Source organism: Oncorhynchus masou, chromosome 31 (genome assembly GCF_036934945.1).
Source record: "Oncorhynchus masou masou isolate Uvic2021 chromosome 31, UVic_Omas_1.1, whole genome shotgun sequence".
Lineage (NCBI taxonomy): Eukaryota > Metazoa > Chordata > Actinopteri > Salmoniformes > Salmonidae > Oncorhynchus > Oncorhynchus masou.
In genome coordinates, this window is record NC_088242.1 from 56,460,468 (window position 1) to 56,532,556 (window position 72,089).

Consider the following 72,089-nt stretch of genomic DNA (forward strand, 5'->3'; position numbering starts at 1 on the left):
CTTACTCTGATCAATTGTATTAGTATGAAATAATATAATTTCCCTTTTTTTTAACATACAGTATAGCTCAGTATTTGAATGATTTATTTTATACAGTAATTTTTCCTCATCTTTATCAAGGGTATCAATAATTTTGGACATGACTGTATAATAGGGATCTAATAGGGCCTGTATCTAAACGTACGTAAGCATCAAAGCCATAGAAATGATGTATTTTACATCAATTCCCGACTGGAATGAAAAACCATATTCCTTCATTTACATTACTATTACTAGGCCTGTTGAGAGAAGTCATTGTCTTAACCATCTCCAGCCTGATAATTACCTCTGTTATGATCTATAATGGACAAATGTAATGATGGCGTGCCTGCAGGTGATGACTTGACAACCCCTCTTTACGTCCCTGCAGCTGTCATCAAATTTTAATTACGGGACTGAATAGTGAAGTGTCATCTCATGCAACACAGAAACATACTGAACCCACAGAAATGACGGCGCATACCACGTATCACATGACATCAAGTGCTCACATTTAGCTCAACGAATCATCCGTGTTATTTTTAACGTGGCTCCTTTCTGGGGCAATACAATCTCGGCTCAGCCCACAGCAAGGAAGCTCTTGTCAGTTCTCGTGTCAAAGTCTATGGGAGAGACTCCTCAGTGGCACATTTGTTCATGCACTGTGGCCGGATGTAGCCCTTGAATACATTTGGCTGGTGCGATTGCATATTCAGGGAATAGCAAAGATTGCGTGCTGGAGCCCCTGAAACGCACTGCACTGAGCATGTGTAGCAGTGAATAAGAAAGCCTCCTCAGACGTGAGAACCCAACTCACTCTCTACAGCTTTTAATGGAACTGCCCTACTAAGACATCCTTCAAGCACACATACACACACACACACACACACACACACACACTCTCTCCTCTAATCTTGAATTCACATTCCGAAGCTCATGTCCCCTCGTTCTCCCTCTTTACTTAAAAAAAATATATTTTTATTTCTAGGGCAAATTTTGGCCAAGCAGTCTCAACCACACTTGTTTTTTTCTTCTCCATCCTGCCTGTCTGTCGCTTTCTATCGTCCCCCGTGTTCTTAACCCACTTCTTCTTTTCGTCCCCACCCTGCTGCAGGCACAATGCTCCTGGTGACGCCTCTGCCACAGCTCCACATTTGAGCCTAAGTGAATGTTGAACCTAAACAGATGCTAATTTACAGGCCACTGTGTCCCTCCGAGTCTGCCTCTGTCTCGTCCAACACACTCTCCACACTCCCCCCTAGCTCTCCACAGAATAAACCGACTCATTTTTAAATGACAATTGTCGTTGCCGTTTGTGCGACTTTATGTGTTGGTGAAGCATTGGTCATAGACTGTGGTGTAATATCATGCTGGTTTGCAGTGCATTCGAAAAGTATTCAGACCCCTACATTTTTTCCACATTTTTGTTATGTTACAGCCTTATTCTAAAATTGATTAAATCATTTTTTAGCCTCAGCAATCTACACACCATGCCCCATATTGACAAAGCAAAGACAGGATTTTAGAAATTATTTAAGTATTAAAAAAACTGAAATATCACATTTACTCAGTACTTTGTTGAAGCTCGTTTGGCAGCAATTACATCCTGGATTCTTCTTGGGTATGACGCTGCAAGCTTGGGACACTTGTATTTGGACAGTTTCTCTCATTCTTCTCTGCAGATCCTCTCAAGCTCAGCTATTTTCAGTTGTCTCCAGAGTTGATTGATCCGGTTCAAGTCCGGGCTATGGCTGGGCCACTCAAGGACATTCAGAGACTTGTCTCGAAGCCACTACAGCGTTGTCTTGTTTGTGTGCTTAGGGTTGATGGAAGGTGAACCATTGCCCCAGTCTGAGCACTCTGGGGCTGGTTTTCTTCAAGGATCTCTCAGTACTTTCCTCCGCTCATCTTTCCAAATCCCTGCCACTGAAAAACATACCCACAGCATTATGTTGCCACCACCATGCTTCACCATAGGGATGGTGCCAGGTTTCTTCCAGACATGACGCTTGGCATTCAGGCCAAAGAGTTCAATCTTGGTTTCATCAGATCAGAGAATCTTTTTTCTCATGGTCTGAGAGACCTCCAAGCGGGCTGTGATGTGCCTTTTACTGAGAAGTGGCTTCCGTCTGGCCACTCTACCATAAAGGCCTGATTGGTGGAGTGATGCAGAGATGGAGCTCTTTCAGAGTGGCTTTAGGGTTGTTGGTAACCTCTCTGACCAAGGCCCTTCTTCCCCGATTGCTCAGTTTGGCCGGGTGGTCAACTCTAGGAAGTGTATTGGTGGTTCCAAACTTCTTCAATTTAAGAGTGATGGAGGCCACTGTGTTCTTGGGGACCTTCAATGCTGCATTATTGTTTTGGTATCTTTCCCCAGATCTGTGCCTCGACATAATCATGTCTCGGAGCACTAAGGATAATTCCTTCAACCTCATGGCTTGGTTTTTACTCTGATGACTGTAGGACCTTGCATAAACAGGTGTGTGCCATATCTAATCAATTGAATTTACCGCAGATGGACTCCAATGAAGTTGTAGAAACATCTCAAGGATGATCAATGGAAACAGGATGCACCTGAGCTCAATTTCAAGTCTCATAGCAAAGGGTCTGAATAATTATGTAAATAAGGCATTACTGTTTTCTTTTCTTTTTTTATACATTTGCAAAAATGCCTAAAACCTGTTTTCACTTCGTCATTATGGGGTACTGTGTGTAGACTGATGAGGAAAAAAGTATATGAATCCATTTTAGAATAAGGCTGTAATGTAACAAAATGTGGAAAAAGTCAAGGGGTCTGAATACTTTCCCGAATGCACTGTATCAACAATGTTTACGATATTATTGATAATGTTGTTGAAAGGGAACTGCACCTGCTGATTTGGCCTTGTTTTTTGGCTTACTCCCCAAGAAATGCTGGCGGCCATGACAGAAGCCAAATGTGAGTTGGCCTAGGGGTAAGAATGCAATTGCTGAATTTATGTAGATATTCTAAACTACGTGTTTTGATAACTTTCAGGTGTAGTAACAGGTCCATGTAAAATAAACAACCCTTTACTGAATACCATAGAGCGGTGTTCTGCTAATATAACAATGACCACCGTTCATCTTTCATTGTCCTTCCCAGCCGATACAGATACTGTTCCTATCAGTATTTTGTCTGGTGGTAATGGGGCTGCCTTGACAAACATGTCAGAGTGGTCATACTTTTGTGTGGTGTCCCGTATACAATACGAGTTCCCTGATCCTGTAGCAGAAAACAGGAGGGTTTGTCCCTCCCCATATTGACTGATACCATTCAATTCAAAAACAAACAAAAAAAAGTCGAAGTAGAAGTGCCAGGTCTCTCTCCATTCAGAGACATCCGTATCAAGCCCGTATGTCAGTCTGGACTTCATCACATCATCTTGCAAGTCTCCATGTGCTGGCTCCATACATGTCTCTGCACACATACACACATAGCGACTGTTCTATTGCCAATGGCAGTTAGGATAGGTCACATCTGACACACAAACAGGTACTATGTTGAAGTTTGAACAGCTAAGCTAAAAACCTACCCAATTCTGGTCTCCCCATCAAATGACCGAGGCTGCCGTCTGGCAAAAGTATCTCCAGTCCATCTCTAGAAATAGGCAGAGTTGAGGCAGAATTTATCAGACACATGGAATGAAAAGGGGGTTGATATTACTGCTGCGCTGTATGGTTAGGAAGCACCTCATTGTGGTTGTGTTGAGTGCCAGGTCTCTCTGCGTCTCATGCATCTGTGTACGCATACACACAGCCACTGTTCTATTACCAACAGCAGTTCGGGATAGGTGATGTTTGACACACAAACAGGTGCTAGGTTGAAGGTTGAAAAAGTCCGACTGAACCTACCTAATTCTGTTCTCCCCATCGACGACCGTTGGTGACCAGGCAAGAGGTGAGGCTGGAGGTAAGGTCTTTGCTCGACTCCCATTGATGGGCATAGAAGGGTAGATCAGCTCCTGGCCCCTCATCAAAGACACTGGTTAGACACACACACAGAGCACTGATTACATTATCAGTGGTGGTTATAGTTAGCCTGGTGGAACCAACCTGTTCGCTGCGTTCACCTTTCTATTTCACTCCAGATATCATCAAATGAAACAGAATGGTGAACACAGCGATCAGGCAGGTTCCATCAGGCTCGGTTATTCCCTGGACATTATATGCTTCTAAGAAGTAGAATATAAGCAACAAATAATGTCAGTTTACATAAATGATGTTTCACAATTGAGTTATCAAATGTATCGAAGTAACGAAGTGGGTTACCTTCTGTGTTTGTAAAAAATGATGGTCCTGTGGAAGCCGTTGCCGCTGACAGGTGAAGGTTGCTGCCCGGATACCTGCCAACATGTGGCTGACTTTTGCATTCATAGGAATGATCACAGCGAGGACATGTCTGCATGATGCTGATGAGGGCCCCCTTGCTGGTCATCTCTATGCTGCATGTTCGGCTGCAAACTGCCTGTGTCATCAGGGCAGTAACTCGGGTCACTATCAGAGGCCTCGTGATGGCGTGTCCTTTTCATAGGAGCCGAGGGAGACTCTGGCAACAACAGAGGAGGTGTCACAAGGGTCACTGTCTCACATGACACACTTTTATTCGGAGGTCTTGCCTGACAAGCGGTGAAAATAGCAAGTGAACAGTGAATGAAATGATTTTTGGAGGTCGCTAAACCATTGCAATCACATTGCTTGGCATGCTATGATAGCCACCTTTGCTCTTTCTGATAGGTGCAGGCATCCATTCATAACCAGGGAATCTGTCTGGCACCCAACTGTGCACTTTGTCATCATCCCTGAATTAGAAACATAGCTCAAGAAGTAAAGTAATCTTGTTTGGAAGCTAATTCTATGATTTACAGAGGTAGACAGACTGGCTGCAGATTGGATTATATTCAGGCCGGTGACGCCATTACAACACAACCAACTGTGGCATGTTTTGCTATTGCCCTGAGTTGTAGTCAGACATGAGTTAGCTAGTACCAACATAGCCGCAGCCAATATTCATTTGTGCCCTAGACATGGGTTGCACCCATGTCATTGCTAAATGGCATTGCTAAAGTAGGAAAATATTTGAAGGAAGCAATTTTGCCATATTATGATGTCGTCAATTTTACTTTAGAGAGAATGCAATGTTGCCATTACTGTTACTAGCAACGTTTGTCAAAAATGTCTAGCAATGCTAATGTTAGCTAGCTAAAATATAGTGGTCCCCTCAATCTTAGTTCGATGGCTAACGTTACACTGTATCTAAAGTCAATCTGGCAACATCACAATTATGGCAAAGGTTTTCCTAATAATGATTATCAAAATATACATAAACAATTACATAACCAGCAGTCTATGGTTTAGCTACCGGTATGCTCACCACCACTGGGGACCAACGAACTCAATCAGCATATTCCGCATGATAGGGTCCTTCGTGCAGGACATGCAAACCATTGTTGTTGGCAGTGCATCCTCTCCTAGAAGCATGCATTGCAATGTTAATGTATATAAGGCTTTTCAATGATCCTTTGAATGCGTTGGAGGCGATGAAACAACGGAGTCCCATTCAATGAAGGGGAGCGAAGTGGGCGGAAGAGCGATATGCACATGGGGATTAGCAAAAGGGGGCATGATTTGTTGACCTAATTATAATCCAAACCCAACCTCCATTTACTTGTTCTGACACACTGAGGTTCCAAATTCGGTTTTAGATGAGAGAAAATTATCCTATTTACACTTTTGTAGTCAGTTTTGACACTGGAATACATTTTTCAAACTCATATCGATGCCTCATAGGCAGTGACTCTTTAAGTTACGTTTGTTTGTGTCAACTCATGTCTTGCCTGAATCCAGATTCCTCTGTATTGCTAGCCAATAAAACTCAGTATAGAACAGGCCTTCTAATCTACATATGCTAGACTTTGTCTGGCTCCCCTCACCACTCTATGACACTGTGGTCTCTCTCCTGGCTTTAATTACCTCGTTCCGCCGAGGAAATTGATGCTTATTTTATGCCAGATGCCATGGCTCACCATAGACACATTGTGGAGAAGATTCGACGTGTCTTAATTATCAGTAATGAAGCAGGGATAAGCTGCTCACTTAGATATAATATACTAAATAACCTTTTTGGCTCGAAGGGATGATAAAAGGTATCTGATTCATGAATCATGCCTCATTTACCCGCTGGTCTTTGTGTGTGCTAATGTTTGGAGGATGACTTTTAAAGTCAAGCGGAAATGGTGTTAAAGTGTATTAAATTGATTTAGCGTTTTGGGACTGATGGTTACATTATTTCAGCCGTCCTTAAGGAGTCTGCTGCGGCTCTTTATCTCAGGGTTCTTATTAGAGGAGATAAGGTTGGTAGTGGCCCTCTTTTCTCTCCTGTCTCGCTGTACTTCATCAACGACACAGGCCTGCACACCAGGCCACACAGTACAGCTTGTCTGTAGTGTACCCCATCTCCGCTTTATTGTCCATGTATATTCCATCAGTGCTTTTGTGGTTGCATGAGGGGCCTTTCTCTTCAGGCCAGGGCCAGTTTCGGGTGTGGGCCTCTGGGGAGAGACTGTGGATGGAACTGAGAGCCCTTTGATGCCGTGGAGCAGTCCTCATGCTCCTCTCTCTCTCTCTCTCTCTCTCTCTCTCTCTCTCACTCTCACTCTCTCTCTCTCTCTCTCTCTCTCTCTCTCTCTCTCTCTCTCTCTCTCTCACTTTCTCTCTCTCAGCATGTGAAGGTACAGGAGGACTTGCCTGGAGGACCTGATTATAAAAATCAGAAAGGCCATTGAGACGCAGCGCTGCAATGCAGCAATGTGCAATGCTCTGCTTTGGACAGTATCTTCAGGGCACGGGGTCACATGAGTAACATAACACAACATGTCCTGCTTGTTTGTTTGTAGGATAAACTGTTTAGGGAAAGTATACTGTTTTCATGACTTTACCTTTTGAATTTCCAGCACATTGCCATCACAAAATACATCATTCAATCATTTACCAACTCATTCCATTTTATATGCAGCCTATGTTTTATAACGGGTCTCAATATCTCTGTCCAAACTGTGTAAGATATTTTTTCCATCTTGAAATTCATCTGCATACATTTAAATATGGCCAAACAGTATTCGAACAATTCCCAGAAGTGAAAAGCCTTTCTGTCTGAAAAAGCCGAACAGTGTTGTTGCTCATTACTGTTGGAAAACAACGAACAATGAGTACCGACAGTGATTAAGAAAATCCTTTTAATTAGAATGTAAATTCTTACATTTATATGAAGACGTCGACTGTCAACTTGCCACATGATATCTGTTTTTATAATCCACTGGCTGAATGAAGGCTTCCTCGTTCATTTACGGTGCTCAAGCAGTTTTGCGCTTCTTTTGTCCACCGATTGTTGCAGTATTCCCTCCTCGTGTTCCCTTTTCATATTACCTCTGTTTATTTGGCCGCTTGCAGCCAACACACTTGTGCCTGGGGATTTGTAGGAAATGTGGAATGAAAATGTTGTTAATTCAGTGTGCATCAATTACTTCTGCTGAATTTTCCTCAATGCAAATAAGTCAGCGTTTATAAAAAGGAGCGCATGTATTCAAAATAATTAATTTTCCTCTCTTGAAAGCCGGCGAATGAGCGGTTGACATTGTTTTAATGTTTTCATACTCTACTGGGGGAAAGATAATCAGGCATTTCATTAATATTGCCTTTGAATCATATACGGCTGTCTCTGTTTCCTATTCAAAGGGAGAGGGAACCCACCTCTGTGGAGACGTAGCCATTAGCCACACAGCAAGCCTCATTGGTGCAAGTCTAAGAGTGTATATGAATGGTTGTGGGCCTGCCCGGTGAGGAGGGGAGAGTTGGTGTTGAGTCTATAAGGGTGAACTTTAGCTGAAGTTGCTTCAGGCCAGCCATGTGGCCTGGGGACCAGGGCTCTTTCAGAGTTAATCCATGTACACGCCAACCCTAGAGCAGTACGAGCTGACAGTGCCGGGGACAGAGTCTCCGCCCTCAACTCTCCTCACACACACAGAGATGAGAGGAGAAGTGGGGATACTGAGGGTTAAATGGAAAGTCACATTGGTTTATCTGAAGTGCAGTAGAAGTTTCCCCCGTTGTTCTTTTCATACAGTCATGTTGATACATTGTTGTAGATTTTACAGTGTTTTATTAGTGTTGTGTATGTTCAACAGTCTGGATTATAGTTTATGTGTCCTTGGTTTTCTGTTTTTAGAAAGTAATACTTACAGTGCATTCGGAAAGTATTCAGACCCTTTGACTTTTTCCACATTTTATTACGTTACAGCCTTCTAAAATTGATTAAATTGTTTTTTTACTCTCATCAATCGACACATGGTGTGATTGAGACAATGTACAAAAACTAATTTCCTTTTGTTCACCAGACCTAGAATACCCCACAATCAAATGCAGAACCACCCAAGAGAATTCTCTTTGGGTTATAGTCACAGCCGTGTATATTTCCCCTCTAGCCGATGCCATGACAACCCTCAAGGAACTACACCGGACTTTATGCAAACTGGAAACCACATATTCTCAGGCTGCATTTATTGTAGCTGGGGATTTTATTAAAGCACATTTGAGGAAAATGCTACGGAAGTTCTATCAACACTTTTACTGGAGTACTCGCGCTGGGAAAACACTCGACCATTGCTATTCTCTTTTCTGGATGCCTACAAGTCCCCCCCCCTTTGGGAAATCAGATCACGAGGTACCCGTGCTAAGGTCTATTCAACGCTGGTCTGACCAATCGGAATCCATGCTTCAAGATTGTTTTGATCACCCGGACTTGGATATGTTCCCAGTCCGTGTGTCACCGCCTCCATGATGTACACACGGACACGGTGACTGAGTTTATCAGGGAGTGTATAGCGGATGTTGTTCCCACTATGACTATTAAAACCTACCCAAACCAGAAACCGTGGAAAGATGGCAACATTCGCGTTAAACTGAAAATGCGAACCACAGCATTTAACCATGGCAAGGTGACTGGGAATATGGTCGAACACAAACAGTGTAGTTATTCCCTCCATAAGGCAATCAAGCAGACAAAACGTCATTACAGAGACAAAGTGGAGTCGCAATTCAACGGCTCAGACACAAGACGTATGTGCCAAGGTCTACAGACAATCATGGACTACGAAGAGAAAACCAGCCACATTGAGGACACATAAGTCTTGCTCCCAGACAGGCTAAACACCTTCTTCGCCTGCTTTGAGGATAACACAGTGCCATCGATGCGACCCGCTCCCTAGGACTGTGGGCAATCGTTCTCCGTCTTACGTGAATAAGACATTTAAGCGTGTCAACCCTCGCAAGGCTGCCGGCCCAGATGGCATCCCAAGCCACTTCTTCAGAGCATGCGCAGACCAGCTGACTGGTGTGTTTACAGACATATTCAATCTATCCCTATCCCAGTCTGCTGTCCCCACTTGATTCAAGATGTCCACCATTGTTCCTGTACCCAAGAAAGCAAAGGTAACTTAGGTAAATGACTATCGCCCATAGCACTCACTTCTGTCATCATTAAGTGCTTTAAGAGGCTAGTTAAGGATCATATCGCCTCTACCTTACCTGACATCCTAGACCCTCTTCAATTTGCTTGCCGCCCCAATAGATCCTCAGAATCGTCATTGCATTGCACACAGCCCTATCCCATATGGACAAGAGGAATACCTATGTAAGAATGCTGTTGTTCATTGACTATAGCTCAGCCTTCAACACCATAGTACCCTCCAAGCTCATTATCATCAAGCTCGGGGCCCGTGGTCTGAACCCCGCCCTGTGCAACTGCGTCCTGGACTTCCTGACGGGCCTCCCCAGGTGGTGAAGGTAGGAAACAACACCTACACTGATCCTCAACACAGGGGTCCCACAAGGGTGCGTTCTCAGCCCCCTCCTCGACTCCCTGTTCACCCATGACTGCGTGGCCACACATGCCTCCAACTCAATCATCAAGTTTGTAGACGACATAACTATAGTAGGCCTGATTACCAACAACAATGAGACAAACTACAGGGAGGAGGGGAGGGACCTGGCGGAGTGGTGCCAGGAAAATAACCTCTCCCTCAACGTCAACAAAACGAAGGAGCTGATCGTGGGCTTCAGGAAAACGCAGAGGGAGCAAGCCCCTATCCACATTGATGGGACAGCAGTGGAGAAAGTGGAAAGCTTCAAGTTTCTCAGCGTACACATCGCTGACAATCTGAAATGGTCCACCCACACAGCAACAGCACCTTTTCAACCTCAGGAGGCTGAAGAAATTTCACTTTGCCACTAAGACCCTCACAAACTTTTACAGATGCATAATTAAGAGCATCCTTTCGGGCTGTATCACGGCCTGGTACGGCAACTGCACCGACAGCAAACACAGTGCTCTCCAGAGGGTAGTGCAATCTGCCTAACACATCACTGGTGGCCCACTGCCTGCCCTCCAGGACATCTACAGCAGCCGATGTCACAGGAAGGCCAAGAAGATCATCAAGGACAACAACCACCCAAGCAACGGCTTGTTCACCCCGTTATCATCCAGAAGGCGAGGTCAGAACAGGTGCATCAAAGTTGGGACCGAGACTCAAAAACAGCTTCTATCTCAAGGCCATCAGACTGTTAAATAGCCTTCACTAGCACATAGAGGCTGCTGCCTACACACACACACTGAAATCATTGGTCACTTTAATAATGGAACACTAGTCACTTTAATAATGTTTACATACCGCTTTACTAATGTCATATGTATATACTGTATTCTATTCTACTGTATTTTAGTCAATGCCACTCTGTCATTGCTTGTCCTAATATGTGTATATTTCTTAATTCCATTATACTTTTAGATTTGTGTATGTTGTTGTGAATTGTTAGATATTACTGCACTGTTGGAGCTAGGAACACAATGCATTTCACTACACTCGCATTAACATCTTCTAAATATGTGTAGGTAACCAATAAATTCCGATTTCAACTGAATTTCGGTGTCCTGTGTGAATCTAAGTGCGTTCTCTAATTCTCTCCTTCTCTCTTTCTTTCTCTCTCTTGGAGGACCTGAGCCCTAGGACCATGCCCCAGGACTACCTGACATGATGACTCCTTGCTGTCCCCAGTCCACCTGGCCGTGCTGCTGCTCCAGTTTCAATTGTTCTGCCTTATTATTATTCGACCATGCTGGTCATTTATGAACATTTGAACATCTTGGCCATGTTCTGTTATAATCTCCACCCGGCACAGCCAGAAGAGGACTGGCCACCCCACATAGCCTGGTTCCTCTCTAGGTTTCTTCCTAGGTTTTGGCCTTTCTAGGGAGTTTTTCCTAGCCACCGTGCTTCTACACCTGCATTGCTTGCTGTTTGGGGTTTAAGGCTGGTTTTCTGTACAGCACTTTGAGATATCAGCTGATGTACAAAGGGCTATATAAATACATTTGATTTGATTTGAATACTAACCGAATGCACTGAACAAAAATATAAATGCAACATGTAAAGTGTTGGTCGGATGTTTCATGAGCAGAAATAAAAGTTGGTCCGATGTTTCAGGGAAGCTAATCTGCATGCTCGTCGTCCTTTCTGCACAAACTGTCAGGGAAGCTCACCTGCATGCTCGTCGTCCTCACCAGGGGTCCTGACCTGACTGTAGTTCGGCGTCGTAACTGACTTCAGTGTGCAAATGCTCACCTTTGATGGCCACTGGCACACCGGAGAAGTGTGCTCTTCATGGATAAATCCCAGTTTCAACGAACGCACTTGCATTTTGTTGATGGCAATTTGAATGCACAGAGATACATTGATGAGATCCTGAGGCCCATTTTGTGCCATTAATTCGCTGCAATCACCTCATGATTCAGCATGATAATACATGGTGCCATGTCAGAAGGATCTGTACACAATTCCTGGAAGCTGAAAATGTCCCAGTTCTTCCATAGCCTGCATACTCACCATACATGTCACCCGTTGAGCATGTTTGGGTTGCTCTGGATCAACGTGTACGACAGCGTGGTCCAGTTCCCACCAGCCTGATCAACTCTATGCGGCGGAGATGTTTTGCACTGCATGAGGCAAATGGTGATCACACCAGACGCTGACTGGTTTTCTGATCCACACCCCTACCTTATTTTTTAATATATATGTGACCAACAGATGCATATCTGTATTCCCAGTCATTTGAAATCCATAAACTATGGTCAAATTTATTTATTTCAATTGACTTTTTTCCTTGTATGAACTGTAACGCAGTAAAATCTTTGAAATTGTTATATGTTGCATTTATATTTTGGTTCAGAATATATATGCTGACTCCGTTTTATATGGTTTATTGCTATTTCTGCTAAATGATTGTATTTTCACATTTCAAAACTTTTGCTGTAAATCTCCATCTCAATCGTGATTTTCCCGTAAATTTACCAAATCTCCTGGGATGTTTTCTCACTGATGGTTATGATATAGAGAGGAGAGGAGGGGAGGAGTAGGCTTCTTTCACTCTGGAATACCGTGTGCAGTATGTGGACCCACAGTGGCTTTTTCCTCTCCCTCTACATCCATCCCCGGCCCCTCAGAGCTGCTGTTGACTAACAAGTTGTGGCTCTTTTCTCCTTCGGCGGTGGGTGCAAGACAACTACTTGAGACGAGAGAGGGACATTTATCCTGCAGGCCTCTTGTAGCTACTCAAGCAGAAAGATGCTGTGCGGGGAGAGGGTCTCTCTCTCTCTCTTTCTTGCTCTCTCTCTTTCTCTCTCCCCCCTCCCTTCACCTCTCTCTCTCTGCAGCATTCCACATTTTTAATGAGCTTCCTTACAGACACTGTGGGCTAGCCTATTCTCTCTTCTCTCCTCGGAGCAGGCTCAAAAGAGACTTGTCCTAATTAAATAGGCTAGGGCTGTATATGATAGCCCACAGTGCCACTTACACATAACTTTTTAATCGCTTTTTGGGAGTTTTACTTTGCAAGATCAAACGTGTGACCTCGATGACCAATGTAACATTACTGGCACTTCTCTGTTTCAAAGTTTATTTTCTTGTATAGTTACAAGATCGTTCTATATCTTTCTTTACATTTATTTTGTTAGTGAGCCAGATCTCAATTCTATTTGGTTTGAAGAGTTTACGTGAAGATATTTTCCTGTATCCTGCCGCGTTTTGTCAGTCTGATATTCTATGTAGCATGGATCAAACGTTCACTCTTTGGAACTGAGTGTGGATGAAGCAGCAACTTTTCTGAACTGAGGTCAGTTCTTTTCTTGTTTGGCCTTCTCTTTCCTTCTGAAGGAAACAGTGAATGAAAAGCTCCATCTCCTCTGCTGTGTCCCTCTCTCCCTGCAAATACCCAACAGTACTTTTATATGCATGCCTATGGTTTTAAAATGTCCTTTTCTTCCCTTTCAAGACATATTTCATTGTTGGTGCCAGTGGGCTGTGTCTATTTATTTAGGGTTAATTGGTGAGAGAAACAAGGAGCTAGTGAAGTGCATCCACTTATCTCACTTCCCTTTAGAGCAAGCTGGAGCATCTTGGTGGGCAGGACAATATGCCCATAATGTCTATTTTATACCTTGGTGGACAAACACAATCAAGGTCTGGTTCCTCATTCTCCCAGTGCCGTTTGAAATGGTCTCCGACTACATCGTTTATAGCTGCGCTGGCTGTGGGCCCTCGAAGACAACCTTTGAAAAGCATCCGTCCACCCCAACTGGCATAATCTAATGATTTCACTTACAGCTCCCTTATTTAACACTGTCATGGAAAGCAAGGAATCCGCCATTCATAATTTACATGTCATTTGCTGCCTCATATTGTGTGAAATTTCATTACAGCATTCAGATTGTGGCCAGGGCTCGTTTGTCTCAGGCAGAGCTCACAATGCGGCATTGATGTGAGCTGAGCGGCGCTCGCAGTCTCCTTTTTATCACATCACCTTCTGCTGCAGCCATCAAGTCCGCTCAGTCCCCCCTTTCACTCCTTTGTGAGGAAAACGAGAGAAGTTGACCCCCATTTTCATTTAAAAATCCAGGCCATCATATAAAAGATTACGTTTGAAAAGATTTCATTCAGAGCTTTGTCACAATAGAATATAGTGATGTATTTTTTGGGGGGTGGGGGAAAGTGATTAACACTTAACAACTGGCAAGGAGTTTTTTTTATAACTTCCACTGATTTGGAAAGAGAAATTCAAATGTTTGCTCTACTCCCAGGTGTTTAGCCTAGTAGGTGGATACATTTGTACATTGTTAGTTTGTCTTGTTGTTGACAGCCAGTAATTGTAGGGCAGTCTGCAACAAGCAGTTTGGTGTGTATACCGAGAGGGGAAGGGGGGCTCTTTTCTGTACTGGACTTCAATGTTTTAGCCATTTTCCGAAAGTTTCCTCTAAATCGAAGGCGCCGTGCAGGGCTGGGTAATTGCGGGCTACTCGGCCTCCTGCTGAGCGCTGCGTATGACTGTAATCCTCCTGACAACGCCAACTCTGCCCAAACCTGGCAGACAGCCCAGTCAGCTCAGTCCACAGCCAAACACACTAAAGTCTGAATGAAGAGGATGAAGAGGATAATTATTCGATTCCGAAACAGTTTCCCAGAAAGAGAACTGTTGGTATTCGGGGTTGTGAAGAAGTGTTTATGGTGCTGGATATGCCTTGCTTGGACAATGAGGAATCAGAGGCTTCAGAGTTGGTAGATCAGTTCAGTAAGAAGAGAGAGGGCGATGTTCCAGAGAGAATTGGACTAGTGTAACTGACCCCACAGCACAGGGATGGTTTTGTAAAGAAAAGAGAATGTTTTAGTAGTCTGACTCGTGTTTTCTTGTACTGCCGAATGTAGAATATCAAGTTCAGACATATTCAGTTATATGCAGCACAAATGCATTTAGTAGATGTTGGGGAATTGTCTAATATATATCAAATCCTTATTTTCTTATCTTCTATTAATTTGTCGATCTAGTCTGTACTCTGAAAAAAAAGGTTTCAGTTGGAGACCTGGGTGAGGCCAGAGTGGCTTTGTTATAAACAGAGTTTTAATTAGGGGTAGACAGAGCAGACAGAGGAGAGAAGCGTACATCCCCCCTCACATACAGAGCAGTGTTTTCTGTCCAGTGTGATGACCATGATTCTGTCATTTCTAAAAATAAACTGGCCATTGTCCATCCCATCAGCAGTGCCCAGCTCTGGCAGTCCTTATCCAGAGAGAGATCACCTCTGACAGGCACAGAGCACCTGAACACTGCCCCTCTCTCCAGCACCACCACGCCAACACCAGGGACCTCTCCACTGATAACTAAGGCATATTGTGTCACACTCCATACATGTCTAATGTACCTACAGTCTGTCAGGGGCCTGGCTTGTAGTCTCAGGGCTAGTCCTGGTGTGGATAGCACATACAGTAATACTCAACAAGGTGTCACATTTTGACTTCGAAATTTGACCATTGTCACGTTTTTCCAAACGTCAATGGGTGAAGTCAAGCTAAACGCAGGTTTTTGATATTTAAGTTGAGACACTTTTACATAACTCTGCAAAAGTGAAACCAAAAACACTTGCTTGCATTGGGCTGGGTATTTAGGAATTAATCTGTGTGGTAAAGTTAAGGGTTAAAGTTTGGGAAGGGCTTAAAATAGAAAAAAAACTAAAAATGACTGTCGGCACTGGAATTGAATACACAACCGTCTGTGCCAAACAGCAGCTTTTACAGCCAACCACAAGCCCTGTCCAAACCCTAGCTAGCCATTGGCCTATTTCAAGGTAATAGTGCTCACCGTTGCTACTAGTGGCCGGTTTTGAACAGTGGTGGAAAAAGTACCCACTTGTCATACCTGAGTAAAAGCACAGATACAGCACCTTAATAGAAAATGACTGAAGTAAAAGTGAAAGTCACCCAGTAAAATACTACTTGAGTAAAAGTCTAAAAGTATTTGGTTTAAAATATACTTAAGTATCAAAAGTAGAATACATCATTTCAAATTCCTTATATTAAGCAAACCAGATGGCACCATTTTCTTGTGTTTTTTTTTAAATTGACGGATTGCCCATGGGCATGCTCCAACAGTCAGACATGATTTACAAACGAAGCATGTGTGTTTAATGAGTCCACCAGATCGGAGGTGTAACAATCCGGGTGTCGTGGGTGTGGAGTCAAAGGCAGGAGACAGAGAGTACAATGCTGTGCTCTTTAATGCATTAAACACACCTCAGGGTGCTAACAATGATCACGGCCCCAAAACACAGGGAATGTCAAAATGACGATTCAAAAAAGGCACGACTAGGAACTAACACGTTCCTCTGATACAGAGCAGAAGGTTACAAAGAATAATCCCGCACAACAACCAGGCGGGCCGGCTGTCTAATAAAGACAAACTAATCATACACACAGGTGCTACCAATAAACATACAAGGATGGGGAGGAAAGACAATCAGTGGCAGCTAATAGGCCGGTGACGACGACCGCCGAGCGCCACCCGACCGGGAAGGGAAACCACCCTCAGTCGGACTCGTGACAGGAGGCAGTAGGGATGACCAGGGATGTTTGTTGAGAAGTGCGGGAATTGGACCGTTTTCCTGTGCTGCTAAGCATTCAAATTGTAACGAGTTCTTTGGGTGTCAAGGAAAATGTACAGATTAAAAATAACATAATTTTCTTTCGGAATCTAGTGAAGTAAAAGTAAAAGTAGTCAAAAATACAAATAGTAAAGTAAAGTACAGAAACCACAAAAAAACGATTTAAGTAGTACTTTAAAGTATTTTGACTTAAGTGCTTTACACCACTGGTTTTGAAGGCAATTGTAGACCTTCTTGGGACTTGGATGGACGTCTAACTTCCACTTCAAACTAGAGCGATCTCCCTTGTAATACTCCCAGGACTAATGCAGGGCAGCAGTTCTCCTTCACACCATTAACCCCCAGTACTCCATATCTTTATTGGGAAAGGGAAAGGGGGATACCTAGTCAGTTGTACAACTGAATGCATTCAACTGAAATGTGTCTTCTGCATTTAACCCACCCCCTCTGAATCAGAGAGGTGCAGAGGGCTGCCATAATCGACATTCATGTCTTCGGTGCCCAAGGAACAGTGGGCCTTATTGAAGATTCAGTTTAGCATTAGGGGCAATCAAGTCTGAGTGTAATTGTATTGGGATATAGAAAATCAACCTAAGGCTACAACACACACTGTAAAATGCATCAAACACAATGGATTCCAAACCACAACAGCATGACAAAAGACAATGCAACAGGGTAGAGCCATGGGAATGGGTAGACTTTAGGAATGTGCAAAAAGTGCAGGCTGTGAATTTCTGACAAGCTGGTTGTGGTGATGTCTCGTTTGCTGCGACACCCTGTAAACCCTAAATGTGGCTGAGTGAGTCCACCCGGGATTCACCTACTGGTGGCTTAACAGATAGAAGAGCTAGACCACAGGGACAGCAACACAGGGTGGACTAACTCATGCTAAGGCAAAAGTCAAATGCTTTCCACCATTGAGTGACGTCAGTTCAGTCTGCTTATAGCGATGGGAAAGAAATAGATTGCAACATACTCAATGAATTTCAGTACTGGAAAGTGTAAAGTATTCTAAGAGACCAAACAAAAACACGGTAAACACTGCTAAATGTCAAGATAGGAATAAGACAGGGTAGATGGGTGGGATAGTTGAACCATGAAGGTGCTGTGTGCTATTGTGAGGCCCAGCCCAAGCTGGTTAGAGTGAGGGGGACAATAGGCACCAGTGTCCAGCATGCCTGCTAGGGTATGGGAGGTTACTATAGGCAACACCTTTTCAGCGCAGGCCTGCAAAGGCCCCTAGTGTGGTGGGGTTTGCTCTCAGGAGTGCTGTCCTCTTGGCACAAGCTTTCTTTTGAAGGGTCACCAGTAGCTTGTGATGGATTATTCCCTATCCTAGTGGCCCTCTCACCCGGACCCGACTCCCTCCATCGCGACCTGCCCTCTCTAAGCTTGATTCATGGGTCCTTCCACCTCACTGGTGCTCACCAAAAGGCCTAGTTAACATTACAGCTCCTTTATGTTGGAGGGTCTTATAAAAAAGATCCTCTGCTCTTCTCGACACACACACACACACACACACGCACACAGATTCACACACACACACATTCACACATTCACACATACATGGCCAGATAGGGCCCCTCTTTTTGGAGCTGCCTGACACAATAACCCCTGAGTGACCTTTCAGCTGTGAAATGCAGCTAATTTAAACTGTGCCTGAACCTCACATTGTGTGTTTGGAAATGCCTCGTCAGAAGACAGAGAGCCAGTCACCACTGTGCAGAGATCTGTTTGTAAATACTGTCACATCCAGGTCCAATAAGGCCCTGCCTGAGAAACCTGCATGAATTAAATATTGCTCTAATGCACCACATGTATTCACATACAGTACAGGGCCTACTGGGACAGGAACAGAATGAATAGGGAAGACCAATTCCAGACCTGATATGTTGTTGCACTTCTTAGCTGGATATCCTGTTCCTTTATGTGAAAAATGTAGTGTTGCAAGGTATACCGGTACCATGGTAATATCACGGTACCAAAAACTTCATTATACCAACATTTTAGAATACTGTAGTATTGATTCATATGATACTAACACATTTTTCAGCCCTTCCGATCTAATGAACCTGCTGGCATCTGTTACAAAATGTTTACAGAGTCAATTTTGTTAATAAATTCTGTTGAATTGAAGCAACAGCCACTCGTCTCCTGTATGCGCAGGTACAGTTATATCCACTTCACTTTCATGCGCATATCACGTTTGGCAGCTGTAATCAGCCAGCTGTATCTTTCTAAAATGATCCGCCGAAATTGTTGCAACCCCTATTACTAGCCTGTTCAACCACTCTTTCGTATAGTTTGAGATCCCCAAAGATTGGAAAGCTGTTGCGGTCATCCCCCTCTAAAAAGGGGGAAACACTCTAGACCCAAACTGCTACAGACCTATATCTATCCTACCCTGCCTTTCTAAGGTCTTTGAAAGCCAAGTTAACGAACAGATCACTGACCATTTCGAATCCCACCCTACCTTCTCCGCTGTGCAATCTGGTTTTCGAGCTGGTAATGGATGCACCTCAGCCTCGCTCGAGGTCCTAAACGATATTATAACCACCATCGATAAGAGACAATACTGTGCAGCTGTATTCATCGACCTGGCCAAGGCTTTCGACTCTGTCAATCACCACATTCTTATCGGCAGGCTCAACAGCCTTGGTTTCTCAAATGACTGCCTCGCCTGGTTCATCAACTACTTCTCAGACAGAGTTCAGTGTGTCAAATCGGAGGGCCTGTTGTCCGGACCTCTGGAAGTCTCTACGGGGGAGCCACAGGGTTCAATCCTCGGGCCGACTCTTTTCTCTGTATACATCAATGATGTCGATCTTGCTGCTTGTGATTCTCTGATCCACCTCTACGCAGATGACACCATTCTGTATACTTCTGGCCCTTCTTTGGAGACTGTGTTAACTAACCTCCAGACGAGCTTCAATGCCATACTTCTCTCCTTCCGTGGCCTCTATCTACTCTTAAATGCAAGCAAAACTAAATGCATGCTCTTCAACCGATCGCTGCCCACACCTGCCTGCCCGTCCAGCATCACTACTCTGGACGGTTCTGACTTAGAATATGTGGACATCTACAAATACCTAGGTGTCTGGTTAGACTGTAAACTCTCCTTCCAGACTCACATTAAGCATCTCCAATCCAAAATTAAATCTAGAATCGGCTTCCTATTTCACAACAAATCATCCTTCACTCATGCTGCTAAACATACCCGTGTAAAACTGACTATTCTACCAATCCTTGATTTCGGCGATGTCATTTACAAAATAGCCTCCAAAACTCTACTCAGCAAATTTGATGCAGTCTATCATAGTGACATCCGTTTTGTCACCAAAGCCCCATATGCTACCAACCACTGCGACCTGTATGCTCTCATTGGCTGGCCCTCGCTTCATATTAGTCGCCAAATCCACTGGCTCCAGGTCATCTATAAGTCTTTGCGATGAAAAGTCCCGCCTTATCTCAGCTCACTGGTCACCATAGTAGCACCTACCTGTAGCACGCGCTCCAGCAGGTATATCTCACCGGTCACCCCCAAAGCCAATTTCTTCCTTGGCCGCCTTTCCTTCCAGTTCTCTGCTGCCAATGACTGGAACGAACTGCAAAAATCACTGACGCTAGACACTCATATCTCCCTCTCTAGCTTTAAGCACCAACTGTCAGAGCAGCTCACAGATCACTGAACCTGTACACAGTCCATCTGTAATTAGCCCATCCAATTACTTCATCCCCCATACTGTTATTTATTTTATTTATTTTGCTCCTTTGCACCCCAGTATCTCTACTTGCACACTCATCTTCTGCACATCTATCACTCCAGTGTTTAATTGCTATATTGTAATTATTTCGCCACTATGGTTTATTTATTGCCTTACCTCCGTTATCCTACCTCATTTGCACACACTGTATATAGACTTTTTCTATTGTATTATTGACTGCATGTTTGTTTATTACATGTGTAACTCTGTGTTGTTGTTTGTGTTGCACTGCTTTGCTTTATCTTGGCCAGGTCACAGTTGTATATGAGAGTTTGTTCTCAACTAGCCTACCTGGTTAAATAAAGGTGAAATAAATAAAATAAATCCCATATCAGCCCACACTCCAGAAGGGTGCAACTGCAGCCGCAATTCAGGGCGTTCCTGCATGTGGGCATTCTTGCAACTGCAGGAAACCCTCCTTATACTTCTATTGGTCTATTTTTCAGCTATGACTCCAGTACGTAGGCAGGAGGCAGGGTCACTGGTACAAGAGCTAGTAAACACTGCTATAGTGTTCTATGCAAGCTAGCTAGTTAGCACAAACCGTCACCACAGCCTCCTGCCTGCTGTGCTAGCGGGAGGCCGGAGCAACCGGTACGGACAGGTCGGAGCGAAGGACACTGTCTACCTCAGACAATACATTTATTTCCCTTTTGACCCACTTTGAAAAGTGTCACACTAACATGAATATGTCGTGTCCGAGTGTTGTTCATGAATGAGATGCTCTGGGGGGGGGAGTGTTCCAACATGCAGGAACACCCCGATTTGCAGCCCACAGTTGCACACAATTGCCTCACTCACTTGCTTCTCTACGACCACTCTTCATGTCTATCTATTCATCCAATTCATCCAGTTTCTAAAATAGAATTTCGCCGTGGCGAGCAGGGATGCAGGTCCGGATGAGTCTTTTGTTGTTGGATTTGTAGTTTTGTTACAATGGAGCAGTGGGCAGAGCGATCAATGTTGATGCATTGTATAATTTCATCGCCGGTTATAACCAAGAGCGAAGGCCAGTTGGAGTAGACTTTGCAAGTTCACTGTCATGCAGCCTCTGAGTGCCAGAGAGGCATGCCCGCAGCTTTACAGAAAAGAACATGGCTTGTCTGTAGCCTAGACGGTGAAAAAATATAACCCATATTACCGGAGAAGCCTAATTTCACAAACCATGTCACGGCCGTTTTAAAGGAACCCCGGGTCGCTAATGAATGGTTTGATAACAAACAACGTTGTTCAGTCGTTGCCTAGCTAGCTAACAACCTGGTGACTTGACAGTAGGTCGAGGCAAATTCGATTGGGACTGGAAGAAAGGAAAAGGGTCTGCTACTCGTCATGAGATGTGCTTCAAAGTGAGGATTCATAGAGGCCTAATGTCAGCCTGAACTATATCAAAAATCAATTTCATTTTGGTGCTCCTTAAATTCTGTTTGGTGCCTTATGTTTTAAAAGTTTGGAGCTGTGTGTGTGTGTGTGTGTGTGTGTGTGTGTGTGTGTGTGTGTGTGTGTGTGTGTGTGTGTGTGTGTGTGTGTGTGTGTGTGTGTGTGTGTGTGTGTGTGTGTGTGTGTGTGTGTGTGTGTGTGTGTGTGTGTGTGTGTGTGTGTGTGTGTGTAGCCAGAGAGAGTGTCTGAGGAAGGGAGGGGGGGAGTGTATGTCTGTGTTAACAGCAGAGTAAAGAAGGTTTCATCCAGTGTTTTCATCTTACGGACACAATGACATGCATGTACAGTATATTCCCTCCCCCTATTCCTCCAGCCAAATCACAGGTAGGCCTTTTCAAATATGAGCAAATTAGCCATTTTATGCAGTATTCTAGTATACGCTGAACAGTGAGAAGTTAGGTTCAATGTGTTGTATTGAGCAGAAGTCTCAATTTCAGTGACAGGTGTTTGCATGGCACATGTGCAGAATGTTTAGAATAAATGTTCCTCCCCCCCCCCCCCCCCCGTGGTACTGCGATACTCCTCGGTATAGTAAAATGTTGGCATGTGACAACACTAGTTGTTATATAGTATGCTGCATGTGGCTGTGGTCATTCGATCGTGATGGATGGAAAATCACATGTTTAAAGGAGATGAGAGAACTGATGTGCCACGTATACAAACGTTTACATTCGTGATGTATTTGATGCTATTACATCGTAATAATGGCAAATTATCTAGGAGATTGCAATTAGATGTTCATGTATTACACTGAGTGTATTAAACTTTAAGAGCACCTTCTCTTTCCATGACACGGACTGACCAGGTGAATCCAAGTGAAAGCTAGGATCCCTTATTGATGTTACTTGTTAAATCTTCTTCAATCAGTATAGATGAAGAGGAGGAGACAGGTTAAAAAATGATTATTAAACCTTGAGACAATTGAGAAATGGACTGTGTATGTGTGCCATTCAGAGAGGGAATGGGCAGGGCAAAATATTTAAGTGTCTTTGAACGGGGCATGGTAGTAGGTGCCAGGCGCACCGGTGTCAAGAACTGCAACGCTGCTGGGTTTTTCACGCTCAACAGTTTCCCAAAAGACATACAGCCAACTTGACACAACTGTGGGAAGCATTGGAGTCATCATGGGCCAGCGACCCTGTGGAACGCTTTGGACACCTTGTAGACTCCATGCCCCGACGAATTGGTGCTGTCCTGAGAGCAAAGGGGGATGTGCAACTCAATGTTAGGAAGGTGTCCTTAATGTTTTGTATAATCAGTGGATATGCACACTGCGTTTACAGTGCTATATTGAGAGTTACATTGGGGCGGCAGGGTAGCCTAGTGGTTAGAGCGTTGGACTAGTAACCGGAAGGTTGCAAGTTCAAACCCCCGAGCTGACAAGGTACAAAACTGTCAGGCAGTTAACCCACTGTTCCTAGGTTGTCATTGAAAATAAGAATTTGTTCTTAACTGACTTGCCTAGTAAAATAAATAAAATAAAACGTTAGCACAGAGTTCAACAGTGCTGCTTTTGTTGGGTTATGTCTGATGTATTGTGATACATGATTGATTGCTTTGTTTTGTAACTTCACTTGGGTTTGAAAGCAAGAACAACACCGTTGAGTCGAAATCACTGTTACTGAGTTATCATTCTCAACACAACATTGACGACAAGGATGGCTGAACTCTCCCACCACCTCCTCCCTTCCTCGCATTATTTAGTGAGGCCCCCGATCCCATGGGGTCGCTGGTTAGAGTGCTTTGACGCGTACAATAACGCTTGGGCGTCATGATGTCAATGCTGCATGGAAAAAGGCACTTCTATTCCATTCCTTGGGAGCGTTAGTCCAGTGTGTGCTCGGAACATTGGGAACAGCACACACCTACACTGCGTGTATGGCACTCTTAAATGCCCACGTCACCAACCCACAAAGTGCTCTCCTCCGGCAGTTCATCTTTAGACTGAGTCAACAACTCCCCGGTGAGTCTGTGCAAATCTATGTACAGTAGCTAACATAATATATCCCATTTAGCAGACGCTTTTGTCCAAAGCGACTTACAAGTCGGCTGGGGCCACTACTTTTACATATGGGTGGCCCCAGTGGGAAACGAACCCACGACGCTTGGCGTTGCAAGCGCCATGCTCTACCGACTGAGCCACACAGGAGGGTCTTAGCTAGCTCGTGCAAGTTTGGTGCACTTCAAGACGAGATGGTTCGGGATCAACTGATAGAACACACAAACAATGCTAAAGTGCCGGAAAGACTGTTGCTCGACCCAGCCGATTGTACATTGACACGAGCAATTGATCTTGCTTCCTAAGTCGAGTCAGCAGCCGAGTGTGCTGCTAGGTCAGAGGTGGACAACTCCAGTCCTCAGGGCCTGATTGGTGTCAGTTTTTCCCCAGCCCCAGCTAAACACACCTGACTCCAATAATCACCTAATCATGATCTTCAGTTTAGAATGCAATTTGATTAATCAGCTGTGTTTGCTAGGGATGGAGAAAGTGTGATCCGGCCCCCGAGGACTGGAGTTGCCACCCCTGTGCTAGGTTAACACAGCGAGTGACCCGCCCCTTCCCCGTTGGTTTCTCACACCACTTCACGCTGCTGCCTACACTCACTGACAGCTCTCTCGGCCCTGATGTCAGCTCTACCGAATCAGTGCAGCTCACGCGACAGCAGCGATCACAACCACGGAAACAGCGTTGAAACAGTGGATCCCGTTCCCATGCTACTAGAGCTCAGAATTGCCCTGCGTGTGGCCAAACCTGCCGCAATTGTGGAAGACCAAACCATTTGCCAATGTCTGCCACTCTTTCCCTGTAGCCCCTCAAAACACAGAATATCATTCTCAGTCTCCAACTATGATCCACAATGTGAGCTCTGGGCCAGTGGCTTACAAATCACGCAGTCAACCTTAGTGATGTATGCATTCCCCTGCTGTCAGATTCTGGTACCAGTGTGTCACTGCTGAATGTGGACACATACAATCACCTTTTTTGCTCCCTACCGCTCTCTACTCTCTCCACTTCCCTCTGTGGATAAGGTGATTCAGAAATCGACCTAGTGGGCCCACTCCAACTCACTGTTTGCTATGGTACAAAAGTGTTGCCCGAATCCTGTTTCCATATAGTGCACTGTGGCGCTAACCCTCTTGTACACCGGTGGGTCAGAGTTTCTGCATGTCACCTAACTGTAGCAACACAGATGGCCAACGCTGTTCAATGGTCTGGGCTGTCTCAATATCCTACACCCACCAGCCACTGATCGACCCCAATGTTATCCTGTCATTCAGCCACTGCATCACATTCAGATGACTATTTGTGAATAGGTCGATGCTCATCTAAAGAACCTACTGGAACAGGACGTAATTGAGCCAGTTGAGGCCTCCACTTCGATCTCAAACCTAGTGATAGCAAGGAAAAAGCAGAGTGCTTTACGCATCAGCATGGACCATTAACCAGTGAATAAGTCCGTCATTCCTGACAAATATCCACTGCCCAATTCAGAGGAACTCACAGCCCTGTTCTACAGCTCTAATGTGTTCTCAAAACTGGACCTGCGGTAGGGCTATCTCCAGGTGCCCCTCCAACCCAGCAGCAGGAACCTCGTGATAGCATCTTTTGCTACAAGCAGATGCTGTTTGGACTGAGTTCTGCGCCCAGCTGCTTTCAAAAAGTATGACCTCAGTGCTGGCAGGCATCTCTAGGGTGGCCATCTAACTGGACAACATTGTTGTACATGGGCCCACGACCTTAACTCATGACGAGCGCCTACACAGGGTGTTTACCGCTCTGGCCAAACTCAAGCTCACACTTAACGGCTGACGGCGTCTCCCCTTACCAGTCCTACATTGACGCCATCCACAGCATTCCAGAGCCCAGCTCAACTCTCCAGTTGCCTCCTTCCTTGGCATGACTGGGGACTATCTAAAGTTTCTGCCCCAGTACTTAGCCACCACAGCCCCACTGCGCCAACTCCTACGGAAGGACGAGCCCTTTGTGTGGTCACAAGCGAGTGAGGCAGTGAGGCAGTGCGTCACCTCAAGTTTCAACTCACATCTTCCCCAGTGTTAGCCCACCCTCGTCACCTGTGATGCCCCCGCTGTAGCTGTAGGGGCGCTGTTATCCTAGATACAGAAGGCGGTGGAGAAACCCATCGCTTTTGCTTCCCGGGCCCTCAACACCACTGAGGCGTTGGCCTTCATCTGCGAATGTGAGCGATGGCATCTGTACCTGTATGGGTACACATCTGGTCTGGCTGCTTCACCCAATACAACGTCAGCCTCAAGTTCACCCGACCAATGTGGTCTCAAGATCTGCTCTTCAGATCAGCCGTTCACACCGGCTCAGAACACATGGAACAGGACATCATCCAAATGCTGCACGAACCCCTCCGGACCAAAGTATCTCCCTATGAGCTCAAGGAGGCATCTGAACAGGATCCAGTTCTCTCCCAGCTATGTACCTTCTTCAGGAACGGTTGGCATCGTAAGGTGTCTGAGGAACATTCTGCATTCTCCAGAGTCAAGGACGAGCTCTCCTGCTCAGGCTTTTGTCCTGAGTGCCCTTCACGCGTGTTTCTTGTCGATGGCGCGCAAAGGCCCCTTGGGCATAGTGAAGCTCAGACAGAGATGCTGAGAACTAGTGTGGGGGCCAGGCATCGACCCAGAAATCGAAGCTCTGGTCAAGGACTGTGCAGCCTGCCTGGTGAGTGGCAAAACTGGCCATCAGGCCCCTCCACTCATGCAACCCCTCACCTGGCCTGCTGAGCCATGGGAGCACCTGCAGTTGGATATCTGTGGTGAGATCCATGGTGTTCCCCACCACCAACGGTTCTTGGTGGTGGCCTACAATCTACACTCAAATTGGACAAAGGTCATTGTGGTAGGCTCAGTCCCTCTTCTCCCGCTGGGGTACAGCAAAGACCATCACCACAGACAACTCGCCCCAGCTCCTCTTTAAACCTGCTAAGTATTTGCTTTTGCTAATTTTACAGCTTATTAAGCCAGATCTGATGTCTCCAGGCTAGATCTACATATAGAGTGGACAACCAATCAGAGGGTCTGTTCTGCACAAGACTCTGCATGTTCTCTACGAACAGGAACATGAACATTTTAACACAGAGAAATGTTTATCAGCGTTATCTGGCTAGACAAATAATAGTAGTGGCCTGAGAATATTTGTAGTTTTTTAGTAGATCACAAATCCTATCTCCAAATTGTAGATGACATCACTACATTCCAATGTTTTATTTTTGTTTAAAGAAAATAATGTAAAATTGATAAAATCTCCACTTTTCTCTAACCCGATAGAATGGTCAGAGCTGCTGATAATACTATGGAAAAATAGTAGTTTTGGAAAATATCAAATTTTATAACAAAGAGAGAAATTGTTTGTAGCGCTATTACGTGGAGTGATTGTAATCTAATAAAAGACCAGTAGAGATTAATATAAGGGAATAGAGAGATGAGGATGAGGATGGGGAGTGATCACCCCTTAGATATAGTAGCTTGTCATAATGCATGGGGCTGCAGCCTTTTCAGGGCGGTGTATTTAATGTGAAGGGAGTACTTACATGTATTTTCCCCCTTCACATTGTGCTCTCTTCATGCCTCCCCCAAGCCTCTGGGCGAGTGCTCGCTATGATCAAATATTTACTGTCCTGTCGGGCCACGCTTGCCTCAAGTCTGTACCAGGCCTTACATCCCAAGCTACAGACAATACTTTGGACTAGGCGGTCTATCAGCTAAGTAGAACATAGACCTGTAAACAGTACATAGATTTACTTCTTCGGACTTCCATGGAATTCTAAGAATTAGCACCGTAAATACCCACAGTTTACTGAACATTTTCACCAACATTTTTTTTTTCCCCTGAGAGAATAACGTTTTACCCATTTATTTTTGGTTCTTGACATTAACATTAATATCAAACCTCTCTCTTGTGTTCTATAGTTTTTGTAAATAGAAGGACAAGAGCAAAATCCCTGGAACATCCCCAGAACAACACGTTGCAATTCTATATATGTGACCAACAGTAGTAGAGTTGAGTTTCATCTTAAGCTGATTTAAGAACCAGAGGTCTTTGGGGAGACAGTGGGCTTAGAATTGCTGTGAAACCAGTTTTGAGGGCAATATTACCCCTGGCTTACAGTGAGGTAGTGGTTAGGGGGTTAGATTCAGGCTCATGTTAGGGTAGAAGTCTATAGCTGGAGTCAACGTTTTAATTGGAGCAAAGGAGTTCGGTTTGCACCGAGGGCTTGGATTACATTTGAGTTCAGTTGTCTAAACTTCCTTCGTAGCAGCTATGCTTTTATATAAAAACATTACTTACATGTTCATTATATACATTTGATATGCTTATTTGCCTCAAACATTTCTAGTATTGTCTGAGAATTGGAGGTGAAAGTCCCAGGAGAAAGTACTGTGTTGAATTAGTACCTAATACTTATGTCATTAGCCGTAAACCCCAGCCAATGGAATTCCTTTGATGCTGTTGAGGGCATTTTCCTAATCTCTATTTGGGGGAATTATGGCATTTAGGTCACAAGCTATTCACTCACATAAGTGATATAAACACTGTTAAACCTCTACAAAGTCTTCAGATTGGATCCCTCCTGATCCTGGCTTCACTTACACACACTCCCGCTTGTACGTGGATGGGGATTTTCTAATAGCATGACCGAGAACACATGCTCTAATACTACCTTTGTAAACCAACGTGTTAAAGTATTGCAGAAAAAAATATTAAATTGGATGAAAAGGAAAAATGAAGGGAAAAAAAGCGACATGTATTTACTTTAAGTATTTAATCAAGTTTTACTGAGTTGTATTTGTTTTTTGTTTATTTAGTATTGTGTCTGGAGCAGGCTCCAGCTGTGCAGTCTTCCTGCTGCCTCCCCCTCCATCCACAGGTGGGAAGAACAGAACAAAGGAGAGCAACTGCCATCCCGCCACCTCCCAGAGGCCCCTTGGCTGTGACGGCTGTGACAGTGGGACTCTTCCCTCAGTTCCCCCTGTCCACTGCTGCCAAGCTCTGCCAGGCCCTGCCAGGCTCCAGAGATGCCCCGCTCTCTGTCTGTCTCTCTGGGCCCCAAGTCAAAGGGCCCATGAAAGCAGGAGTGGGCGAAGATTGGAGACCTCAAGATATTCACCCCCCCCCCCCCCCACATCTCCATCTGCTACAAGTGTGTCTGTTCTCTGTGTCTCTCCCTCCATCCCTCCTCTGCTCTGGTCATCATGGCCCTGACCTGCTCCCCAGCCGGCCACCATCACTCTGCTGTCACTTCACTGGTACACCACTGTCACTTACCTAGCTGGACTAATACACAGCCTAGACCACTATTTCGCTTAAATTAATCCTTAACCCTCAAACTACCGACTGGGGTCATTTTGAGGCATATTTGAGGCATATTTTTGAACATAGCCCAAAGGTGGTTCATTAAATTCCTCAAATTATTCATTACTTTGCCAATGAAGTTGTTCTTAATAAAAACTAAATCATTGTTTAGTGTTTCTGCATCAATATAGACTTCAAAGAAAAGTCCGTTAGAGTCATTTTTACCCCAGCCAAAAACACCTAATTCCGCCTACAGTAATTTGATAGATAGGACCTTTATTTGAATCTAGATTTCTCTGGAGACGTAATAACAAGTGATCCATACAACCAGAGGGTGGAGTCGGACCTGTATCAGTTATTCTGTCCAGATCAAGAGATCATCTGCAGAGATATAACTCCCCATGTACTCTCCTAATATTGTACTTTTCTATACCATGTATTGTGTGACTGTGTACAAAACCAACATTTTGTGCATACAAAAAATGGTATTAAAGACTGCCAAATGTATAAATACTTGATAGAACTGCAATACAGAACTCAGATACACTCTGAAAGGAATCTACACAGAGAGCTGTGTTGGTGTGTATTCTCTGAACAATATTATAAGGCAAATCTAAAAATGTATTTATTTGAATACAGGTTTCTTTGGAGGTATAATATTAAGTTGTACATACAGTGCCTTGCGAAAGTCGGCCCCCTTGAACTTTGCGACCTTTTGCCACATTTCAGGCTTCAAACATAAAGATATAAAACTGTATTTTTTTGTGAAGAATCAACAACAAGTGGGACACAATCATGAAGTGGAACGACATTTATTGGATATTTCAAACTTTTTTAACAAATCAAAAACTGAAAAATTGGGCGTGCAAAATTATTCAAAAAGCAAAAGGTCGCAAAGTTCAAGGGGGCCGAATACTTTCGCAAGGCACTGTATCCTCAGAGGATGGAGGGGAACCTGTACCTGATTATGGCTAGACAGACGGATCAGCTGCAGAAATCAAACCACCTTATGTACTCACCTATGGTTAAATGACCGTACAGATATGCTTACAGTGCCATGCGAAAATGTTCACCCCCCTTGCCGTTTTTCCTACTTTGCTGCATTACAACATGCAATTTAATTGGATTTTTAGTTGGATTTCATGTAATGGACATACACAAAATAGTCCAAATTGGTGAAGTGAAACGGAAAAGTGGTGCGTGTATATGTATTCACCCCTTTGCTATGAAGCCCCGAAATAAGATCTGGTGCAACCAATTACCTTCAGAAGTCACATAATTACTTAAATAAAGTCCACCTGCGTGCAATCTAAGTGTCACATGATCTGTCACATGATCTCAGTATATATACACCTGTTCTGAAAGGCCCCAGAGTCTGCAACACCACTAAGCAAGGGGCACCACCAAGCAAGTGGCACCATGACGACCAAGGAGCTCTACAAACAGGTCAGGGACAAAGTTGTGGAAATGTACAGATCAGGGTTGTGTTTATAGAAAAATATCAGAAACTTTGAACATCCTCGGAGCACCATCAAATCCATTATAAAATAATGGAAAGAATATGGCACCACAACAAACCTGCCAAGAGAGAGCAGTCCACCAAAACTCACAGACCAGGCAATGAGGGCATTAATCAGAGAGGCAACAAAGAAGGAGCTGCAAAGCTCCACAGCGGAGACTGGAGTATCTGTCCATAGGACCACTTTAAGCCGTACACTCCACAGAGCTGGGCTTTACAGAAGAGTGGCCAGAGAAAAAGCCATTGCTTCAAGAAAATAACAAGTGAACATGTTTGGTGTTTGCTAAAAGGCATGTGAGAGACTCCCCAAATATATGGAAGAAGGTACGGCGGTCAGATGAGACAAAAATGTAGCTTTTTGGCCATCAAGGAAAACGCTATGTCTAGCACAAACCCAACACCTCCCATCACGCTGAGAACACCATCCCCACAGTGAAGCATGGTGGTGGCAGCAGGGATGTTTTTCATCAGCAGAGACTTGGAAACTGGTCAGAATTAAAGGAATGATGGATGGTGCTAAATACAGGGAAAATATTGAGGGATACCTGTTTCAGTCTTCCAGTGATTTGAGACTGGGATGGAGGTTCACCTTCCAATGACCCTAAGCATACTGCTAAAGCAACACTCGAGTGGTTTAAGGGGAAACATTTAAATGTCTTGGAATGGCCTAGTCAAAGCCCAGACCTCAATCCAATTGAGAATCTGTGGTGTGACTTAAAGATTGCTGTACACCAGCAGGAACTCATCCATCTTGAAGGAGCTGGAGCAGTTTTGCTTTGAAGACTGGGCAAAATTCCCAGTGGCTAGATGTGCCAAGCTTAAGCTTATAGAGACATACCCCAAAGTATTGACTTTTTTTTGGGGGGGGTGAATAGTTATGCACACTCAAGTTTTCCATTCTTCTTTGTTTCACAATAATAATAAAAAATTGCATATTCAAAGTGGTAGGCATGTTGTGTAAATATAATGATACAAACCTCCCTAAAAACATATTCTAATTCCAGGTTGTAAGTCAACAAAATAGGAAGAATGCCAAGGGGGTGAATACTTTTGCAAGGCACTGAAGTGGCAGTCAAAACAGCTCACAAAAGTCTGTCAGTGATATGAATACTTGGTAGAACTGTAATACAGAAACCAGTTACCCTCTAAATTATACACATAGTGTTGTATTGGTGTGTATTCTTTGAAACATAGTTATTCTATGGGAAATATTATGTAAATACAGAATTCCTATAATATCCTCAAATAGTCTATATGTACAACTTGTTATGGTATTTGGGTTGCTATAACTATGGTCTGAAGTAACTTTGAGGATTTGGGCATGCTTTTGGAAGCTTCCTGCCGTATGTCCTACCACTTCCATTGTTTCACTAGCAGCGATGCTAATGCTGCCTGTGGGGTAGAGAAATAGGATCAATGGATGGATCACTTTTTGTCAATCAAATTCAGTATATTTCAAATGTTGGTGTGCCAGCCCTTTAAATGGCAGTCATTTTTCCACATAAATATGACAAAATTAGTATTTACTTCAAAGTTCTAAAAACTAAATTATAAAACAATCAAAAGTTGGTAAATCAGTCTGTTAGGTTTTTTTGTTGTTTTTTTTCATGTAAAAAATATGAACATGTCTAATGATGTTTTGATACAAATTAAGTTGATATGTTGCTATGGTTGTAGCTTTTCCAATAGTTTGTTCCCCAGTTGGTAATCCATGTATGTAAAATAGTTGATGTTATGAGGGTTAATATATAGTACTCAAATTCTAGTAAGTTAAGCATTAACAGAAGTGGTTTGTCATCCAATTAGTCAAATCTCCACTTGTTCTTGTGTAAACAAAACCTGTGAACCAGACTCACCATTCAACCAGACAGTGTAGTTTTTGGAGCAGCCTTGGAGAAAGAGATCAGGAACTGAAGAGTCACTTCAGTTCCACTCCAGTGGCTGCTGTTCCATTCGGAGCTCTACTCTTCACTTGTGTCCCTGTGAACACCCACAAAGGAGGGTCATCAGGCAGTTTCATTAGCCAGGAGATAAGCATGCTCGTGTGGACAGGACAGGAGTGGTCCTTTATCTGCACGACTGGAGGGGTGAGGTGGTGGTGGGGAAGGGGATGGATGAAGTGGCTCTTACCGCAAATTACAAGTACCCAAAAAACCCTCAGGAGGGGAAAAAGCACCCTCCTCATCTTCGCAGCATTGTTCACGAAGTGCCACGGGCCAGCAACCCAATCCCCACTCAGACACAACTACTCTTAACCCCTTTTAACACGTTCTACATTACCTTATGTGGATTTACACACAGGGCAGTGCTTAAACTGCCCTTTTGAGAGTTTGAGACTTTTAAGGTTCTTTCTGCATTTTTTGTCAAAATTGAGTTATTGACATAGCCTTGTTCCGTTCAAAGTTCTGTACCTACACAGTGCTCTAAATACCGCAATTCATATTACGTTCAAAATAATGCAAGATGAAAAATAGCTGACACCATTCAAACCAATGAGAGTTTGGAACGTTAAATCCAAATATCTAAAAATCGTCTTTTTGCATGTTGTCCTAAACTCTCGCTTTGTTATGATTGTTGGCACTGGCATGCTCGGGGAAGTTTAGTGCTGCTAGTGCGGAGTTAGCCACCTCTACACCCCAATGACTGTCAATCTGACTGTGGTTCCAATTTGGGATTATCAATGTAAGCTTTTGGCTAATGTCTGTACGTCCACGCACACACACAAACTTTGCAATGTTGTTCCAATCTGTATGTATAAACACTGAAAGCTTCAGCATTGATCAGATGAGTAGCCTACGTGTGTTCCACTCCTTTTGCCAATTCCAGGGAATGGGTTGCTTTCCATTTGGTATTTTAATTGTCAACCTGGTTCGGGAATTACTTGTTTAGCAGAAACACAGTAGGGTAACGAAACACTGGAACTCTCTTTACCTGCCTTCACCGGATGTTAGTTTGTAGTAAAACCAGGCATTTTGCTCTCTGTATTAAGTTTATAATGTTGTACACATCTGCATCAACATGATGGAACGGTTTGCTTCTCTGATGAGCTAACAACATGGAATTACTGTCACGTCCGTTGAAATGAGTGGACCATGGCACAGCGTGCGTAGAGTTAGTCAAACTCTAACTAGGTCACTCAGGAACATTCAATGTCATCTTGGTTAGCAACTCCAATGTATATTTGGCCTTGTGTTTTGGGTTATTGTCCTGCTGAAAGGTTCATTTGTCTCCCAATGTCAGTTGGAAAGGAGACTGAACCAGGTTTTCCTCTTCCTCTTACCAATGTCAAGCATACCCATAACATGTTGCAGCCACCACCATGCTTGAAAATATGAAGAGTGGTACTCATTGATGTGTTGTGTTGGATTTGCCCAAAACATAACGGTTTGTATTCAGGACATAAAGTTAATTTATTTTATTTTTTTGCAGTTTTACTTTAGTGCCTTATTACAAAGAGGAAGCATGTTTTGGAATATTTTTATTCTATACAGGCTTCCTTCTTTTTACTCTGTCAATTAAGTTAGTTATGTGGAGTAACTATAATGTTGTTGATCCATCCTCAGTTTTCTCCTATCACAGCCATTAAACTCTTACTGTTTTAAAGTCGCCATTGGCCTCATGATGAAATCCCTGAGCGGTTTTCGTCCTCACCGGCAACTGAGTTAGAAAGGATGCCTGTATCGTTGTAGTGACTGGGTGTATTGATACAACATCCAAAGTGTAACTCATAACTTCACCATGCTCAAAAGGATATTCAATGTCTTCTTTATTTACCCTTCTACCAATAGGTGTCCTTATTTGGAAGGCATTGGAAAAACTCCCTGGTCTTTGTGGTTGAATCTCTGTTTTAAATTCACTGCTCGGCTGTGGGACCTTACAGATAATTGTATGTGTGGGGTACAGATAGGGGGTAGTCGTTCAAAAATCATGTTAAACACTGTTGTCCATGCATCTTATTATGTGACTTATTAAGCACATTATTTCTGCTGAACTTATTTAGTCTTGCCATAACAAAAGGATTGAATACTTATTGACTCAAGGCATTTCAGCTTTTTTTTTTTTTTTAATTGGTAAACATTTTGAAATACCTAATTCCACTTTGACATTATGGGGTATTGTGGATACGCCAGTGATAAAACATCTCAATTTAATCAATTCTAAATTCAGGCTGTAACACAACAAAATGTGGACAATTCAAGGGGTGTGAATACTTTCTGGAGGCTCTGTATTTCAGTGAGCACTTCTGCAGTGGTCGACATCGCCGAGCATTATCATGTCCTGTCATATTTAAATCCATGAAAAACTGTCTTTCTCTTTTCTTCTCTCTTTTTTTCTCTCTCCCTCTTCCACTATCTTCCTCCTTTTCTGTAGATACATTGCCTCCAAACTTGTCATGTGCAGTTAGTCATATGAGCAGAAAACTCAATTTGGCAGAATCCAACAGGACAAAGGCCCATAGGCATTATTTAGCCAAAAGCAAGACGCACCTGTATTACCCCAGTCTACTCTCTTAAACCACTTCTGCTCCCATGCTAATCAGTCTTTCCAACTACACCCCCTCACTCCCATACCATGCTCTCACGATCAATATGGCTCTCTGCAAGAGTACAGCAGTGGAGCTACAGAAACACTTATAACACATTGTCCAAATCTTGGGTGAGTTCTATGAGGTTTTGACCTGCACAAAAACAAACCCATTCGGGGCATTAAGAAAAGGCCTTATTTCAGGTGATTTGTTCGCCAACAACAACAAAAAGCACGGGAACGAATCAGATCAAACTCTGGCAGACGTGTACACAGCAGAGCCGCATCTCTGTGCTTCGTTTGAATATTTTGTGATGGCCGTGCTACCCGGCTCAACATGCATGTCGTCAGAGAATTCTTACAGCTCCGCGTTCCATTGAGCAGAAACATTGCTCCTGTCCTGACAGAGCCAAACCTGACCAAATCACACGCACGGCTAGGTGATATGTGTCACATTGTGGGCTCTACAAATGTAGAGTCTACCAATGTAAGTCTAGTGGGTGTGAGACTATTATCATGTTGATAGGAGGGGGATCAGCGTTGCCCATTGTTTCACACCTTTGACTCATTCCAGCTGGTTGTCACTTGTCCACGGGTCCACTGTTGATGACATACTAATACATTGCATTATAATTATTATGCCAGTGCTGTCAATCAGAATTTACTAATAATACTAATAATTTAAGCATCATTTGACCGCCACCACCAACTGCCTTAGGAAATCGCAGTAGATTTTTTTTCTGTTACTCAGAAAGTGAACCTGATCATTTAACATTGAATGTTCCCAGCGTTGTTGTTTCTATAATGATGGCTGTCGATGTGTGTTGATGTCTCACTGGATCCAGTTTAGTGTCGTCAATGTCACTTGCTATGGTAAAAAAATAAAAATAAAAATCAGTTGACATTGTGCTTCCGAGCGTTACCTGTGTCCCTTTGGGGTCTCCTCTCCCCTCTGCCCTGTCTCATATATCAGACAGCACAAAGGAACAGTCTCTATTCTTCATGACCCCAAACTGACTCACTTTTACAAATGTCAGGTGTCAGTGTCCAGTAGCACCACGATCGGTGACACATTAGCCCCTCTGTGTCCACAGGTTTGCTCTACATAGAACACTACAGAAGAGATTCTTCAGCAGAGACTGAACTAACTCAACCATTCAAATGGGTGAAGTGCAATGTTTCTGATAGGTTAGACACCAATGGTTGACCATCCTTCTGTACAGCATCAGAACTGAGGCTTGAGGCCAGGTAGCATGCTGACATGGCCTGAAGCCTTGCAGGAGAATAACAATTGAAGTTTCATTCCAAAACGCTAGATATCCAGTTTCAGAAATGTTTGTAAATGAGCTTTTATTGTTATTAGAAATTATAAAAGAGATTGCTGTGTTTTTTCACTATCTAATCATGGCATGATTCAATGACAGATGTGTTTGTTTCAAATCTATCACTTGATGGTTTCATTTCAGAGACACAAATAATATAAATGAAAAATGCCTTATATCCGCCTCACAAGCTAGGTTTCCATCCAATTAGCGCCAGATCTTCATACAAATATTCCAAAATCTGCATTTTCCCACCGAAGATGCATCCAACAAATAGACTTGTTTCAGATAAAAGGCTGTGGGTGATGATGTAGAGCATATAAAAAAAATAACTTTTGCTGTTAAATTCCCATGTACCGAATAAAAAATACAAGTTAAATGGTTTTCCATCCATTGTCAACTCTATTGTTGGTTTTGACAGATTTTTTTTTTTTTTTTTTTGCATTGTATAGTGAATGTGCCGGCTCTTGTCTTGGCACGTGCGCTCTAGCCAACAGTTATGTAGATATGCTATCTACAGGATCAGATTGTTATAACCATGAGAGCAAGATTATTTTTATTTGTCAAACGGCAGCCAAGTATTGATCGTCGTGTCACCAGAATAAGACCCTCAATAGGTATTGGAAAAGAGCATCAAGCTCATTATGTGCACTTTCAGTTCATCGTCATTTATGTAATTTGTAGCCTAATAAATTGCATGCTTTCCTGAGTTGTAGTGGGAGGACCACACAACGTATCACTGCATGACTGCAAGTATACTTTAGCGTGATGGTTAAAGATATAATCTTGTCTAGCGTATTTTGCTTTGTCGACATTTGGAAGGTTTACCAAAAAATTAGCTGTTTCCATCAGGCCTGTCGTGACAATTTTTATCGCATAAAAGGTTTGGATGGAAACCTGGTTACACTCAGAGAAATAAGTAGTACTGCTTGGTTTTACACAGTCAAATGTAACAAATACGTACATTTTTAATAAAGAAATGTACAAATGATACATTTGTGACATCAATATAAAAGAAATACAAATTATAATTCAATACAGTAAGTAGTATGAGATCTGTATGTAAAACATTTACATTTGACATTTTAGTAATTTAGCAGATGCTCTTATCCAGAGCGACTTAAAGTTTGTGCATTCATCTTAAGATAGCTAGGTGAGACAACCACATATCACAGTCAAATATACAGGATTTGAAAATTCCATTCCAGCTAAACAATGTACATATAGTGTTTTGCAGAAAAAAAAAACATTTTCATACACATCTAAAATCTATTAATTAAAAATCTGAGAACACTAACATTTACACACATATGAAGTTACGTATAAGCAGTCCATTTTGATGAAAAAACACAAATGTGAAAAAATGGTGTATATAGCTTTTTGGAAATAAACTCTTAAATTGCTACAGTCACCTCCAAAATAATTGGCACTCTTGATAAAGATGAGCAAAACAAGACCGTATAAATAAATAATACAAATGCTCAGTGTATTGTATGCTAAAAATACTTGGGGAAACTTTTATACTTTTTCTAGGCAAGACAGTTAAGAACAAATTCTTATTTTCAATGAGGGCCTAGGAACAGTGTGTTAACTGCCTGTTCAAGGGCGGAACAACATATTTGTATCTTGTCAGCTCGGGATTTGAACTTTCAGCCTTCCGGTTGCTAGTCCACCACTCTAACCACTAGGCTACCATGCCGCCCCAATACAATTGTTCAGAGAAATATATTTTATTTAACAAGTAATACAATTTTTTTCTCTCAAAAAGATGTCAATTATTGCCACCCCTAAAGATTATTACAAATAAAATCAAACAAAATGTAATCTGCATTAATACGTTCATTATTTTAAGTTAAACTCAGTTTATGGCTTTACACATGTAAAATCCCTTTGTCCTCCATCACCATGGGAAATGGCAGAGAACTCACAAAGGAAAAGAGACAAATGGTTGTTGACCTTCATAAATCAGGAAATGAGTACCAGGCAATGGGTACCAAAAAATTATATATATATATATATATATATATATATATATATATATATATATATACACCACTTACCACTTTTAGGGCAACAATTAAGAAGATTAAAAAGAAGATTAAAAACCACTGGAACAGTAGTAAACTTGTCCGGTATTGGATGCAAAAGTATCTTGTCTCCACTCACAGTGAGGAAGATGGTATGGGAAGCAAAGACAAATCCATGGGCCAAAGTTGTAGAAATACAGAACTTGGTTGCATCTTCGGGTCAACAAGTCTCAAAATCTACAATGAGACTCTTTAAAATGGTTGCCAGAAAAAAGGTTTGATTGAGTGAAACCAACAAGTGTAACGGTCTTTAGTTTGCTAAATGGCATTGGCGCTTGGATTGAAACCAGTGCAATGGTCAGATGACATAGAGCTCTTTGGCCACGCACACCAGTGGTGGGTTTGGCATTGAAAGAAGGATGCATATGCAGAAAAGAACCTCATACCTACTGTAAAATATGGTGGTGGATCATTGTTGTTATGGCACAGTATTGCTTCCACTGGTCCTGGGGCCTTTGTTAGGTCAACGGCATCATGAACTTTACCAAGTACCAAAACATTTTAGCCAGAAACCTGGTTGGCTTTGCCAGGAGTTTGAAACTGGTCCGCAAGTGGATCGATCACCCAGCAAGACAATAACGCCAAGCACACATCAAAATCCACAAAGAAATGCTTAATTGAACACAAAATCAACATTTTGCAATGGCCATCTCAGTCTCCGGACTTGAACCCCATTGAAAACCTGTGGTTTGAATTGAAGAGGGCACTCCATAAGCACAGAAAGAAGGATATCAAGGATCTGGAAAGATTCTGTATGGATGAATGGTCTAAGATCCCTCCCAATGTGTTCTCCAATATCATAAAATATATATTTTAAAAGGCTCAGTGCCATTATCCTCGCAAGGGGAGGGTGCCGGAGTATTCAAAACAGGGGTGCCAATAATTTCGACACCTATCTTTTTAATAAATTTTTTATTACTAGCTAACCCTCTTGAGCCTAAGCCTTGGGGGGATGTTCTACTAAGCTAACATGTGGAATTGTTTTCAGATAGTCATACCATGGATCATTTAGCTATTTTTAGACCCATATTTACCTTTGTTTTTGGCACATTCTACCCCTCATTCACTTTTGTTCATTTTCACCACCCAGCAATGGGCTTGTGTGGGTCATGGAGCATAACATTTCCGTGTTCGTGTGAATCTCAGCTTTCGGTAGTGGGGTCCTAATAGATTCTAACTCAAACCGTTCAGACTAGACAGGCGATTTTGTGAGAAGACCTGTTCGGAGTTGGTACGTCAGTGTCACCGACTTCAGGCGACTCTCATGAAGCTTGTGGGGGTCGTAGAGCAAAACTTTTCGTGAAAAGTAACTTTTCAGGATCCTCTCATGTCAGACAAATTAAAGCGCTGACAAGCAAATGTCTGGTCAACCCGCTATAAGGACATGTCTGGTTTTCGCTCATAAGTTAAAGACTCGCTGATAAACTAACATTTAAAACTCTGCGTCTACGTAAAAGTCAACAAAATATTTACAAAATTGGCAACAGAAGACTACAAAAGGAAATGGAGGTTGTGTCATAAATTATATACAAAGGCTTTGGTCTGTTTGTACAATCAAGAAAGGTTCATTCAGACATGTATAGATGCAAACCTCAAAAGGCTGTAAGGCCTTGCGCTACTATGCATTGTTGCAGTGAAAGGTTTTAGTGGGACAGAATAAAGTAAAACACTTAACTACAACTATAACAAAGAACTTGTACCCGATTGAATGAAATTACTTGAAGATGTGTATAAAACACACATAGAATATTCAGAGAAATATAAATGAAATTAACTTTATTTTAGAAATTGTGTCCGGGAGACTGCTAGGGAAGACCAATACTTACATTTCGACATAACAAACTGAATTATATCGAAGACACAATCTACAGTTTTTAGCTACCAATTGTTTTTTTTCACCTCTTTTTTTAGCGGTTAATGCTTTCCATTTACAATGATTCTGCCAGAAAGCTTTGGAAAAGGAAAAGAACAGAGAAATGGGCTTCTCGTACCCAGCTGGTACCTGCTGGTCCAGCTCTGCCTTTGAATGATACAAACTTGTTTCACCAGAGTCCACATTCTGTACACAGACTGGGAGAGCTTCTTGATATACGTTGACAAAAACTATTAATGGCAGAAAATTCTTCACAAATGATCTTCTTTTCAGCAGAAGCAAGGAACAACTCAGTTTCACAGTCCATCCACGTTGTTGTTTTTTCATTATGACATACAAATGGCCATATACAAATACACCAAAAATGACATAAGTTGGAAACGGAGAACAGAGATATTTTTTCCCCCATTAAGGATGTTACACCGAGCACTTTACAGAAGTCCTTTCTCTTTTTTTCTTTTTCAAGTCTTTGCCTCCAAAGAATGATAGAGAATGGCACAATCCCCGTACAAAATAGTGTCTTTTAGAGTCTATTTTCTCTTGTCTGTAATTAAATACTGCTGGACAGCCTCTTCGTTCAAGACAATATCCGAGGAGTCACACGTTGACGGTAGTCGTGTCTACTGTAGCCTGGGCCAGTACTGGGACATGTCTGCTTCACTGCCTGGCACTTGGACAGGAACAGATACTCCAGGAGAGATGAGACCTGACACAACAAACACAGAGCGGTAGATCAGTTCAGGCACCATGTTTGCCTACTCATGTTAGCAAATGGTGATTCATTTGTTTATTTTGTCATGACCTGTTTCTCTGCTTACCTGTTGAGTTGCCTCCTGAGCCTGCCATTGACTGGCTGTTCATATGTGCCTGCATATGAGGAGGGGTGTACGTGTCGTAGCTCCGCCCGTTGACTGAGGGACTGGTGGGCAGCATGCAGGAGTAGGAGGTCTGGCTGGGCACAGGAGCCTGGGGGTAAACAGCACACATGACAGTCAGATCACCTGTCACCTAGCAGCATCTCATTTCTATGGTCCCAACAACTAAGGGATGGGCTAAGGGACACACTAAGCCATGGGAATGTAAATAATGCACTATCATATTTAGTTTACAAATTCAACATAGTATTTCCTACAGCATTGCCAGTTCTTAGCATTCACTTGTGACATGTGTTTATACTTTGTATAGGTTTATATTTATTGTGGTAAATAACTTGGATGCTATGCAAAGTCATTAGAAAAAAACACCAAAATGCTACATTTTATTATTGGATCTGACGGTGATGTACTTACTTGCATAGGCAGGTTGTTGGCCATGGTGAAGCTTGGCATAGGTGGCAGGGCACTGTATGTGTTTGTAAGGGCTGTGTCTGGTCTTCCCAACATGGATCCTGACGAGAACGATACTGCAGGGGTAGGATATATACATTTATTTTAGAGACCAGTCAGCACCTGATTGCCATTTGCAACATTGATTTGCAGGAACATAGAATGGATTGTGTGGCACTCCTGACTTTCCACCCACATTTGTACACATTTTTGTTTTACATGCTGATTAGGCTACAGTTCTAAAAATCCCATAAATGGATCCTACAACAATAGATTAAGGTGGAATGCACATGATGTAATAAGACGTTTTGTTAAAGATAAAGATCACTGACTCCAACCTGGTGTCGTGGGCTGTGGGATGGGCTGGTAGACACTGGTGCTGAAACTGCTGCTGATAGGGATGTGACTGGAGGAGTTACTGGCTTGTCGTCTTTGATTCCGTAGTTTCTCCTCTCTCCTCCACTTTGCCCTTCTATTTGAAAACCACACCTGAAACCACATTCATGTTTCAATGGTTAGTGTTGGATGGGTCACTTCTTTGAATGTGATTACAATGTCCCTAAATTCAAGGTGATATTAATAGGCAGCAGGAGAGGTCACTGTACCTGTATTCTGGCCTCTGGGAGGTCAATTTTTGCAGCAAGTCTTTCCCTTGCGAAAACATCTGGATAGTGAGTTCTTTCAAACTCTGAAAAAAAAGAAATACATTATTTAGAACTAGAATGGAAGTAATTAAATGTGATATACATCAAATATGCCTACAAAAGCATTCAGACAATTACAGTTGTGGGGAGAAAAATCTAATTTGCAGTGAAACCGTTCAAAGTACGCCAATGAAAACAGCAATCTGTGGTAATGTTCCAAATGAATAGACCTAGTTATGAGTCAGTCTTCATGCCTTAATTATGCTTAAAATATACTAATTTAGTACCACCAGCTCATTAATGAGATTACTTTGGCCGACAGTTGGACGAGAACATGTGACAGTGGCGGTATAATTTACCTTTCTCAAGCGCTTCTATCTGTTCTTGTGTGAACGAAGTGCGGTTCCTTTGCAATTTTCTTTTCAGCTGAAGTCTCATTTGGGTCTCATCCGAGTCTTCTCCATTCGAACTTATTGAATTAGTGTTCTCACCTCCGCCGTCAGACGGTGGGCAACCATCTGAAAAAGAAATAATAAATCAATCAATTCAAACTATCACTCTTTGTTCAGCTTTCATGCATAGCAAGAGGTGCACCTGTTGTTAGCGCAATTATTTCATTTTCTTGCATTGGGGTTTCTTTTGCGTTGCATAGAGTTTAATGAGGCCTGTGAGGATATGCCCAAAACCCGCCTGTGCCTAAAACATTATCTTATAATATATGAAATGTTGAGACTTGTTGCGTTCTCTGCTTCTTCCAACTGATATTGACTGGGTTTGACAATTCATTGTGTTATTTTGACAAGATATTATTAGTTACATCAGGCTATAGAAAATGGCGATACAATGTTGTGGGAAATTATTATTTTTGTCTTAGATCTTTAATGACCATGTAGCAATACTTCTCGTGATGAAATATAAGACAACATGGTAGAACCTATTTAGATTCCAGGAAATGCTTTAAAATCCAAACTTTCCTTTTTAAAATGTCCACATGGGCGTTTGTACACCCGTTGAAATAAACCACAACACTTGAATTAAACCCGTTTTTCACGACCACAAGATACCAGGAGAGTAAGGGGAACTATTAAATTCATGGTCTGTGAAGGGGTTGGCAAACTTTCATGGGTAGAATTTTGAGGACACAATTGGAGGCCACAAAAGGATTCTCTCGAGGCTCGCAGTGCCCCTCATTGTATGGAGGATTCCAGTCAACAGACTTCTCAGCTCAGTATGTTAACCTTTATGCACTACTATCATTAATCACTGTCTCCTAGGATGCCCTGTTGAACGCCAGTTCAGATTTATGGCGTCTTTTAGGCCATGGAAAAAAAAAAAAAAAAAAACCTGCACACATTGAATGAGACATCTCTATGCTCAGACAGTGTTTGTTACATAAAGGCGACAGAGAAACCAACTGTGAGTTGAGGGGCCTTAGTCAGTGGCGTTGTTAGACACTTTATTCAGCATACTTTTGATCCATGACATTATGCCTACGTAGCAAACGTTCTACCTATTTATGTAGGCCTAGATACATCTGCTTTGGCAGTTTATTGTGTGACTGATTACCATTTCACAGTTCGTGTTTGTTTTTTCAACATGCACGGGCAGGTTGCTCAGTATACCTATTCTTAAGCCGTATTGGTATGCTCAATAATATAGGCGCGGATATGTTTGAACGACTATATATCAGCAGAGACCCATCATCATATGTGGGTAGCTTTGTTCACTCTGCTCTGAAGTTATGCCGATGCTTGTCTGCCAGATGTGTTGTTTCAAAACCAAATGCATTATTCAGAACAAGGTGTTTTATTACATTATTATAAACATACGCGAAGATTAAAGTTATCCCCTTTAAATGTCCCTGTTGTGTCCAAAAAGAAAGATTATCAATGACCGGTGCGCTATGGTTTTGGAGCTAATCCGTCAAAAAAAAGGAGTGAATGTGTGTTCTATTATCCCTCAGTCAGACCAACTGTCGCTAGATTTTGGGATTTGTTTTCATTAATAAAAGGCGCTGGGAAATAAAACCATTCCTTAGTATCACGTGTCGCAATCAGTCAGGCGTAAAACAAGCCAAAAGATAGAGAACCAACGGCGGCATCTTTCAGCAATAGAAACTAAAAACATTCTGGGACCCCCTGAAAGAGAAAGTGTCTAAAACCCATAGACAGCTTTAGCCCTCTATAAAGAAAAAAAGATAAGAAAACTGTCACGTTGATCTCTAAAAACACGAAATAGCAAGCGAGAGCTTTCACCCTCTCCTTATGAAAGATTTGTCTCTCTTTGGGCCCTGTCACTCCGATGAATCCACTATTTTATTCACTGTTGCGTGGCGTTTATCAGATTGAGACCATATTTCTCCCCCTCTGAGACCTCACCCTGCCGTATGCTTCCGGAGTAATGGATTCTTAATTTCCCTGAAATCGCACTCCATGGAAGTATAGACACTTATGGCAGAACATAAGTGAACATACGATGTTGGTATAGCTGGCTGAGGTGTTCACACAAACATTTTGGGCATATTTTGAATAGACAGGATAACAGAGATACATTCAAAGTACAAACAACAACAGCAGAAGCACTTCTTATAATCGTTATTATTATATAACAGCCTTGATAGTCTATAATTAGAGAATTATGATACTATTATACTTCATTTTTATTTCACCTTTATTTAACTAGGTAATTCAGTTAAGAACAAATTCTTATTTACAATGACGGCCTAACGGGGAACAGTGGGTTAATTGCCTTGCTCAGGGGCAGAATGACGGATATTTACCTTGTCAGCTCTGGGATTCGATCCAGCAAACTTTCGGTTACAGGCCTAACGCTCTAACCACTAGACTACCTGCCGCCACAAATAACTAATAATAATACGTAATAATAATAATAATTGCTATAAAAATATATATGTGTTAATATTGGCACTTGGTCACCTTTCACGTTAATGTATTTATTTGTTGGGGATTCCTCATTCGAGACAGGTGTAGTTAACAACAACAAAAAAAACGCAGATATTATGAAGGACAAAAAAACGTTATTTGTATTTCAATAGTGTCCATCCTTTATTGTTTAGTTCTCTTAAAACTGACGTGTCTAATTGGCAAGTGGTGCCATATCGTGTCCATGGGTCTCCCGTGGAACATTTCTACAGCTGTCTCCTCAAACTAGACGCTTATTCATGTCGCCTTAATGAGAAACAAAACGTTCTCTAATGAGCAATTACATAGCGACAGAACTGTTCCCATAACAAATTCTTGAGTGTGACAGAAACATCCTTTGTACAGATAGGCCTACCGCACACTGCTTCACATTTGTTCATCTTAAAGCAGTTTGGATGGGGAAAATATGGACTCATTGACGAACTCCTTCAGAAATAGGCCTAGAGTATGGGCCTAGAAATGCATCAATCGTGCAGACTAAATCGTACAGACTAAAATGTGAAATTACAACCTTATTGTGTAAAAAAAACTTTGTCGAAAAACATGTCGAGAATTTGCAAGTTAATAATTAGTCGAATCATACCAAGTAGCCTAATCTTTGAATCATTTTCGGGGCATGGCACAAGCCTATTTAACAGTTCCATGCATAGGTCAAATAAGACTAATAAAGCCGATGCATTAGTGACAAACAACATCAGCTGAACTTTGATATCCTCTAAGATTTTCCACAAAAAAAGTATATTCCCTGCTACTTTCAATAATGTAGCCTAATAAGGTTGTAACAATAAAATAAAAAGGAAATATTATTTTGTTTATTTTTTTTGTAATAATAATAATGATGGTAATATTAGGCCTGATATGATGATATACGACAACAACAACAGCAACAATAATAATAACGATAATAACAAAATGGTAATAATAACACTTTTTCGTTATAAAATGACCTAATAAAAACATTCTCACTCCTCACGCCAAATCCAGTGATTTTCCTACCTGTGTTGGGCTGTCCTGGCACTGAGGTTCCGGGGTACCAGCCCGGCCGGGTTCCCCACGTCCCAGTCTGACCGTTCAGCATTCTCAACTTCTCATACATGCCATCTGCGCCCATCTGTTGCTTTTCGCTAGCCAGGTTGCGCAGTACTCTGTTTATCGATGACACCTGAAAGACAAACCCAAAATGCTTCACATTAATTAAACGCGTTTCCCTTGGTTGTGACGGCACATTGGCTTGTAAAAGTGATCTGTCACATAATTGCATGCATACCCTCACATTCACAATATGTATTTGGGTAAGAAACTCGGTATCAAAATGGGAAATAAACAAAATATCAACTAAATGTATGTCGTCAATCGCAATGCGTAATTGTTCTGAAACAGGTGCATAATCATAACCAATATTAGGTCAGTTGTTCATTGTAATTTAACTCAGTTCATTTTTAATGAGTATAAAATGGTATGAGTAGTAACTTACACTCAATGAACTTACACTGGGTATATTATCGTTTGTGCAGACCCCCTCTGAAAGCAGTCTGTCACGAATTTCCCACGCGAAGATTGACGGGCACTCCCTCTTGTATATGGCAATTTTTCCGACCACCTCGGGAGTTGCTACTCTTGGTTTGCTACCCCCGATCGCCCTTGGTCTGATGGAGCCAGTTTCATAGTATCTGCCCAGAATCTTACTCACACAGCCGTTTGACACCTAAATAGAAAACAATAGACACAAATCACATACATTATTCAAGACTAATGTGTAATATATGTGTATACTACAAACATTGTTACGCTTACGTTTTCATTGTCCAGCACTTGGACTTTTGCATCACCATGGGTCTATAACACAAGAAATATACCTTGAATGGTATACGGTAATTTTACTTGCACTTTGTTGAAATGCATCTGATAGTGGATCTCTACTTTGTATGGATATGTTTGCAGGTTGTGTCCTAACATATCCTGGCATCACCACAAACCACAATTCGTAATCCACCATCCAAAATCAAAACTGCAACATAAAACGGTTTGAAATAACAATAGTTGGTTGTGCATTTAGTTGTATGTTCCAAATACAAATCACACAAGGCAAATGTTATTCTAAAGCGTTTTACTATGCAGACAGAGAGAAGAATGCAGTGTTATCACCTGCAGAATCCTGGATATATCGCACGGCCGCGCGCCGCTGTGAGCAAGCTCGACTATTTTCTGTCTGGTTGAGTCGGGCAGGGGTCTGCCGTTGACGAACACTCCGCCAAGCTGATTCACTCCGCTGTGACCTGGGCAGAGACAGGGGTTGCACTCTCTTTAGTTAAGCCACGAATCAAGAGCTGTGATTAAAAACTGCTAGGCACTTCACTACAGATGTCTCCGATGCTAGCGGTTTAGTGGTTAACTATGCACAAATAAAAGTTATCAAGCAGAAACAAGAGACTAAACTAAACGGAACGTTCAGCACCAAACATAGAGGAAATCACCCTGGACTTTGCATAGTGTGTAATTATTGCCATTGTTCATTTGTCAGATGTTTGAAATGCTTTCCGGATATGCACGCAATATCATTATATTCTACAATATTGTTCTAATCACACATGCAGAACACTGATTAGCCTCAGCGGTGTTGTATGAGCTGGACCAAAACATATCTAGCCCACTGAGCCGAGATTTGCGCATCTTTGCAAAGCTTTAGCTCAAATAGCGTAATGCTATTTGCTGCACAGCATTATACAGTAGTAATTACAGTATAATGTCAACACTTCAAACAAATCATCACCTAATCCTATGTCTATCAACTTGATGTTTGTTACACTAGCCAACACATCACAAACGCTCGTGTAAACAAGTACTTTCATGCGACTCAATTAACAATATCCAGCTTAGGATAGCCCAGAAAACCAGACCAAACCTGAAGTCAAATGGAAAAGGAGCCTCCCTGTAGTCGCCTACGTCTGCTCTAGTTCTCCGCTCCCTTCCCTTCGAAGCCTCGCGTTAAATTGACTCTAAGAGCACAAGCTCCTTAGCAATAAATAAGCTCCAAATATAGAAGAGTGGGAAAATATGATGAGCCTGGCTGACATTTGTCTTTAAAATAAAGCTAGCTGCACGTCAAGTTTGAGCTTAATTTCTAGAAATAGGCGGAAGTCGCCCTGGATCATGCATGGAAGGCTAATTGAAAAGATCAGTTGGAGCACTTGTGGCAGGCATGTCACTTTATGACACTGCTCTGCTTTTGAAAATCGCATCATCACGACAAATAGTAGCATGATAAAACGACCCTAGCTGTCTGCATTTGGATATCACTCAGACTAAATTGGACCCTACTCATTTACCCTTCAAGGGAAGCTTCATTTTATGGTAGCCAGGGGCTGTGCGCGGGCACGAGGAAGGGAGCGCGCGTCGCTCTTAATATATAAAAAGTGACATTCCTTTTTTTCAAGCAAAAAACAACAACACAGCCTATATTTACACTGTTTTTATGAGTCTGCTGGAGACTTTAGACTCCCTTGTTTTATATCTGTTTTGTTACTGTTTTGAAATACGAATTAAAAATAGGTAGGCCCTATATCAATTATAATATTATATTAGGCCTTACAAATAGAACATTAGGCTACATGTGTTTGTGAATTTGTTGTCTACTGCCATAGGGCTAAAGTCACAAATTCTAGCCAAAATCAGGGTGGAAATATAGGCTATTTGCTTAGGGGTAGACTGCTATAAGAGAAAATCCATCGCTATGTCATTTTTTTAGGTTAATTCCAGGATTAGATTAAATCAATTGTGTTTGTGCATTTGATGGGTCAGCAGGGAAAAGCATATTGAAGATTTATTGGATTTGAACACGCCTCCCGTATAGTGCTCAAATAAATCCACTTGATCACTGCCACACAGAGATAATAATATAAAAGTTTCACTAGAAAGGTTAGGCCTAATTCGTTATCATTATATAATTCCCAACGGTAAGTGCTGTCGATCTCGCCGGGTGGCAATGATTATGCGCCTTGTATTCTATTGCAAGTCAATTAATAGGAAAACATATGGCGTTAATTTGGACGCTCAGTTTCATATACACCCAGGAGTTATTAGCACAAAGCCTGCAGAGCCAGCCGCGACCTTCAGACAAACTAAAGGCTTCACCGGAATCATATCTGCTCAGCATTTCGCTCAAAAGACCACCCCATATAACATCACCATCACATTAAAATATGTAACAAGACATGAATAAAGGCATACGCCTATACAATCTTGATTACGGGCTAATATATAGCCTAGGCCTAATATTTTGGTAGCCAGTAGGCTCATTTAAAAGGTGAGGAACAGACACAATATGTCTGGTCTTTAGAAAAAAATCTCGAATAAAATTAATGAGCAAAGAAAAAACTCGTGCAGTTTATTGCGTTTATTTGAAGGCCTCAGTTTTCTCTTTCAAATGTGAGAGGGAATATGGGACTTCACCTCACTGCTCAATTATTTCATATGGCCTACTTAAACTGACCTAGATTCAAATGCTTTGTTTGGTTGGAGGTCTTTCAAGTGTAGAGCGTCACATCTTCCATCTGATCCTACGTCTATAACGTAATACATTTTAGGCCTGACATGGAAATATACATGGGGTTCAAGGCTAAGCCAAGGCAATATAATGCATTGGCATAGATATGAAAGCACACTGCAGCACAAACGTGTCGTTCAGTTAAGAGAATGAGAGGTAAGCTATTCCACACACCTTCGTTACAGATGTCATACACCTCTTGTCCAGCATTAAGAAAGAAAATATATGTATTTTATTGTCACTCTGCCAACCACACAACATGAATTACTGAATAACATCTCGAATATGTCAAATCTGCTCTAACGTTTATAGGTCCAATGCATTCGTAAAACAAAACAAAAAATCTCAACGTCTCATCAAAGCATACAATTGTAGCCTACACTGTGGTAATATAGAAGGGATAACCTCTTCATAAACATTACACATTCTCCATGAGATGAATGCAATGCAATGTCCGTTAGTGCATATAATGAACAACGTGAATTGGCATACCCTAACAGGCGTTTCTGAAATGCTATTTTATCATATCAAGAATAACATTTCTTTCTTCCTGTGTGTGTGTGTGTGTGTGTGTGTGTGTGTGTGTGTGTGTGTGTGTGTGTGTGTGTGTGTGTGTGTGTGTGTGTGTGTGTGTGTGTGTGTGTGTGTGTGTGTGTGTGTGTGTGTGTGTGTGTGTGTGTGTGTCAAAACAACTGCATTGGAAGTTGTGCAATTGGCCAATAAATAAAATAATCTAGGCCTTTACTTCCTGCAAGCCCCTTCTCTGATATGATAGTACAGTTGCAGATGTTGGGCTCTATTTCAGTTCTTACACGTACAGGTTAGTGGAAGCATAATAGTCAAAGTCCAATGACAGAATGACCACAGTGTGGAACAAAATATGACAATAATTTCGAATTCATAAAATGTAAACAATCCCAAAAGCAGTGGCCTTATTCTACACAAACATGCAAACCAACATATTTCAGCATAAATGTCATGTGCCTATTTCCAGCTCAAAGTTTAAGTTACTCAGAAAAAAACACAACTTACTGTTTTGCATCATGGACGCAACGCCAGATTCCCACGTGGCCCGGTTATAGTATTCTATTAGTCATGGGAAAGGAATGACAATGATCAGTATTGGCATGCTGATAATAATAGACTAATACAATACAAAGGGGACATACACATCGCAGACATTGATTTGGTGCAATTAGAAAATTACGACGGGCACTATTATTACTCATGAATGACTCAGGATGCATTAGGCTATTATCCATTCATATTTTATAATACGAGAGCATAATATCGTCTGTTGTTCTATAGGTTTTTGAATATATATATTCAGTGTTTAAACTTGCCTGGAAACAGTGTGGACTGTCCGCTTAAAACAATTTAAAGACTCTCTCATCTGCTTCTCACTAGTTAATATATTCTCCCTATGGACAAAGCAAAACATTTTATTAGTACACCTTAGCTTTCGTTTTTATAAAGTCAGACGTATTTTCCAACTCATTTCATGAGATGAATAGCATTGCAGTAATTTGAGAAAATGTTCAATATTAGCAGCTTTAACTGTATTTTAGGTGTATTGAGAGTAGGCTACCTTTAATAAAGAAATACAATTAAGGAATTCTGAATAAGTGTGCATATTAAGAGGTGCAACATTGTTCAGGGCTCTTCATGTTAATATTACTGTTATTATATTGGCCATGAACATTTCAGTCCATCCCCTTTCCATACAATTAACAACTTCAGTAATATACGTTTAGATGTCTTTAGATGTAGTCGTCTAGTGACATACGCCGTCTACCTCGGTTGGCTGCTCTGGAAAGTGAAATCGGGAAGGGGGTGAAGGCTCTCCAACAAAGCCTGCAGAATTTCAACAATGGCGTCCTTTCTGCTTCTACACCAGAACCCAGAGAGTATAACTGAGGCTCCCTAACTATATACCCAGCCTCGTACTAACCGTACCAATAACTCTCAGGAATACAAAGAGCTGAAGGGAGCAACCCCCTCCCACTGCGGCCATACCCAGCACAACAACAAACCCCTCACACCGCCACAGTTACACTGCTGCTTGCCGTAACCCGGTGCCGTATCCCTCTGCTTTTTTATTTTATTTTATTTTTATAAATTAGAAACGCAATTTATTGTTAGAAATATCTGGAGATAATTATGTTACTGGTGTTTGGTTAAGGTTTAAAAAAAATATATTCAACAGCTCAGTCGGGTGCTCAATTGGAAAAAGACAATTGCCATAAAAAGAGCCCATTCAAAACATTTGCCGAAAAGGAGGCCACTAAGGAAATAGTCCAAGCTTTGATTTTCTCCCTTTCTGTCACCTCCTTTTTAAACAGGATATGGACTGTGTGTGTATTTACAGTGTACATCCACAAATAAATAGCCTATACATCCAAGCTGTGCAGCACGTGTTATTCCTATGAATGGAGAATACTCGAAAGAAACTGTGTAAATTCAACTAAGACATCATTACAATTCACAATTAATAATTTATCCTTTAAAAAAATAAATAATAATAATTACATGCGCTATTGGTTCAGTCATTGTAGATGTTTAGATAGGTGTAGCTACGAAGATTTCTTTGCATATTTCTCATGCCAATTGCATTCAAATGTAATGATGCAATGGAAAGTGTTGGAAAAGCAAAGTAAAGGGTTCTGAGTTTATATTGATATTGATGTCTAAAATAATCAAATGTTTTAAGCATGAACTTAACCCGAAAGCAGCCTACATGTAAATATAATTATTAGTGCTCTACACCTGCATTGCTTGCTGTTTGGGGTTTTAGGCTGGGTTTCTGTACAGCACTTTGAGATATCAGCTGATGTAAGAAGGGCTGTATAAATACATTTGATTTGGATTTGATTTGATTTTTACTTCACACTAAGATGAGATGATGAAAACCCAATCATTTGCTTTTTGTTCAGGTCTAGCTACAATTATATAATTTATTTGATGCAGTCCGCAAAATACAAGGACCTCATCTGTATTTTGCCCGTTTTAACCCATAACTACTGGAATTTCAATTGAACATGCTTCTTCAGACTAGTAAGGCCTATATTATTCCATTCATTTATATGCAGAACAACTCCATATAGCAACAATAACATGTTACATAGCTAGACCAATAGCTACCATATTTTTTTTTGCAATTAGAATAAAGCAATTGGCCTATTGTACTGGAAGAGTCAAAAGCGTAATGCATATCCCAATGTTATAAATAGCCCAATCAACATTAACCTGTAATATAAACAATGTTTTTGATGTTGAGCTTTGTCTGTATTTTCTTCTACTTGTTTTATCTAGAGCATGTAAAAAGTAGCCTAATACGCACTAATTCTAATCATTATCACCATCATCATTATTTTGGATGGAAAAATATCTACAGGCTAAGCTTAATCATGTATTATTTATTATGAGTGGATTTCTGAACTGTTTTCACATAGGCCTATATATCCTGCAAATGTTAAAACCACTTTACTATTTGTGTTGAGTAAGTAGGACTATTTCAATTGTAATTGAATACATGAAAAAGGGTTAGGGTTTGTGAACTTTAGGAAAAAGTTCACAGAGCATTTTTTTTTGTGATGGTGCCCGGGTGAGTCTGACTGTATGATTCAACTTGACACCCTTGCTCATCGGATCATTGCGTCCCCATTCTCTGGACTGATTACTGGCATAACGTGACGTTTTACTCTTTGCTGTTATAAATAAGCATTAAGCTATCCGCAACCAACGACGGCATACAAGCAATGCCAGAGTAAGAAAGAGGCGGACTGAAATGTTCCAATTAGGCTGCCACTAGTCTGTGTGCCGAAGTTCCTTCATCAAAGCCGGCATAACCATCGCTGAAAACTTGAGCCAATCGGATTCTCTTTCTAAATTACAACAAGAACTTGCAAGTTATTAACTTAATTGTAATTTGCCTTTTCAACACGTAGCCTAAAATCGTGTAATGTGTAAGCTTGGTTGAGATACACATGGTTGGGTGAATAATGTGTGCTGTCTGAAATGTAGGTACTAAGTGCCAAGAAATCGGAGTTTACCTTTTTGAGGCATCCTGTGTACACTGCAGCCAAAGCCCTTGTTGATAAGTCTGAGCGCAAAAGAGACGGAGCCACAGCGCTGGATAGCCCCGTCGAATAATTGTCCTTGTATATATTTTCCAAGTGATCTTGAATAGAGATGGAAATCCCTGTGAAGGAAGCAGATATTGACAATAAAATGGGATGTCAGGACTGCGCGAGACTGAAAATGTGCGCTCGTGAGAGAGAGAGAGAGAGAGAGAGAGAGAGAGAGAGAGAGAGAGGGTAGCGCACCTATGCTGATTGGTGATGGTACTAGTGTATTAATGTATGTGTTCCTGGTCTGTGCCTCGCCTCCACTCCTCTTCAGTGGCCCATTAGCAGTGCCTGACCTCTGTCATCATCTTCTAGCGAAACACTTCCTCCTACTTCGTGGTGCCAGAGCGGGAAACCGGGCAGAGCCTGAGCTTGCTTTTCAAACCCACTAATCACTCTGCACATGCACATTAATTTCTCCTTCTCTAACACATACACACGCGCGCGCGCACACACATACACACGCACACACATACACGGAATATATCCTTTAAAAATGCTATTGGATGAGGGCAAGGGAGGGCAAGTGCAACTCATAGGGCTCCACGATCGTGAAACGCATACAATATTTCCTACACTAACCATGAACCTGAAGTTGCAAATTGACGTAAGGGCAGTGAACACATGCTGCGTGCCGACCTCAAACGGATCAACATGAACCATTTGCAGTCCATCTTCATTTTTTGATAGTTTACGACTGATAATTCACTGATAAAAACCAATAGAACACCGCTTTATTCATTTGCATAGTGTGATACGTTAACGTTGATTTATTTTAAACATCTAAAGGCTGAATTGAAAGATTCCACTTACTGAATTATTCCAGTAAAGGGATTTATTAGGCGGTAGCTTTTGAAAGCTTTGCATAGCCTACAATCTTTACGCAGCAGCCTAAAGGGCAGAGTGCAGTCACTGAAGCAAGCGCAAACCTGCACGTGTTGCTGTTGACTGACATCACATCTTGTAGATTTGGTTGTTTACCCCTAAATGACAATCAATATCTACCGACTAAATAAATATAATACCGAGGCTGATGATCTATCTTCATTTTCTATGGATCAAATGATAGGCAGGACGCGGCGTCGATACTTCTAAAGTATAGATAACACAGGGCGTAAATATAAGCAAATGTCTTTGCAGTCATGACCACACACTCGAACTACATTTGTAGAATGCCTGGCACTCCAAAGCAACCCCTCCTTGCCGGGTTACAATTGGAGAACCAGTCTCGGCTAGGGATGTTCCAATCATTTGTTCAAATGGAACAGATTCCGTGTCGTGGAATAAGAAACGAGGGGGGTTGTGGCGTGGTGGGGTAACCTAAAAGAGGGGTGAAAGTGTCGCAACGCGCAGACCATAAAATTAAGTCGTGGTCGTGGATGCGTACACTTGACTTCCTTTTGAAATGTGAAAAGTGCTAAAAGTCAGAGCTCATCAATAAACTATCTTGAAACTGAATGAGAGTCCTGACAACCATTGCATTCCCAACTAAAGTACAATGCGGAGACAAACGACTCTGCCAAAGAGTTTGCATCGCAATGAAAGGGCGGATGAATGGGAGCGGGATAATGAGCTGCCGCGACCGTCATGCACTGTCATCAAGTTCTGAAACTTCGTTTAATACTTTCACATAACTTCCATTCCACTCCTCTAAAATCCTTGCTGTGAATTCTTATTGTTTCCTAAACACTTTGGCACACACTGTGAAAAAATAGTCAATTATTTGAATGAAATGTTTGTTTTCTGAAGTTGGCCCATCAAAACAGGTTTGTATAGATAGCAGAGCAAGATGCTACTTCCAGTAGGTTTCATGAATTATAGGCTACTCTTTCAATGTTGCATTGATTTGAAGGTTTGTGTGTAGTAAAATATGTGTTAATAGTTAAAGGTGGGCGTTTGAATAGAGTATTTTATTTGAGTATTTCATGAAGCTTTCCGAGCATGCACCACATGGCTCAAACATGTTATGCATGCAAATAAGCAAAACATGACTATGTCAAAGAATGTTGAAAATACAGTTATAATTGCTTTGATGCACATCTATGGACGAAAAGGCATCGTTACAAGTTTACTCTGAAACTACAGTTGGCTGCAACAAAAGCCGTCTTTCATGTCCATAGACCCACTGAAGAACCATGCAGTGCACTGCAAACAACGTTTGCTATATTGTAATGTACAAACCCCAATTACTTCCTCTTCACTCAATTCAATGAGAAGATCCCAGATCAACCTGTTGTAACAATAGCACCAATGGATAATTGAATTATTTGGAAAGACGTAATCCGCCTTGTTCTTGTCTTGTGGTTGAGTTATCTTGTTACTTGACTGCGGGTTGAATTTGTGGAAATCAACAAGTGTAAAAAAAAATAAAAAAATCTCAATGTAAATCCATTCATTGGAACAACTCAGCCGACATTCACGAGTTGCAATTGCTATGTTGAAGACTATCAATTAGCCTAATGCCTTTCGGATAAGCAGAAAGTACTCTCCCAAGCCATGGGAGAAGACTGTAATCTTGTCGCTCCTTTTCCCTCGGGCAAAGTGGTCTTTGACGACCGCCTAAAAAGTTTTGAACAAAAAAAAATCATAAGGGGAGGTCGCACTGAATACGGCTGACGTCATCCTTGGGAACACAGTGACAGAGTGGGGAGGGAGGAAAGGAGAGAGAGAGGGAGAGAGAGAGAGGGAGAGGGAGAGGGAGAGGAGAGAGGAGAGAGAGAGAGAGAGAGAGAGAGAGAGAGAGAGAGAGACTTTAAAATATCAACCAAAGCGAATGTGTGTTGATATACCCATTGATTTACCTGAGGTTAATGAGAGGTTCGGTTCTGGGAAATGTAAGATTATGAACATGAATATTATATTCAACAGCTATCTAGTAGTATGGCAATTGATCTTAGAGTATTACCGGTGACACATTATAACTTGTATCTAAGCTATACTTGACAGAAATTATCTACTGCCGAATGAATAAAAGTTGTGGAATAAAACCATGAATAACTCATTTGTTTGCCATGGCTATACCTGGTCAGGCAATATGTGTTTATTAATTGTGATGCTGACCCATATTCAGTATTTTAAGTATAACCAAATATTTAGTCATTTTTCAGGACATGGTTCATTGCCAGATTCTTTACTTCAAACACTTGTTAATCCTGACAGCAGGACTAACATATTCCTCGATAAATGCCACTAATTAGGGAGGTGTGGAAAGTGGCTCTCAATTTAGTCATGAGGTAAGCTTCAGTGTGCACTCACTGCCGTATTGTTATACTCACATTATTTGACTAATTTACAAGAGCCCATCTAGGCAAATACTACGATTATATAAACTATATAACCTAATAACACACACAAATTATTTGTATTAATTGCTATTATTTATATTATGAACACTTAATCATGTTTGCATAAAAAACCGGTAGTTGCATTAAATCCATAAAAGGTTACGTTTACGTCCCTTGTGACCTATAGCCTGTTTAATTAAGCATTCTTTTTGGACAACTTTCCGTACTCTAGCATCACGTGAAGACTTACCTCGGGTTCAATAAACATGCTTCCTCGGAGCTCAGTGGGAACAATTAAGCACGGGGAAATGTGTTTGTAAACAGCTTTATTTAATAGCAAGGATCAATATATCCAAGCCACCACGCCTGGAAAGCCATAGGCCTATCAAGAGTATTGATTGACAGAGAAAGATGTATAAAGTCATACCTGATAGAAAATAAAGATCCACTTGCGTTTCCAGTCCGTGTTGATCATAAAACAGAAATAATAATGTATAGATTGTGATGTTTAGACTCCATGGTTTTCATTGTAACCTAGTGAATTGCAATTTATTTCCACGTCGATGAGAATATGAAATGACCATGTCGCTTCTACCTCAAACTTTCGACTAATATCATCCACAACTTGGCAGTTAATGTCAGTAGTGCCGCTACACGTCACCTTGGACACCACTTATCACTCCGCTAACCAGGAAATCGCAGCGGGAGATATCCAAACCTACTTATTAGTGATGGGAATTCCGAGTCTCTTCAGTGAGGCGGCTCATTTGTCTCCGTACAGCTAAAAGAGCCGTTAATTTGGCTCCAAACGGCTCTTCGTTCAGTTTCGCTGAAAAATGTAGGCTGTACTTAAAACCATGGAACAATATCAAATATCTAATGTAAAGCTTACAATATGCCTGCCATTATGTCAGATCGTGACATGTCAGTTGAAATACGTTTTTACATGACCAAATTATTCGACGTCTGCAAAAAAAAAGAGAGAAAATGAACACGTTGCAAAAATGTGTGTGGACGAGAAAAGGGCTCTTTCATCACTATCTATTCTTCCTGCAGTGAGGAATTACAATCTTCAGAGAACGTTTTTATAATTTATCTACAGATAGACCTAATCGTAGTCTGGAGCTCAAAAGGCAGTACTAACAGTATGCAAATCAGGGAGCAAATGAACGTCTCTTTCACAGATGTGATTCGGTTCCTGACATTCACCAAAAAGAGCCGTTCATTCACGAACGACCCACTTTAATAATAATAATATGAATAATAATATGAATATTATTAATACTACTATTAGGCCTACTACTATTACTACTAATCATCATAATAATAATTCTAATGCTTTTTTGTATTGTTATTATTATTATTATTATTATGATGTTAACATAATAACAATAATGTTTCAAAAAATAAAATAAATAAAAAATCCAAATATTTCCGTCAAAAATCTAATTAAAAAGTTTGGAAAAACATTTGCTCATGCAGTGCACCACAAATATACAGGGATCCAGTCTCGTGCTCACTCAAACTGAGAAAATGAAAAACAAAGGCCAACATTTATTATTAGCATTGATTCTAGCCATGCAGATCGGTGGTAGCAATAACAAGGGGCCTACATCCCCAAGCTTTTGTTTGCAGCGAAGCTGGTGGTAGAAGTCCAGGGACTGACCATGTTACCACATTACAGCTGTGAGTCGATAAAGGATTACCTCATGACAAAACTGGAATAACTCTCGGATGTTTTGATGGAATGAGGTATACTTGAAAATGATTGTGTTCAATTTGGATTTTCTTCTTTATAGACCTAGGTTAGATGTGCATCAAGAAGTCTGCCAATGTGGTTTGGGAGGGCTAATTTATAGGCCTATGCTCTTGCAAAACTTGTTTTTTGATCAGATTGCTGTAGGCTAAGTAACATACAATATAGCATGGGAGTCCATTTCGAGGATAGGCTATCAATTGTAAAATGATAATCTGGCAATCCACTCTCCTGAGCTAATAGTCTACACTGGAAATGTGCAGTCTGCATGAGTTGATCATACCATGCCACCATTCATTTATGACATTTATCATAAAATATCAAGCAATTTACTTGAGGAAATACTGGTCTGGGAAAATAACAATCTAAAGAAAGTAATTCATAGTTATTTTAAGGCCAATTGTAGGCAATTTGTGTATTTGTTCCTTTTCTATGATTCTCTTCTCTGTGAAATATTCTTATACATGTAGTGTTTCATTTGTTGTTCTGCGCGTCGTCCAGCCTTGACTGAAACATTAACTGCACTCCCTCGGGCCTCGGGGTGACTGGACCCAATTTGTTCAAAGTCGACAGGCACGTCCTGTAGGTTAGAAATGGTTTTGTCTCGACGTGACAAGGCTCAGTTCGATCTACAATGTAGCCTGTTTGAAAACGCACCCGGCAGAAAGACCCTCCATCATTAAACTGTCCCTCTTCTCTCACAGGACAACACGATTCTTTATGTGCACAAAAACATTCTCAGAACATGCAGTTTTTGGTATTCCTACAACAAAACCCTTAATAACATTCATGGACATGTCTTTGTTGTTCATCCCGCCAGCGTCCATGTTGCTGCTTTCTACACTAGAGAACATGATAACAGAAGGATTTGGTCTTACTCCGTGACCCTTGTAATAGACGTGGGTGAAGCGAAATACTGAGATTGACACCTGCCAACTACTCTTCACTCACATTGATTTTAATGCAATAGGCTAGCTACAATATTGAACCAAATTCTATGGGAAAAAAAGTTACATATTTGTCATTTCCATGACACGAAAGTGGGGAGTTAGTGAAGGCATAGGCTATAGGATCAACACAATCTCACACTCAATTCGTGCAAATATGTACAAAAAGTATTTCAGCAGATTTCGTGCGTTTTTAATTCCTGTGAAAATACACACATTCGTGTGCGACTTGATTTGTAGAAAAATACACATTTTCGTGTGACTCCATTCATAGGAAAATATATTTTTTATGGGGCAAACTTCGGGTACAATCTTTTGAAAGTTATTGGAGCAATGCATTTTGGACAATGGTGTTCTACACCGTCTTTTTTGTATCCCACATTTATTTATATATAATAGTGGCGTTATGTTTTTACTTTTTTTTAAATTAATGCCAAATGCTGTTTTCTATGCTTGTTTTCACTTAATACATTGGGATATTGGTGCTATGTCCGATTTTATGAGGGTTGCCAGATTGGAGTAAAAAAAACGTATTTGTCTGTTTTTTGTGGAATTGATGAAGGTCTTTGATTGGAGAATGGGGATACATTTTCATCATTTGTCAATAAATGTGGGGAAACAGCCGTTCGAGCTCACTTTGTCACGTATGAGCCCTGGTTAGAGACCCTGTTGCAGCCAACACTTTCTTCCGCTACATTGGTGGCAGCGTTGGGATCACGTCCAAGCATTCTGTTTTTCTACATTGTGGTGGGTGAAATTACATTGATATATCTAGTGAACTATGGATAAGCAACAATGGGCGTGACGGATAAAAGTAGTCACTACAGGTGTGATCAAACCTTAAATCAAAGTTACCTGAAGCTGAATGGAAAGTGCCCTGACCAGTTATTCAGAAGAAAATCCTGTGACAGTCTAATTTACATCAGTTAACTTACCAGTGTGGACCCAAAACAAACACATTCTACACATTTACAAACTACCCATTTAACCTTTTCACATGTGAGTTCCAAATATCTCTAACGGTCACCCCAGCGTGAGTTTTTAGTTTCACGTGATGTCAGAATGCACTCACTGTTCCTCAATGTGATTGTTACGCAACAGGACAGTTAATTTGCGCTGCCTGCTAATTATCTAATGGCTATGTTTCAACTTGTCAGTTTCAAATTATTTTCGAACAAGTTTTCATTTTATAACAACAGATTGAATTGAGGTGTGTTCCGTCTCCTCATTAATTCACATAGAAGTTAATTTACATAACCCTAACCCATTTCAGTATTGTGGACAATTTATGTTTGAGGGTTTACTGAGCCGGACAAACTTCATTCTTCAAGGAGAGCCCAAGCACTTCCACATTGTTTCCACAGATCAAGTTTGCTGACATTTGCGCAGTCTTGCACTACCTGGCACATTTTCTGGCTGGCGCTCGCATTGCCTTCATTGTTGTTTTCCTTACAAATAATAGTTTTGGACATGTGTGCGTTCCTATTAAAGTAAGTGCCTTATTTTCTGTATATCGTGTTGTCATTTATACTGTAGCATACAGTATGTATGTATGTATGTATGTATGTATGTATGTATGTATGTATGTATGTATGTATGTATGTATGTATGTATGTATGTATGTATGTATGTATGTATGTATGTATGTATATACAGTACCGTACAGTACCAGTCAAAGTTTGGATGCACCAAATCATTCAAGGGTTTTACTTTATTTGTAGAATAATAGTGAAGACATCAAAACTATGAAATAACACATAGATCATGTAGTAACCAAAAAAGTGTTAAATCAAAACATATTTTATATTTGAGATTCTTCAAAATAGCCACCCTTTGCCTTGATGACAGTTTTGCACACTCTTGGCATTCTCTCAACCAGCTTCACCTGGAATGCTTTTCCAACAGTCTTGAAGGAGTCCCCACATATGGGATTGTTGGCTGCTTTTCCTTCACTCTGCAGTTCGACTCATCCCAAGCCATCTCAATTGGGTTGAGGTCGGATGATTGTGGATGCCAGGTCATCTGATGCAGGACTCCATCACTCTCCTTCTTTCAAATAGCCCTTACATGCCTGGAGTGTGGTAGCTCAAACCAAATGGGATGGCGTTTCGCTGCCGAATGCTGTGGTAGCCATGCTGGTTAAGTGTGCCTTGAATTCTAAATAAATCACCGCCAGTGTAACCAGCAAAGCACCTCCACACCATCACACCTCCTCCATGCTTCATGGTGGGAACCACATATGGGGAGATCATCCGTTCACAAAGACACAGCGGTTGGAACCACAACAACACAAAGACCCAGCGTTTGGAACCACAAATCTCAAATTTGGACTCATCTTACCAAAGGACAGATTTCTACCGGTCTAATGTCCATTGCTCGTGCTTCTTGGCCCAAGCATGTCTCTTCTTCTTATTGGTGTCCTTTAGTAGTCAAATCAAATCAAAATCAAATCAAATTTTATTAGTCACATGCGCCGAATACAACAGGTGTAGTAGACCTTACAGTGAAATGCTTACTTACGAGCCCCTAACCAACAGTGCAGTTTCAAAAAATGTGGATAGGAATAAGAGATAAAAGTAATAAGTAATTAAAGAGCGGCAGTAAAAAATAAAATAATAATATATACAGGGGGGTGCCGGTACAGAATCAATGTGTGGGGGCACCGGTTAGTTGAGGTAGAATGTACATGTAGGTTAGAGTTAATTAAAGTGACTATGCATAGATGACAACAGAGAGTGGCAGTGGTATGGAGAGGGGAGGGGGTGGGGGGCAATGCGAATAGTCTGAGGAGCCATTTGACTAGATGTTCAGCAGTCTTATGGCTTGGGGATAGAAGCTGTTTAGAAGCCTCTTGGACCTAGACTTGGCGCTCTGTGGCAGCAGAGAGAACAGTCCATGACTAGGGTGGCTGGAGTCCTCAACAATTTCTAGGGCCTTCCTTTGCAGCAATTTGACGATGAAGGCCTGATTCACACAGTCTCCTCTGAACAGTTGATGTTGAGATGTGTCTATTACTTGAACTCTGTGAAATATTTATTTGGGCTGCAATCTGAGGTGCAGATATTCTAATGAACGTATCGTCTGCAGCAGAGGTAACTCTGGGTCTTCCTTTCCTGTGGCAGTCCTCATGATAGCCAGTTTCATCATAGCGCTTGATGGTTTTTGCGACTGCACTTGAAAAAACTTTAAAAGTTATTGAAATGTTCCATATTGACTGACCTTCATATCTTAAAGTAATGATGGACTGTCGTTTCTCTTTGCTTATTTGAGCTGTTCTTGCTATTATATGGACTTGGTATTTTACCAAATAGGGATATCTTCTGTATTACCACCCCTACCTTGTCACAACACAACTGATTAGCTCAAACGCATTAAGAAGGAAATAAATTCCACAAATGTACATTTAACAAAGCACACCTGTTAATTGATATGCATTCCAGGTGACTACCTCATGAAGCTGGTTGAGAATGCCAAGAGTGTGCAAAGCTGTCATCAAGGCAAAGGGTGGCAACTTTGAAGAATCTCAAATATAAAATATTTGTTGAACACTTTGTTGGTTACTACATGATTCTAAATGTGTTATTTCATAGTTTTGATGTCTTCACTAGTATTCTACAATGTAGAAAATAGTAAAAATAAAGAAAAACCCTGGAATGAGTTGGTGTGTCCAAACTTTTGACATACTATATGTTTAGAGCATAATGTATTTACAGTTTTATTCACATGTTTTTAAGTGCTGGTGATATAATGCATTCTGATTATTGCATAGATTGTAATGGACACCTATGATGAGTGTAAAATCATTTTGTTGAATGGTTCACTTATCTTTCAAGTAAACTTCTGGAGGTGAATGAAGGGAAGTGATTGATCGTCGTCGACACACCCCCTTCAACATGCATACTGCAAACAGATCAAACTCATCTTCTCTCCTCTTATTGTCTTTGGTTGACTTGAGAGAAAAAAACAAGGTGGCGCACATCGTCAGATTACTTTCAATTTCTAGAAAGTGTTTTACTCTACTATTTTGATCAATGCTTTGCTCACCCGTGATGTGATGCATTATAAATTGTAATGGCTATTAGCTCATTCATATTGTGGTTCCTGTCAGCCGAGAGTTATCTAAATATGACCGCTTGTGTTACGTCAATCTTTCCACAGTTTGCGCTAGGACAAATGTAGTCTACATTTTCCGGTTAGGATAATTATGTTATGCTGTAGCTACTTCTGTGATTGTTTGAACATTGCATCCAACAGTAAAAGTCACATTCAGGACATAATTTTGTAAGGACTGCGTTTGTGCAAAATATTTCCGTGAAGAAACAGTGTTGCCAGCTCAAACGCTGACTGTTGCGTCATTCGAAACTGGACGTTCTAAATAAGCGTTCTAATCACACCGGTTTGAGCGTACACTTCAGGAACCGCTGTAGAATGGTCACACCCCATTTGTTGGGTTTGTGTGTGAAAAGGTTAAAGTGTTATTACAACCCTGGTGTTCTTTTGTTAATGAAACTTATACTTTTTATTTTTTTATTTCACCGTTATTTAACCAGGTAGGCTAGTTGAGAACAAGTTCTCATTTACAACTGCGACTTGGCCAAGATAAAGCATAGCAGTGTGAACAGACAGCAACACAGAGTTACACATGGAGTAAACAATAAACAAGTCAATAACACAGTATAATTGTTTTTACGTCTAATAACCTGACAACAATTCACAATCATATGGGTAGACAAATAATGTAAGCGTGTGTCATGCAGCAAAACACAACTCCTTTTTTTTAGGATGCAAACCAGTAATATGAATCACTGTTGATCCATCCCGTTCTGATCTAATGAGATGGATGTAGGATTTTCTACGGCCTAGAATACAGGCCTTTCCCAGTTATGAAGGATGAAGCTAGGCCCCTCTTGGTTCTCATTGGCATAGACTGAAATGAAGTTAGGGGTTAAATGTCAGACTCTCCTATACCACTTTGCCCAACATGTAATACCCCAGAGGTTGTAAATAAACCTTTTAAAGGTGATACAACTTGTATCATTATTATAGGGCTGTGAAACCTATAGCCAGATGGCTTCAGACTGGACATTTCTCACTGGAAATAATGTATTCTGACACTGAACATATCTTACAGTTAGGGTACTTAATTCATTTCAGACACTCCTATACTGCTATTCCCAACATGTATACCCCATAGGTTGTAAATAAACCCCTTTTAAGATGCTATATCTTATATTATCATTATGGGGCTGTGAAACCCGTAGCCAAATGGCTTCAGAATGAGCATTTCTCACCATTTCTTTACAGAGAGCTATTTCCATTTCATAAGAGGTAGTGTCCATTTCTTTACAGAGAGCTATTTCCATTTCATAACAGGTAGTGTCCATTTCTTTACAGAGAGCTATTTCCATTTCATAACAGGTAGTGTCCATTTATTTACAGAGAGCTATTTCCATTTCATAACAGGTAGTGTCCATTTATTTACAGTAGTGTGTTGATTAATTACTGCTTTATTCAATGGAAATACAGAATATGTATTAAACTGTTAAATATACCAAAAGCTAAATCAAGCAGAGATGTACAACTTTTTTAACCATGTTAATCATTATTGAAACATGCAAACTACAAACGTTTAACCAGTTAAAGATAATACATAATACACTCTTTCATCATTAACCCACAACAAATCTGGCCATCCCCGTAAAATGCGACATAGCCTTGTATAAAATGCATTATGAAAGAAATGGTGTAACGTACACGAAAAATGTGGAGCATTGTATTAAATGCATGATGAAGAACATTGTGTGATTATTAGACCAACTGTTGCCTACACGACTAAATGTGCCTTTCTGAATACTTGTGCACCAGTTTTGCCGAAGTATTAAGCAACAATAAGCATAGAAAACAGTATTGGCGTTAACGAAAAAAAAACAACAACATAAGGCTACTATTACATAAAGAATTTCTTCGGTGACAACCTGGTTGATTAACAATATTGGGTTGTTAACACATTAGTTTTACATACAGTACAAATAAATTTGGGACCCCAAAAAAGGCAGTGTAGAACATCATTGCCCATCATGCATTGCTCTAGTGACTTTCAAACGATTGTTCCGAAGTTTGCCCCCCATAAAGCATTTTCCTATAAGTCGCACCAAAATGTGTCTTTTCCTACAAATTAAGTCGCACATAAATGTGTATTTTCACACGAATTAAGCCAAACAAAAACACACAAAATCTGCTGAAATACTTTTTGTACATATTGCCACGAATTGCGTGTGAGATTGTTGCCAACGACACACGAGCTGACAAGGGGAAAATGTAGGCTAACGAGGATATTAGACATGTTGACAATACAAATGAGTAGGCAACATCTCCTTTAATAAATCAATCACTCTACCAGAACGTCTTACAATGTTCTATGTGCCCATTTGTTTAAACATACATACAAAATATTAGGATCACCTGCTATTTCCATAACATAGACTGACCAGGTAAATCCAGGTGAAAGCTATGATCCCTTATTGATGTCACCTGTTAAATACACTTCAATTAGTGTAGATGAAGGGGAGGAGACAGGCTAAAGAAGGATTTTTAAGCCTTGAGACAAATGAGACATTGATTGTGTATGTGGGCCATTCAGAGCGTGAATGGGCAAGACAAAAGATTTAAGTGCCTTTGAAAGGGGTATGGTAGTAGGTGCCAGGCGCACAGGTTCAAAAGTGTGTCAAGAACTTCAACGCTGCTGTGTTTTTCACGCTCAACAGTTTCCAGAGTGTATCAAGAATGGTCCGCCACCCAAAGGACATCCAGCCAACTTGTCACAACTGTGGCAAGCATTGGAGTCAACATGGGTCAACATCCCTGTGGAACGCTTTCGACACCTTGTAGAGTCCATGCCCCCAACAAACTGAGGCTGTTCTGAGGGCAACGGGGTGCAACTCAATATTGGAAAGTGTACCTAATGTTTTGTATACTCAGTGTACATGATTTGCCTACACACACCCCTTACCACCGTCCAACATTTATAGCCACAACACGCGTAATTAATCTAGTGGACTTGTAAACGCATTGTAGGCCTGCCGATGATGATATGTATTGTTCGATCATATTTTACAAATGACACTCCATAGGCTACTTGTCACATAACATTTTCACTTGCTTCAATCACCTATAGTGTATGATGAGGGCTATGCCCATGCAGAGGCAAGAACAGTGTCGGTATAATGTTCTCTTCCAGCACGCTGAATTAGAGAGATGGAATTATTTGCTTCCTTAAGGCAAAAATTTGATTGACATAATGCAATTTTAAATAGGGTACTGTACCAGTAGCCAATGTTATAAGGGGTATACAATAAACCCCAAAATAGTGTGACCAAAATAGTGAGGGAAACTATTGATTTGATCACCATAATGCTTCATCCAAAACGTGTTTGCACTCCACACCTTAGTTCGAGGCATTCAGACCAAATTCCATTCCATAAATGGTTATTTCCTTTCTCCTTTCTCCTCCATGATCAGTAACAACAGGCAGCCTGACCTTCATCTCATGGTTCTGATCATACATCCATAAATGGTGCTGCATTCCACAATGCCACCACCTATGAAACAGTCCAAGCTGGAGGCCAAGGCTTTGCTCTCGCTCTCTTTCTCTCTCTCTCTCTCTTTTTCTCTCTCTCCCTCTCTGTGCACTTTCACTTTCCACATAGTCCACTGTAGGCCTACATTATCTACATGGTATGTTCTTTATTTGCCTGAACTTGACTTGACTTACCACCTGTGGCATTATGCTAATAATGTGAGCTGCATAGCTGTGGAATTTAGCTTACTCGGGAAAAAGGGGGTTTGGGACCTGGTCAGAACAGGACATAAGGATCACCGAGCATATGAGCATGCATAAGTTCCAAGCTGATAATATATATGCACACTACAATGTCGCTCAGACAAACTGCTTGCCAGACTTGTATATACAGTTAACATTTTATGTCAGCTGACTAGGAACAAATAATTGACCCTCATATATAACATGCACAAAGCAAAAGCCTTCTGCAGAGCATCTCATCCTCTCCTTTGCAGTGTTGCATGAGTCCATTCCCTAAATTAGACTCAATGATAATATATAGCAGACCAAGTTCAGCCTATATGCATTGAACATTGAATTGTTTTTTTGTTGTTGCCTGATACACCCCCACCACTCCCCATTCCCCAGCGACTCCTTCCATTAACATTGCAATCTCAGCCGGTGCTTTGCTCCATGTCCACTGTATTGTTAGGGCGTCAGCATGTTAGGTCCGCCGAGACAGTGACCCCTGGCATTTTACTGAACGTGTAATTATTTGCCTGCCTCTTGCAACGATTTAAAATATTGCATTTTTAACTAATTCCATATCAATGCTAATTTCCCCGTCCTTGCAGCTCCAGGTGCTACAGACCAGAAGAATGCAGTGAATGCACAGTGCGCGTGCTGTGTGCCACAGCAAGCGGGGAGAGCATGGCTCAAATTAAATTACACCAATATCTCTCTCCAAGAAAAACTGTTTTACATCAACCACTGAACAAAGGAGTCACGCTACATTAGAGTTAAACATTTCTTATTCTCCTTTCGCTATCCTTTTAGTTACCAAATATTACTATGTCTATGAGATAATCATCTCGGGAAAAATAATATATATCAGAGTAATTAGAAATAACCAGAGATGAGCAAACAACTCACTGAATCAAACAATATGAACGACAAACCGTCTGGAAAATAGACCCACAGGAGTGATGACTGTTTACGTAGAATACACATTTTGTCCCAAAGTAGATATTTTGAAGACAATTGAAGAAGATATAACGTATATCCTATATATAAATGTAATTCATGGTAATGCATGGGAAAATCAGAATGATAAAGTTATCAGAATAACTTTTATTTGTTAACATCTAGCCCAAGGCAAGACTAAGAATAGTGTTAACTGTTGTTAACAGGCAGGTCACACACACACACACACACACACACACACCTGTCCTATGTTGTGGGACATTTTTTGCATGAAGTGTTATTAATTAAATGTTCTTGTTAAATTTTATTAAATTCATTTTTGAAAGTTTAGTCTTTTTTCTCTTTTTGAATGAACGTGAATGGCCGCCTAGTGACAAGTCAGCGTAAGGCCTCACATCGTCTATTGTCGACAGAAAACCATCTGGTTATGATCTTGTTTAAGATAGCCCCTTAATTAAGCTTTTAATTAAAGATGGTTCAAAGCTGTAGACCACATGAAGGGCAGTAATTACACATTACACTACAAACCCAACAGATGTGACTGACTGCCATTATCTGCTTGAAGAAAAAGTTATACGAAATACAATTCGACCAAACTTTGAGTTGAATTAATCTGTTGTCTTGAGAATAGGGACACGTTTGTCATTACCCATACAGGCTCGGAGGCAGGACTTAAGTTCTTCATCATGATTGTTTTCATATTTCTTTGACATCTATTGATTTCGAGGCAGCTGTAAGACTTTGTCACAAGAGAGAGGAGCAGTCACAACGCGTTAGTTTGATGGCATAACACGAACGTTGGGAGATCGTGTGACCACGTGATGAGCAGTGGCATATTGTCTCCTTTACAATAAAGCTCAGTAATTATTGATTTATACAAATCTAACAAGCAAATACAACCAATATTTTCGTATTATCAGAAATGTTAATAGATTTAAATTAGATTTGTCATTAAATAATAGTCTTAATCATTTTGCCGTTTATTCTGCTGGTAAATGTGTGAGAGCAATACATCAAAGAGAACCCTGATTAGGCCTTATATAGTTGGCTATGTATGCCTATTCTATTCACCCCTTAGCAGCCGAAACACTGCCAATACACATTCATGTTTTATGAGACACACTTAATTTTTCAGTACAGGCTTATTTTGTAGCTCCATATTCAACTAAAAAAAACGATCTAATGCTTTGGGGTCAGGTGACTACATTCTCTATGTTGGACCAATTATAATCCAGCATCGGATCCTGGCATGGCATCACCTCTGGTTGCTGCACTTGATAACCTGGTCATTGACCCATGTTCATGTTATCATAACATCTCCTCAGCTGCATGACCACCATACTCAATGCAAATACTGACATTTATTGTGTGCCTCAAATATAATCCAAAATGGCGACTACTGTGCCATGACTGTCAGCCTATATATATTTTTAACTACTCTAAAGTACATCAGCTTGCTGCACATGTATGGTAGAGGTCAAACGATTTAACGTGAATAAACTGGAACTGGTTTGAACAAATGTTCATAATTTAATTCCACAACAGAGGTTGTCAATAGACAATACAAAAAGTCAAACGCGCTTTCATAATTGCTCATAACTCATAACGCAACGAGATATTAGTTCGTAAATGTGGGTTGGCTGGATCGCCCATTAGTTTGCAAAATGAATATTTCCGTGGTCTGTCATGAATTGCGGTTACTTACTGATGTTACTTGGGAAAGCCATGTTATTGTCTGTGGGGAAAAAACAAGGTCTTTATTCACCTGTGTGTGCGACTTGGACTGCAAACACAAAATATTCCTGACTTTACACAACTCTAAAATAAGAAATGTTTTTTTGACTGGGCCAAATACAGTGACGCCTCTGCCACACAGCATCAACACAGTGTTTTCAAATGTTTGTATAGTGTTCACTCTCTTTGCCAGAATTAATGCATATAGGCCTAGTCATGGAGATGAGTCCCACATCGAAAAGACAGGAGAACCATGCCACTGCTTATCAGGTAAAACATCTGCAAATCAAAATTATTGTTATTTTTGTATTGCCTGCAGGCATGGTGGACTTTGTGACAGGTCTAAGGATTTTGATTAGCTCTAATACAGACAACAGCTTGAAAAGTTAGGATTACCCAACAGGCCTTAACGCTCACACTTCTTCTACAAATCAACTGCTAAAATCACACTATGGAGCAGTTCTGCATGGAACAAAATCTGCGTGTTTTGAAAAAATATAAAAATCACTCAATCGATTGTCCTATTGGCCCACCAAAGCACTTTACCAAAGAGCGAGAAACAAGCCTAACTCTTTATGAAAATAAAACTCTGTTTACATAGTACAATTACTTTGCTTTATTGCTTCACTAAAGCTACCTGCTAAGCCTACATGACACACACAGCCCAGGAGCCCCAGTTTCAATGCATCTTTTTCTGAGCTTGTTATGCAGCCAAGGTGGTGATCATATAGCGCGGCTTACAACTGCCTATGCCTCAACAAAGTATTCGTATATAAGGTAACTACTAAGGTCCACGTTTGTGATTGAAGGATTGTTTTAATTTATTTGAGAGTCCGTGGCAGTATGGTAAACTGTTCCGTTGACTCCATCCTAGCCAGTGTTCCTCCACCACTGATAATTTATCACGCTCATGCTGCAGCGGTTGCCTGGCTGGTTCATAATGTTTGAATGCCCTCTAGCGGTAGAAATATATCAGAAATACATGGCTTAGCTTCAAATACCTATCCAGCGTTTGGGGTAGTCTATACGAATAAAATAATAAAACGATCTGACATCACTTTCTTTGTCGTTTCTATTTTTGTATGGTTAAATTTGGATTGGCCTATTTAAGTGCAAATGAGACACGATACAATGAAACAAAGTTTCACGTTTTTGGCCCATGTTCAAAACTGTGATTATTTCCACGATGTTATATTTAAATAACTACCGCTTGCAGTTAACAAAAACGAAAACTGAAGAGCTGTGCGCATATGCACACATTGTCTGTGTGGTCCCAGAGTTGGTCAATGTTATATTTTAACGAGAACCATGGCGTGAAAAGCTCCGTCCTCCTCCCACTGTCACGCAAGCACTGGGCTGAAAGATGTCAACCCATTCAGGTGGTGTTAGCCTACTATTGAGTGAATGCATTTGTGTTCGCTATCGAGTAGATGTATTTGTGTCAACAATATGATCTGTCGAATTCCAGTGAATACTTGAGTTGTGGGACCGGAGGACACGTTGTGGTGCTGAAATGACAGCTCCCTTCAGGTCGCAACAGTGGTGTGCCTTTTTAGTAGTCTAGTCTACTGCAATGAGCTGTAGGTTATTCTTTGTCCATTTA

The 72,089-nt window shown here is 41.3% G+C and overlaps 1 protein-coding gene across 11 annotated transcripts; it reads right to left on the minus strand.

Moving 5' to 3' along the window:
* Window positions 1–38,519: 38,519 nt before the first annotated feature.
* On the minus strand, window positions 38,520–51,297 carry LOC135524154 (paired box protein Pax-6-like). Of its 11 annotated transcripts, none has more exons than XM_064951394.1 (13): window positions 51,221–51,297; window positions 50,910–50,963; window positions 50,052–50,075; window positions 47,480–47,610; window positions 47,129–47,170; window positions 46,824–47,039; window positions 46,331–46,496; window positions 42,752–42,910; window positions 42,354–42,436; window positions 42,087–42,237; window positions 41,713–41,825; window positions 41,242–41,389; window positions 38,520–41,129 (listed from the first exon to the last, which is right to left on the minus strand). In XM_064951394.1, exons 2-13 carry the CDS (start codon window positions 50,920–50,922, stop codon window positions 41,044–41,046), a joined length of 1,332 nt encoding a protein of 443 aa, XP_064807466.1. In that variant the 5' UTR covers window positions 50,923–50,963; window positions 51,221–51,297; the 3' UTR covers window positions 38,520–41,043. The 11 variants fall into 11 exon arrangements, with proteins under 11 accessions (XP_064807466.1, XP_064807465.1, XP_064807464.1 ...); XM_064951393.1 differs by having other exon boundaries at window positions 42,081–42,237; XM_064951392.1 differs by having other exon boundaries at window positions 46,809–47,039.
* Between the last annotated feature and the right edge of the window lie 20,792 nt (window positions 51,298–72,089).

Bases quoted from the DNA above. Each gene is read 5' to 3' on its own strand.
- LOC135524154 (XM_064951391.1), bottom strand. The intron at 47,611-50,051 runs GTGTGTGGAATA...GTCTCTGCCCAG, and splicing joins GTATGACATCTGTAACGAAG to GTCACAGCGGAGTGAATCAG. The intron at 41,130-41,241 runs GTAAGCAGAGAA...TTGTTGTGTCAG, and splicing joins CTCAGGAGGCAACTCAACAG to GTCTCATCTCTCCTGGAGTA.